Consider the following 72,089-nt stretch of genomic DNA (forward strand, 5'->3'; position numbering starts at 1 on the left):
GCAAAACTAAAATTGCCAAGTAGAAATAAAAGCAAACCCTATGTAGCAAAATCTTGGATTAAAGGTAATCATGGAGGCAACTGACAAGCAAGTATATGTGGGGGAGGAGAAGCATCTACAGAGGCTGACTGGAGTACAAAGCAAACCTTGGCCTTTTGGTTGATATACTAGTTACCATAGTGATTGATTGGACTTTGCCATAGTTAAATCTTTTTGTATCTGTATGAACATGATGCAATGGACCTCATGTAGCTAGGTTTGTACTTTTGTTTTTCTTTTTTCTTAAAGTTCATTAAAGGATATATGTCCCCAGGTATTGATATCCTTTGCAATCTTCCAACAAAATCACACACAATGGGAACACTGTTCCACCTCTGCTGATGGGTAGAGTGAAAAAGTGGGAGCCTGAGAAGGCCGTGGAAGAAGGTCTTTGGAGTCATCGTAGGGACTGACACATTCCTGATAGGCCATATCTATAAAGGACAATGTCATTTTACAAAGAGTTTCCTTTTGCATCAATTCTATCAGATCAAAACTGATTAAACCCAGACAAATGAAGAAGAAAAGCAGAGTAGTATCTATAGACGAAAAACTGGAAGAACAGAAAACTTGATAAACTTAGGCTGCCAAGTTGCAACAGATTGTTAGATCAGGGGAGGCATATGTCAGGTATGGGCAGAAAAGCAATCTATCCTAACAACAGTTCAGGTGCAGAAAGATCAGTCTGAGGACTAAATTGAAAATGTATACCATCAGTATCTTGTTAATGTTTCTGTGAGGAGCTCAGTAAAAGCAGCTCTACTGAAAAGAGGGGGGATCCAATCCTCTAGACGGGTGGTATTTGTAAAGCATTCTTGGAAACTGTCAAAATGCAGTGTGACTTTAGGGAGATCAGCCACATCATGAAAGTCAAGGAAATGACTGACCAGTGGGGAAGTAGAAAAAGGAGGTACCTGTCCTGTGACTAAAAGGCTTTGTGAATTTGGGCTGACCTGGGTCCCTGAAAATAGGTAGGAACCCAAGGATCTAGATCAGTGCTTCTCCTACTTAAATATGTGAATGAATCATCTGGAGATCTTGTTAAAATATAGATTCAGGGGGCTTCCCTGGTGGTCCAGTGGTTAAGACTCCACGCTCCCAATGCAGGGGGCCTGGGTTCGATCCCTGGTCAGGGAACTAGATCCCGCATGCTGCAACTAAAGATCCTGCGTGCCGCAACTAAGACCCGGCACAGCCAAATAAATAAATAAATAAATAGTAATTAAAAAAAATATATATATAGATTCAGATTCAGTAGGTCTTGGGTGGGGCTAAGATTCTGCATTTCCAACAAGCTCCCAAACTGTGCTTATAATATTGCTTCAAAGACCATACCTGGAGTAGCAAGGGGCGAGTTCCTAAGACCATACTTTGGGTAGCTAATAGCAAGGGGCTGGACCTTTATGTCTTAGTTTAGTCAGCTTAACTTGCTGTAGAAGAGGAGTTTAGCATGGTGCTATGTTCAAGATTATCTAGCTTGGGGCTTCCCTGGTGGCGCAGTGGTTGAGAATCTGCCTGCCAATGCAGGGGACACGGGTTCGAGCCCTGGTCTGGGAAGATCCCACATGCCGCGGAGCAACTAAGCCCGTGAGCCACAACTACTGAGCTTGCGCGTCTGGAGCCTGTGCTCCGCAACAAGAGAGGCCACGACAGTGAGAGGCCCGCGTACCGCGATGAAGAATGGCCCCCGCTCGCCACAACTAGAGAAAGTCCTCACACAGAAACGAAGATCTAACACAGCCAAAAATAAACAAAAAAAAAAAAAAAAAAAAAGATTATCTAGCTTAATTTTGTTAGGTAATTATTAACAAGTTTTTAATTGTTAATATTCTAAATTTATCGGATTATAGGTTGTTCAAGCTGCTTTGGTGAACAACTATTGTATCAATGTTCTATTCAGATTGCTGACGATTTGTATTTTGGGTTGTTGGGATTTGATTGTCTCTTTCCAGATGGTATTATGTAGGGAAAAGTCTGAGATGTGACATTACCTTCATCTAATTCTAACTGCAATAGGAAGTGCTAGGATTCCTTTCTTTCTTTCCTTTTTTTTCAAACCACTACTGAGTTCATGGATCTCAGCCAAATCCCTGGAAATAATCCAGACCTGCGCATTTCTCTTGCCCATTGCTACTGAAACAGTAGTAGTAAAATAGAAATAGCTCTATTTACGAAAACATTTCCCCCCCTACAATTCAAGATTACAACTGGCATGCCAAATCAATATTAGGGACATGTTTAATACACTTATGTATTTTGGAGGTAGGGAATAGAAATAACACCTTTTATTTCAGAATCAATTTGAAAGGAGCTGACTTTAGACACTGAATAGAGATCTCAGCCTATAATCTTGGGTTCCTGAGCACACAGCACCAGTTTACTTTCTAATTTACTCTCGGGTGACTTAATGGCATTGCTTAATTATAACAGTTGCAAATTCCATCTTCCAAAATATATCACAGGCAGCCAAACATCTGCAGGGTTTTGTAGTAGGGAGGATGCCAAAATGAAATGCTCGTTTTTTTGTCTTATTTTGCTTTTATTAGTTTTTAATACATATATGTAATAAACAAGATGAGCAAAACAACATTTAAACATGCACCGATGGTAATCAAATATAAGATATTAAGTTGTGAAAATGCCCATTCCATGGAAAGGAATATGCTCCTCAGGAGAATCTAGGCTCTGACAGGGGACATTTTAAAATAACATTAACTTTTCAGTGATAGAAAAGAAGTAGGAAGACTCAACATGGGAAGTGCAGATGAGAACTAGGAAGACAACCCTGCAGAATGTACTGAACACCAACAAGAAAATTTTCTTTTTCTGGGAGAAGGAGGGCTAACTGCTAACTAACTGAATGCAAAGTGGTGTCAACAAACTAAGAAAGTTAAAAATGAGATTAGCTCCAGTTTGTCTCAAGCTTGTGGCTGACAAATAATTAAGATAATCTGGGGTGGTTTTTTTTCAATAAGAGAAAAGATGTGTTCAAGATGAGGACAAAATACATAACTCATTTCTAGAAATTAAAATTACACCTTATGGCAGTCAGTCAGCGTCGCGCGGAGAGGAAGTCGCTGTCGCCGTCGCCGCCACCACAGCCGGACCCCCAGGCCCCCACGATCCCGCCCGCCGCGTCGCCATGGCCTGCCGGCTGCGAAGTCCCCCCGGGTGCGGGAGCCGCCGCGACGGCGACGCCAGCCCGCCGCCCGCCGCAAGATGGAGCCTCGGACGCAAGCGCACGGCCGACGGGAGGCGCCGGAAGCCCGAGGACGCCGAGGGCCCCTCGAGGCCGCCGGGCGACCGCAGACCCGACAGCTTTACCACTCCCGAAGGCCCTAAGCCCCGTTCTAGATGTTCAGACTGGGCAAGTGCAGTCGAAGAAGATGAAATGAGGACTAGAGTTAACAAAGAAATTGCAAGATATAAAAGGAAACTCCTCATAAATGACTTTGGAAGAGAGAGAAAATCATCATCAGGAAGTTCGGATTCGAAGGAGTCTGTGTCGGCATTGCCAGCTGACTTAGAGACCGATGAAAGTGTCCTGATGAGGAGACAGAAGCAGATCAACTACGGGAAGAACACCATTGCCTACGATCGCTATATTAAAGAAGTCCCGAGGCACCTTCGACAGCCTGGCATTCATCCCAAAACCCCCAACAAATTCAAGAAGTATAGTCGACGATCGTGGGACCAGCAGATCAAACTCTGGAAGGTGGCTCTGCATTTTTGGGATCCTCCAGCGGAAGAAGGATGTGATTTGCAAGAAATACGTCCTGTAGACCTCGGGGAGATGGAGACGGAATCTGCGGAGAGCAGCTCTGAGTCCCAGACGAGCTCTCAGGATAACTTCGACATGTACTGTGGCACCCCCACCAAAGTGAGACACGTGGACTGCCAGGCCGAGGACGAGTTTGACTTGGAAACCTGTTTAACTGAACCCTTGAAAGACTTCTCGGCCATGAGCTAACCGGCGCCACCTGGAGGCCCCTGGGAGCAGCGCTGCCTCCCCCGGCGGGGTGGCCCACCAAGCGCGCGTCCTGCCTTTGTAACTGGGGGTTTCTGTTCAGAGTGTACAGTCTCTTGGTGAATTGATGTTCTTGCCTTATTTTCTTAAGAAACGTTAATTTTATGTATAGGGAGTGTATTTTGCATGTTTTAAATTGTAAATGGAACTAAATCCGAGGAAAATTGAACTCGAAGCAATCTTGCAACAATCTTAATTGCTTACTCTCCGCATCCTTGAAGTTAACCTGACAAGTGTACCGTAACTGGTTTTCCACAAGTATTTTAGGCATTAATTGCTACTTGTCAGATGGCTGGTTTGGGTTTAAGCATATGTTCACGGGGCTTTCTTTACTGGTATCTGGCCGAGTGTTCTCATAATCAGATACCTTTAATATCTTTATGGAAAGGGTTAGGGTTTGGGCTGTTTGTCAGTATGTCAAGATGGGTTTTTTTCCTCATACAGAGCACTGAATAGTCAGATATTAAATTGAGCTGGTAGGTTAATGGGGTTTATGTAAGTTATACAGTCTTAATTTGGTACTTGTAAATAGCACTAAGTAGCCCTTCTACCTATACTACTCCAAGAGTTAAGACAGCAGAAGGATTTAGAAAGAACATTTTTTTTATAGTTAATTTACCGTGTAAAATTGCTGTAAATGATAATGTGTACAGATTTTCTGTTCAAATATTCAATTGTAAACTTCTTGTTAAGACTGTTACGTTTCTATTGCTTTTGTATGGAATGATATTGCAAAAATAAAAAGGACCTTCTTTAACTGAAAAAAAAAAAAAATTACACCTTATTTGGCAAAGGAATGAATGATGTAATTTTACATATAACACAGTTAGGGAAATTATTTTAGAGCTATTTTTTCTTTATTTTGTTATACAAAGATATTCCCCACCCTTAAAAAATATGGATATATTTCTAAATTGTATAGGTTTAAAAGAGAAAAGATATTTTTTACCATAATGCCTTAAAAAAATCCTGACAAAACTTCAAACTTCACCAATGACTCATCTCCCTTTTGCAATAGTATTTGCTTAAATTTTAAAAAAGAATAAGAAAGAAAAGTACAAAATATATTTTAAGAAAATAGCACAATTAAAAAAATTGCTTCTGTGTATGCTCAGTAGGGATCTGGTAAAAATTAAGCTGGGGCTAAGGAAACTCCAAGCCCCTGCATAACGCCACAGAGGGAGGAAGACTGGATATTGCCTGCTACAAGGCAAACTGCTTAAGGAGTTTTGTGAAAGTCTCACTGAAACCAACTTAGCAAGTGCTCCTGTCCCCCAGCCTTTATGAAGATCATCTCCAATCCTGATATTGCTGCTGCGGCGGAGCTAGGTGAGACTCCAGTGCGTGCTTACAGCTTAGTCAACCTCAGTGAGGTGTTAACTTGAAAGTCGAGGGAGCCTGGGAAGGGGGTCTTATTAAACAATCCAGGACTCCAGGCTCTTGTGGATGCCCAGGTGGGTGCTAAGCATAGAGATGGCTCATTATAAGACTCACCCATTCCCTTGGCTGAACCCAGCTTTGTACTTTCTTTTTCAAACTAGGCAGCTTCCAGCAAAACAGTCTTTGGTGCCCTGCCTTTTCTGTGCCTTGTGACCACACTCAGGCCCTTCTTAGAAAATTTTTAGAATCTCCCACACAAGAAGCCCCAAGGCCTGGCCTTTCTGAATCTGGAACTCATGCGGAAGCTCTACCACCAGATTTATGCCTGTGCTCTATTCCCCCTAGGTCTTTTTCGGACACTTGTTTGCTTAGTTTCAAAGAGTGGTCCTCAGGCCAGCAGCATCACGGCACCAGCAGCATCACGGCACCTGCAACTTGTTTGAAATGCAGAAGCTCAGGCCTCACCCCAGAATGACTGAATCAGAAGTTGCTTTGTAAGGAGAGCCCAAGATAAAGGCTGTGTACAATTTTCTGAATCACTGTTCTAATTCATTTTGATAATGACTGAATGAATTGGTCTACCCAGGAGCATCTGCATTTGAAAAAGGGACTTCTGGTGATGCAAAATTTTGTACTGAAAGAACAGAAGTCTATGATAAACAGGATATGTACACTATTGATACTCTGTATAAAATAGATAACTAATTAGAACATACTGTATAGCACAGGGAACTCTACTCAGTGCTCTGTGGTGACGTAAATGGGAAGGAAATCCAAAAAAGAGGGGATATACGTATACGTATATTTGACTCATTTTGTTGTACAGTAGAAACTAACAGAGCATTGTAAAGGAACTATACGCCAATAAAAATTAATTAAAAAAATAAAAAGAGGGGCTTCCCTGGTGGCGCAGTGGTTGAGAATCTGCCTGCCAATGCGGGGGACACGGGTTCGAGCCCTGGTCTGGGAAGATCCCACATGCCGCGGAGCAACTAGGCCCGTGAGCCACAATTACTGAGCCTGCGCGTCTAGAGCCTGTGCTCCGCAACAAGAGAGGCCGCGATAGTGAGAGGCCCGCGCACTGCGATGAAGAGTGACCCCCACTTGCCGCAACTGGAGAAAGCCCTCGCACAGAAACGAAGACCCAACACAGCCATAAATAAATAAATAAATAAATAAAATTAAAAAAAAATAAAAATAAAAAGATGTGGAAATTGGGTTCTCTATGGTGTTGCCATAGCCACTCCTCTCCAAGTTGCACCACCTAGGCAACCCTCTGTCCCATCTCAACTCAAAGCTAGGTCTTGGAAAAGCCATGACCAACCATGACGATGGAGCTGAATATATTTTCCTGGAAGTGTGCATCTATTTTTACATGAAGCAGATTAGTGCAATTATTCGGCAAGTATTTATTAAACTTAGGACCCTAATAACTGAAAGCAGTGTGACAATGGCAGTCACAACCCTGGGCTGGGAATCTGGAAACCTCGGTTCCAGTCCCAGCTTAGTACTGACCAACAGTGTTGTCTTGGGCAAGTGCCTTAATTCAACCAACATTTATGGAGTTGCTTCTGCAGACCAAGATGATGAGGGCAATAAGAAAGTGAAGGCCATTTAGTGGCTTTTGTAAATAAGCATACTGCTTTTGAGCAGGGTTTTGTTTCCCAGAGGACCCTTTAAAAAATTTATGAAACATTTTGTGGAAGCCTAATGATGAAACATTAAATTTAAGCTGTTCCATTTAAAGCTGAAGTGGAAAGTTCTGAGTCACATGCTCCGTCTCCCCTTTACTCCTGGTGGCATTTCTTCAGGATTCTGTTTCCAAAGTTTGAAAAGAATTGAACTTGATAATATTTATAGTCACCTTTGACACTGCCAGCTTTAACATTCCCCAACTGTCTACGTGTCTTGCCACTGAAACCGAGTCCCCCTAAAACCGAGTTCCCCTGCTGAGTTGATGATTAACCTCTCCATCCAAAACTTCATTCCCTTTCTTGTCCCACCCCTGTTCCCCTCAGGATTGAGAAGTGTCAAATCAAAGAAGGGATTGAAACTGAGCAGGACCCTGGGGGGACCTTCCTGGGTACCAAAGCCCCTCCATGTACCCTGTTTCTTGTTTGCAGGAAAAAGCCTTTAGTCTCCTATGCCTTTCCTGAGTCCCAAAGAGCAGGCAAGAGAGTTACTCACTAGGGAAGTGAGGGAATGCAGAAACAAAGGAAAAGCAGTCAAGAAACGAGCTCAGTGATAAAACAGAGACCTAGTTTCTCCTCAAGGGATAGTCATAACAATTTGACACATACCTTTCAGTTGTTCTGCAGGAACTAAGACGCCCACCCAGGTGGAGGATGGTGGCTACATGCTGAGAACAAGCACGAAGACCCCAGACTGGTTGGAAACAGAAGGCTGGTGATTAATGTTACCAAACCTTTCAAGTCGTGCCCCAACAAGGGTCCTCCTGATAGGTATCCTTCAAGCCAACCTTTATCCCTTGATCAAAGCACGGAGAGATGCAAGCTCGCTCTGGGGTGCACGCTCTCCGAGACGGGGTGGGCGGGGCTGCTTTATAGGGATCCCGTGGCGGGGCAACGGGGTTCTCGCGGGGCTAGGGGGTTCTCGCGGGGCTAGGGGGTTCTCGCGGGGCTAGGGGGTTCTCGCAGGGCGGGCGCAGCTGTGCAGCTCCCGGCTCCCGGCACCGGACTGCAGTGCCGGGCGCCGTGCTTCTGCACACGGTCTGCCACCGCCATCTTGGGTTGAGGTGTCGCGTGTGCGGTCTCTGCACACGGCCTGCCGAGCTGAGCTGTCGGAGCAGCCATTTTGCCTGAGGAAGTCTGGTCTGAAGGGCCGGGTGCGAGGCCTTTGCCTGCAGCATCCTGTGAGCCAGTGAAACTAGCCTAAGCACAAAGGAAAAAAAAAGGTAAGACTTTATTACCCAGATTCTACTTCTATTCCCCGTAAATTGTTAATCATCTTTGCTGGTGACAAATTTCTCCTCTGCCATTTGTCCTGCTCCTCATTCTCGAGGGACGCTGAGGGGCGCAGGTGCGTCTTCTGTAACAGCTGCCTGTTGAGTGTGGGCGTCGTCATAACCGCGGGTGGAGGAGCAGACCTTCTCCTCAGCTGCCTTTAGATGTGTTTGTTTGCCCCCAGACCTCAGCCCTCACTGTTTGTTTCTCTGAGTGACCGCCATTTGTCTAACCTTTTGGCGACAGAGGATGCCAGAAAAGTTAGGTTGCATGGTCACGTGTCAAATTTTTCCTAAAAATGCAGGTATCTAGATCTATTGCCTGTAGGCGAGTGTGCCCTGGTGTCGAGGCTCACTGCCGGGGCCTGAATATCCCTGGTGTATTGTAGTTTTTGTTGTCTTGTTGTTTTTCAGAAGAAAAGCTTCAGGTAAATCAAATACAGATACCAGGTCCTGGTGGACGGTAGAGCGGCCAGCAGGGTATAGGGATTGGGGACCACTGGATGTACATCCTCAGGTGCTTCACTGACTGCCTTGAGGTCCTGTACCACCCGGTATTCCCCAGTACATTTCTTTACGGGGAGATTGGGGAGATGACAGGCTGATTGGCCTGATCTAACAAGGCCCTGGTCAATTAGGCAGTGCCCAGCAAGGCCTCCTGACAAAGGGGATGCTCTTTTCTACATACTTTTAGCGTAAAACACCCTAGTAGGAGTCTTGACCCCTTAATATGTTTCTCTTTTTAAATACTTCTAAAGGTTGTATAAGAGTGCATGTATTACAGTAAAAATTTGAATTTTATATATATATATATATTTTTTTTTAAAGGAATTCCTTTATTTATTTATTTATGGCTGTGTTGGGTCTCCGTTTCTGTGCGAGGGCTTTCTCTAGTTGCGGCAAGTGGGGGCCACTCTTCATCGCGGTGCGCGGGCCTCTCACTATCGCGGCCTCTCTTGTTGCGGAGCACAGGCTCTAGACGCGCAGGCTCAGTAGTTGTGGCTCACGGGCCTAGTTGCTCCGCGGCATATGGGATCTTCCCAGGCCAGGGCTCGAACCCGTGTGCCCTGCATTGGCAGGCAGACTCTCAACCACTGCGCCACCAGGGAAGCCCCGAATTTTATATATTTTTATTTAAAAATATTTTTTATTTGCTCTTCATTTTGACAGAATTTCAGATTTCCAGAGAACTTAGAAGAATAGTACAAAGAATTCTTGTATGCCCTTTAGTCAGTCTCCATATTTTTATACTACCGCATTTGCTTTATTTATACTGCCCCTATTCTGTGTGTATGTGTGTGTAGTGTATATATACGCACATATATACATTTTATTAGTTTTTTCTGAACTGTAGTTTGAAGAGTAGGTTGCAGACATGATGCCCCTCTACTTTTAAATGCTTGTATGTTTCCTAAAGCAAGGACATTCTCTTACAAAATTAGCATTTATGTAATACTATTATCTCATCTACCTTATTCAAATTGCTGGTTTTCCCAATAATTTTCTTTATAGCAAGAGAAAACCCCAGATGATGCATTGCACTCAACTGTCAAGTCTTTTTAGTCTTCTTCAATCTGGAACAGTCTCCAGTCTGTCTTTGTCATGACCCTGACATTTTGAAGAATACAATTCAGTTATTTTGTAAAATGTCTCTCAGTTTGGGTTTGCTTATATATTTTTAAAAGTATAAAATATTTACTATGAAGGAGTTGGAAAATTCTTGTTCTAGAAACGCATAACGTCAAAATTTATTGACTTATGTGAGCTCAAATATGTGAAACACTAAAGGGGTTTAATCTCTGAATTTATACATATGGTTCCTGAGCCATATGGAATGTACACACATGGAATGTACACGTGTGTACATTCTTCAGACTCTGTACACTTTGTTCTGAAATAAAAATAGTAAATGGCCAAAGTCATGACTTGAAAAATTTATAATGCATTTTTAAGGGAAAAACTCTTAAGTTCTTGATTTTAGTAAGCATTACTATAGATTTTTTTTTTCCCCCTGTTTGGGCTATTTGTCTCACTTTGTCTTAAGTAACAGAGAGGAGCGAAAAGTTGCTAGTGAAAGGTTCAGGAGAGGTTTAATAGATAATTGAACTAGTTTATAGAAAAAGTCCAAAAAGATATGCCATGAACTGAAGGCCTTTCTTGAGGGACAGCTGGCCCATCGCTATCTAGGGATTCTTTGCCTCTTTATTGCAAGACTTCTCTTCTTCAGTCATGTCTTTGTTTTGGTGACTCTGTAACATTCAGGCCTGTTAGGTAAACATGACTTTCCACACACAACATTGTAGGATTTTTTTTTCAATCATCAACTGAAGTTTTGGAACCTTGAGATCCGTCAGAAGTGCAGTGAGGACTTGAGGGATCAGCATTCTTTCTCCTTCAGTGCAGCAAATAAACTGAAGCATGACAGCTATCTCAGGAATCATGTCTCTCCTTGAACAATAGATTTTTATTGTAGAGCTGAGGAGGAGGCTGCTTGGGTAACACAAATGTTGTTATTGTTAGGAAAACATATGAGCATAAAGCTCTTTTCCACTGAGGGTGAAATTTATCTCCCAGGATACAAAAAGTTGATTTTTTTTCTTTCTGTTTTTTTAGAAAGGCAAAAAGAAATGATGATAAATAACTTTTAGAAACACAAATAGCAAATGACATTCAAGCCCCAGATGGCTGTTGACTTTGATAGAACCGTCAACTGGACGTTAGGAGCATTTTTGTGTTGGAACTTCTGCAGGTCTTGTCCCTCTACAACCATCAATTCCCTCTCTCCAAAGATTTTCTCTATAACAGCAAACAGTTAGTGTAAGAATTATTGAATAACTGTCTTGGAAAAACAATTGTAGCCCTCTTTACGATTAAAAAATGTGACTGGACTCTTAAAATGCTGTACTTCTGATTAAAAACGCAACAATAACCTATTGTATACACCTTTCCTTTGGATTTATTCTTCTTTACAAGTGAAGCGATTAATATTAGAATTCTTTTAATTGGGCTCAAACATTGCAATGCCTCTCTCCAGAAAAATCAATGCAGAAAAAAAACAAAACCCTTTGTTCTCCTGTTAATTGCTACCACCTGCCTTCCATAGGCGCTTGAACTATTTTTTTGGTGGTCTCAGTATATACCTGATTTTGAGCAGCAGTAGGTTAGTTTGGCACTTCTTTACTTCTTGCCACCTAATATCATTGCAAATTTTCTTGCTGAATCAACTTTTTGAGCTCTCAACTTTCTTTTCAATCGTCTCACCTCTGTTGCTGAGCTGTCGGGCCTAGGGATTCAGCTTTGTTGCACCAACGCATACTTCAAAGATGTTTCAGAATTCGCACTTCAAAATTAAAATATACATTTTCTTTTCAGTGACTGAGCCATGAAACACAATCACATGGGATAAGGAAGTGGTAGAGTAGAACAGAAAAAAAAAAACTACATCACAGGAGCAAGTACTTCCTGGGGAATTAGCTTTCTCAAACATGTGTTTCCCAGGGCTCAGAAAACACTAATTTCTATGTCGTTGGTATTTTTTCTTTGTTCTACTCTGCTACTTCCTTATCCCACATGATTCCATTTCATGCCTCAGTCACCAAGCAAGAAAATGTATATTTTAGGTTAGATTTAACTTTAAGCACATTTTTGTAGTGAGCCCCAGTACTAAAAATGTTAGCACTTGGGGTGTTAGCTGGAAGCTGGAAGATAGGATCCGAAAGACTCCTCGTAATCCCAAACACAGGGCTAACTATGTGGCCTGGAGACACAGACGATGGGTCCCTCCTCAAACCATAGATCATTTAACTAGAATCCTGCCGGGACCAAGGGACCTTGACATCTGAGTTGCCTGATGTCACATGTGTGAAGGTTCCATATTTCAGAACATGGCGCAGTTATAAGGCTGTTGTAATGGGGATAATGTGTCCCACCACTGTGCTGATGGGTGGCTGATTTCAAATGGTTCCATATGGTCCCTGCCCATTGGGAGTCTTTCTCTTCCTCCCATCACCTGAAGGTGAAGACGTTCACTCTCCATTCTGAGAGGAGCTTACGTCCCGGGCCAGCACGGGATGAGGGTGGTGTAAGGATAGGTGGGGAGAAGAGGGTAGGGAAAATTCTGGTGTCTTTATGAGAGTCACTCCAACCCAGAGAATGCCTGGGCAGTGGGTTGGCTGCTGTCAGCTGCAGGTCCTCAGACACAGGAGGGAGAGGGTGGGCTCCGTGCTCTTGGCTCCAGCAGTTTTCTTTTCAACCTGCCACCCCTCCCCCCATTGTGATCCCTTTCCCTTATTCTCTCCATTCGAAGCTGAGAAGGGAACATTTCTTATTTCTAAGAACAGAAAAACACACCTTGCAAGTATGCATTTGAATCTTTCTTCTTGGATTTAGGTTAGTAGATTTTCTTTTTTCCCAAAATAGTTAAGTGCCTGAAGCTTTTCCTTCTGGTTCTATTAAAGAAAAAAATTTTCAGTTATGCACGTAAAAGATGTTAAGGCAGACATTATTCAGGACCATCGTGATAGGTATAGGTACCACTGCAATGGGATTTTTTTTTTTTTGGCCATGCGGCTTGTGGGATCTTAGTTACCTGATCAGGGATTGAACCCGGGCCCTCAGCAGTGAAAGCATGGAGTCCTACCACTGGACTGCCAGGGAATTCCTATGCAATGGGATTTTACAGTGGGGGAGAGAGATTGGGCTCAACTTCAAATGCAGCATGGACAAGTGGGATTTTACTGCCAAGGAGCAGAGTGGGGGGTCAGTGGATGGAAAGTTACTAGGAGGAACCATCAGGGCTAAGGGAGCTTCTAGCTAAACCGACCAGATAGGATTCTTGCTGAAGACAGGCCAGGGTGATCAGACATCACCTGGGGGATGGTGGAGGGTGAGGAACCTGATCAGATATCAAGGGTGCTCAGATAACGAGGGAGGGGCCTCTGATTAGACTGACGTAGCAGGGTTCTTGCTCAAACTAGATTTTATAAGAAGTGCACAGATGGCCTACAAGAAGGTTCAGGATCCTGACTAAAGTTTGTCTTTGTTAAAGTTTAGTCGGCAAAGAGTGAGAGAATTTTGACCATGAGCTGAGGAGAAAAGAGGTTATCAGTATATAAGTGGAAGAATTCCCCATGGTAGGAAGGGGGAGAAACAGGGAACAATAGAGGCAAACATTTCAAAACATTTTCCTTCTACATGTTCTGTAACCTCACTGAGCACACAATCCCTCCGTATCCCAACTTGTCACCAGTACAGGTCTTGAGTTCTTAAAGATGAACTCTAACAACTCTTAAGAATCTAATGTGAAGTATGGTAGACAGCACTGGACGTATGAATACCTTACCCAGGCAGTCCGGGAGACTGAAAAATCCCTAATGTAACACATGGAATTTTTAATCATGCTTAAAACTCTTGTTCAGATAGTTCAACAAACTCTAATTAAGCCCCTAGAACATTTTCTGCTAGCATTGAGGATTACAAAGAGGGGTAAAAATCTCTGCCTTCATGCCTTCATGGAGTTTAGAGTTGAACATGAGAAATAAACACACGAATGAGACAGGCAGCAGTGAAGTCCATACAAATAAAGAAATAGTACAGAGCTGGGAGTGATTTATGCTCATGGAGAGAGGGAGTTGTCAGGGAAATATTTATAGAAGTGAAAAGGCCTGACCTGGGTTTTGAAGGATGAATAGGATTCTGACAGATGAACAAGAGAGAGGCAGGTCTATCCAAGTGGAAGGAGCATGTGCAAAGGCAAAGGGACTTGTCCCAAGCTTCTACCCTGCCCTCCTCTGCTGGCTGCACTTGGGATCTTTGAGATCCAGAGTGATTTAGGAAAAGACGTTTAAAGCCTGCTGGGGCTTTCAGCATCTGCTTTGTGGATCTAGGGGAGTCTGAAGATTTCAGAGCAAGAAGTGGGTTCTAAATACTCCAAAAAAACTCTTGGGTAACCAAGTTTGGAAAGCAGTTGTTGGAGTCCTGTCTTACTCCAGAGCATCTGCTTTTGGTCTCCAAAGTCCCTGTTCTTTGAATTGCATTGGATGCTGAGCACTGCTGCTCCTTTCTTAGGGATGAGAAGCTAGGTAGCCCTTGGGCAGATGTCTGGTGATCAAGGTTGGACCAAGCCTGAGATGTCAAAGGGACAAACCAGTATCCATCCAGCAGACTAGAGGAATCCATGCTCTTGAATTTTTGGAAAGAAAACAAAGAAGCATCAGCAGCCCTAGTTGGTCATTTGTCATTGTAGAAATGCACCTGGTCCATTTGGGAAGGTTATCTGGTGCTGCCAATGGCTTTCAGTGAAGTTCAGGGTACTCAGAGTTCAGCATGAACCCACTGAGAATGAAGGCTGTTTCAGAGAATTCTTTGTGATCCTGTATACTAGGACTTGGTGGACTGGTTTGGCTTACTTTGGTCAAGTGGTCAGCAAGTACTGACTGAGAATTCAGAGAACCCCCTCGTTGGGGGTTCCTGTTGCAAAGTTCCAGGTCACACAGAAGTGTATCTGTGCAAAGTGACAGCTCATCCAGGTGGGCAATTGAGCCTAGGATATTCAGTTTAAACAAGAGTCTAGGACAGGACCTTCATTCCTTCTAAAAATAGGGTTCTGTAGTTAGCAGCAACTTTATATTAGGTAGTCCTACACAGGATATAATTTGATTCCATGCTTTGGTGTTTTATTGAATGTTGATTTAAGGTATTTAAAAACCTGCTCTTGAATATATTCTTTGCAAATTGTTCAATGTCCCTTTCATAAAGATCTATACAATAAATTCTCAAAAATTAAAAAGAGATCCTGATAAACTGATATCCTTTTTTTCAGTTAATGAGAATGATGTAACTCAGGATGTTTTACATTTTACCTTAGGTATCAGGAAGCTCAGAGGTCAGTATTCTGGTCAATTCCATCATTCTAGTTTTCTAGGTCTCTTGCTCTCTTACCCATTACAGAATTCTCCTATTGTGTGTGTGTGTGTGTGTATATATATATATTATTATAAGTGATTTCAAATCCAGTTTTTAGGAACAGTGGGAGTATAAAAAATGTGCAGTGAAACCATAACATTTTATTAAATAGTATTGCCTCATTTTCTAAATCACATATGTGGAAACTCTTTTGTATTAAGCATAGGTGAGGGTTCTGATTGTGGCTGCTATTCACTTGGAAGTATTATTGACAGGAAAGCACTCTCATTCCTACTGGAATGCCTATGTGGGTAGTTCCTCTGTTAAACCCTCCTAGATTAACTCGCTCATCTCAAGACACTCGTATCACTCTAAGCACTCATGTACATGTGTGTGGGTAGCCATAACTTTCATTAGATATGTATTTCATAGAACATAGAAATTTAGAGCTGGAAGGAACGAAATCACCCAAATCCCACTTAGCTAAAACGATAGATGGGCATTTTGCAACCACTAAGAGATTACAACAGAAGTTATCATGCTGTAGGTTATTGCATGGACTCTATGAGACTCTCTTCCAAATGTGTAGACTGGGCCTAAGAGACTTTGGGTGGTGTTTGCATTGTTCTTCCTTGAATGGCAAACAGAAACTTGGTTGGCTTTGGGACTTTCTTCTTGAAAATAAATTTTCATCTAGTTATTTGTTTCTGGTTTCTGTTTATATAAAACTATCTTCTCCTCTGGAAGCTGTGGTCCTTGAGGGCAGGGGCTATGTCTCAGTCATCCTTTTTTTTTCCCTCTGGCACCAGCTCAGGTCCTAGCACAAAACAAACACATAATAAAGGTTGACTGAGTGAATGAATGAATGGCAGACTCTCGTTGGTAGGACTGTACATTCATTGGAGGAAGATCTTAACCCTGACATTTCTTTTCTGCTTACAAGATGCACTGCCCATAGAGAACACAATGGACAGTGACTGACAAAAACAGAGGATACAGCTGAGTCAGTGAGCAAAGCATCATCTTAGGAGGTTGCCAAGTAGCTTTAGTTGCTGCTGTCACTATCAATACAAATCAGGTAGCTGCTCAGGCAGATCCAGGCTAGGAGGGAAGAGCCAAAGCATGCAGTGATGAAAGAATCAGAAAGATGTGGTGAGGGATTTGCTGCCTGATGACGGAAATAAGGGAGATGAAAATGATGCCAAAGTTATGAGTAGTTTTGTGTCTGGGAGGGCAGTATTGCTGTACCTGGAGACTGTGGAAGCTGACAGGAAGAAAATTTGGGGGGAAAGGTAAAATCATTTGTGGGTGGTTGTGCAGAGTTGTCAGAAGCCCAGTTTCCTTCCATTTCCCTAGGGTGTGGCCCTTGTCTGTGTGGTCCACAGGGCTGCCAGTGCTCTAGCTATCATGGCGGAGTCAGACATCATAACAGAGAAAGGGCAAGAAGAGGGAAAACAAAGGCCATGGGTGAAGGTTAGATTGTTAAGAGGTTTCCTGGAAGGCACACACTTGTGCTTAAATCTTACTGGCCAGAACTTTGTTACATAGCTGTATCTGTTGCCAAGGAAGTTTGGGAAATGCAGTATCCTAGTCAAGCCCATGCCCTAAATGAAATTGGGAGGTCTTTCACTATGGAAAATGTGAGGCTGAATATTGAGGAGGCACTAACAGTCTATGTCACACAAAGTCAGATGTAGAACTTGGTCTCTGACTCCTAATCGAGTGCTCTTTTAACTCTACTACCCAACTGAAGATGTGAACTCTATATTGTAGTGGCAGAGAGGGGGACTGAGAAGTGCCCAAGGTTTGGTGGTCAATGTCCTGGCTCTGCCATTTACTGTTACCTTAGATATAGCATATAATTTCCATTGAATCCCTGCAAAATGATTTGTTGGATAAAATGATCTCTGAATTTCTATCAGCTAAAATATCGTATGATTTAAAAAAAAATTATGGTAGTTAAAACTGAGTGAATGATTGGTCACATCAAAGGAATCTATGTAGTTATATCATGGATGGTCATTCTGGTTTGAGATTCATAATGGAGACCCATGATTAGGCTTTACAGACTCATGATTAGGATTGCAAACACACCTCTTCTCAGAGACAATTTGCCCAAAGAAAGGCTAAAGTGGTTGCCTACTCAACAGCTATTTTCCCACTTTTTCCTTGTCAACAGGATCCCAATTTTATTTGAATGTTGGTCAGAAATCCTGTGGTAACTTGACTCCAAAGATGGCTGGCATGAATTCTCCCCTTTCTGTACAGGAATGCCACTTTCCCATTGAGAAGTGGAATCTCTAGAATCTGGGCTGGACTGGTTTGACCCATAGAATATGGCAGAAGAGTATGACATAATAGAATATGGCTAGTTCCAGACTTACCATTAAAAAGGACTGGCAGTTTCTGCCTCCTGTCATTTATGACTGCCATGTAAGAAGTTTAGGCTGCTCTGCTGGAAAGAGAGGCTGTGTGGAAGCATCCTGAAGGACCAGATGTGTGAGCAAGGAAGCCATCTTGGAGAACATCCAGCCCAGTTGTGCCTTCGGGAGATTCCAGCCCATCATTATCTGACTGTAGCCACATAAGAGCCCCCAGAAATGCCCAGCTTAGTCCAGTCAACTGACAAAACCATGAGTGATAATAGTAAATCATTTTAAGCCACTAAGTTTTTGGATAGTTTGTCATGTAATAATAGATAACGAGAACAAATGTGCTCAGGAAATGGCCCCCTTGCCAGTCCCAGGAGGTGAATCATGATTAGTTTAAGCCAATTTTTGTAATTCAAGGCTTTTGCCAGAGTATTTTAGGGGGATACATTTGACCAGTTCAGTCAATGAGATGCTGGATGGCATTTCCTTACAGTTAAAAAGAGACTTCTGGGAGGAAACGTATGTGTTTTTCAGTCTGATGTTGTTGTGTATACATTTGACTTCTGGAACCATGGCAATTATATTGTGACTATAAGGAGACAGCTCTAAGGATCAAGCCAGTAAACTGAGGATGATAGAGCAAAAAAAGATGGAGGGGCTTGTGTCCTTAAAATCAATCCCCAAATCTCCCAAACCCTAGACTTCTTGTTACATGATAAAATAAACCCTTTTTATTTAAATCAGTTTGAATTGTGTCATCTAATACTTATAGCTGAAATCATCCTAATTTATACAGTGGAAAAAGAAATCTCTCTAGTACTCCCTTCCACTGATGGAGAAAAAATATTGAAATTACAAAGTCTCTTCTCTTTCTTTTATGTGACTGTGGATCCCAGAGTAGCTAGTCCTTCCAGAGTCTTGGGTGTGCAAATGTGGTAGCTGGGGTGTGGGTGAGACCAAAGTTGCTTTACATAATGAAATGAAAGGATTTGCGTTTTGAGAGAAGGGGGCCAGAGTACAGAGGATCAGGGAGGGAGGATGAGAATCTTGAGCCCAGACGTGAGTAGGTGTGTGTTTGTCTGTGTGTATGAATGGGGAATGAGAAATAGGAGGGGGAGCTGGATTTCAAGGAGAAAGACGAGAAAGTCTGGTAGCATGAAGACTTCACTGAATGTGGGATGAGCTCCAGGTTCAGTCTGGGGAGGAGCAGTGCGAGTGAAACGGAGAGTTAGAGGAAGGGAAGTCAGAGCCAGAGGCGGCTGGGGGGAATGTGAGCCTCAGGGATTTATAGGAATCTTGGGCATGGGGAGTGGGCAGCTGACATGTCAGTTTTTAAAAAAATCTTTAATTCTGGAAGTGCAAAATGACCTCTTCTGACATTATTGATTTCAGACTAGCTTCCTAGACAACAATTATGTGCTAAAAACATATTTCCCCCCACCAAGTTTCAAGCAGTCAGATTCAACACAGTTTTCTTCAGGTCCCTGTTTAGCTGTTTAGCTCTTAGGCCATATCAGGACTAATTAAGATATGCCAGGATAGCCTGCAATGATAGTAAATGATCTGAGTGACTGGGAAGCAGCATGATTCAACAGACAGAGGGCAGAGCTTTACCAGGAGGCCTGGTTAGTTCTCACTGACTTCCTGAGTGACCTGAGCAAGGTGCTCATTGATTCCGAAACTCAGTCTCCTCAACTGTAAACTAAATAGCTAACCTAGATCAGTTCCTTTTTTAAAAATTAAAAATATCATTTAAAAATGACCAAAAAATGTTGTTAGAAAATAAATACAAGCAATATGCTGGCAGACTTGCCTCTAACATTTGCAGTTCCTGCAGGAAAAATGAGGTCTACATGACGTATATCTAAATAGCTAAAGGTTATAAATTAAGGTAACAAACCACTAAGTAAAAACATTCAATCTGTAAGGACGAAAAAGAAATTAAAAATAAGAGGCTTAATTCTTCCTTCATAAGAGATTTCCCTCCTCTTCTTTCTCTTAGAGCATTTATGTTAGAAAACTTGTCACTGAAGTTCTTTCTCAATCTCTTTGAAATGTATGTAAATCGTTTTAGAAGCTAAATAAGTCTCTTGTCAGTCTCTTTATGATCCAGGAACGTCTTCCTCAGGACCTTGGAGCCATCTCTTTGAAATGTAATCAATGATTTACAGTTAAACCTCAAACCTCTCCCCTCCTTCAGCTACTACCTGCTGTAAGTGGGAAGCTTAACCAGGGAAAGGTGGTTTGAGTTCAAGTTCTTTCTCCATGTTCTTTCTCCATCTTCCCCTTCCATCCCTCTTCTGGCATCTTTTATGATCCCTGACACTTTCAGGGGGGAAACGGAAGGAGAGCAGTAAGGGGGCAGGAAAGTTACTGGATGATTTTGTGCTTTCTGAATCTGGCAGTTTTTAACAATGGACTCTTTCTCCTTTGAGTGTTTGCATGGGCTCTTTTGGGATATCCCTAGCCACTAGGGAGTTCCCACCTGTATTTCCCTTGATAAGAATGATGAACTTCTTTCCCACTATGTAGTTCCTAGAAATACACTACTACTTTCAGCTTCTCTCTGCTGAGGCCTGTCCACCCTTTCAAATGGCCCAATTAGATAGGCCCCGAGAAGACACCAAGCTGCTTGTTCCTCCCCCGCAGCCCACATCTGGCTCATGGGCATCGCTCAAGTCTCTTTGCTTCCATCAGCTCTGGCAGTGAGGGCCACCCCCAGCACAGCCACCACTCCTTCAGCTCATCCATCAGTAGCGAGACAGCCTGTCTCTCTTTTTCCATTTTTCAGGTGGGATCAGACATGAGTTCACTGTATCCCCCTCTTGCACCCTAACTTCAGGGGATGTTTGTTTCTTTCTCTAAGTAGTCTCTGGAGTCCCTCTCTCTTAACTTGAGATATACAGGGAGCACCTCAAACCCTCCCCCCCTTGGTGGTATACTCATTGTACATCAATGGCTTTCAGCAAATTGTTCCTTTCAGAGAAGTATTCCTCAGATCCTCTTCATTTCCCATAACTCAATCCTTTTGTATCTTTGAATAGGGAGAGATGTTTTAAGATTTCAGTAACAAGTTTTTGCATTATTTGCATTGAAAATTAGGCTGGTATCAGACTTTGGTATACTATATTCACTGCATCTTGGTGCCTCAGTTAAAACTCCCAATTTTACATAGTGTTATATCAGCTTTTACTTTTATCGTTATTTGTTTTTGTTGTTATCTACCATTAAAAAATGATTTAATAGTGTTCCATAGTATGAATGTTATAATTTATATAAATCTTCTTTTGCTATAGTCACTGAGGTTGTTTTCAATTTCTCTTTATTGACAATAATGCACAAAGATATGTTCAAGGATGTTTATCTTTATGTACATGTCTGCGATTTCTGTAGAATAGATTCCTAAAAGTAGTATTTCTAGGTAAAAGGGCAAATACAATTGAAAACTGGAATTGCTGCCCAATTTCCACTTCCATAGCAGTGTTTCTCACCTTCCTGATAATATTTGCATTTTTACCAGTGTTATGGGTAAAGTCTTTTTCCTTGTTTCAATCTACATTTTCCTAATTAGCAGAGAAGTTCCTCATCTTTACATATCTTTATTGACCATTAGTATATCTTTTTCAGTGAATTTCCTTTTCATAACTTTTGCATACTTTCTTCTATTGGTTAATTTGTCATTTTTCTTATTGATTTCCAGGTGCTTTTAATATACTGATATTAATCTAGGCCTGTGGTTTTCAAATTGTTGTCTATGGAGCCCCAAGTTTCTGTGGAGCTGTGTGAGGTGTGTGGGTATATTTCCTTGAAAATGAAAGGCAGAATGGGCAGGGCTCTTGGTTCCCTCAACCATGCTTCAACCACAGCAGCTCTCCTTTACTTCACTTAGAGATTAGAGCCTATATAAGATTGTGTGTGTTTTTTTTATAAAAAGGATCTATTGCTTAAAATAAATGTTTAAACCAGATCATCTTTAAGTATCACTGTTGCTTGGAAGTACTATGATCTTTGATTCTGTGAATTAAAAAAAATAATACTGTGGCCTGTCAGGAATAGGAGGTAGAACCAGGCTTGATAGATGATCGCCTTTTTCAGAGCTTTAGGTGTTTACTCATTTGCTAAGTATTATTGGGCACCTACTTTGTGCTGGGCACTGTGCTAAGTGCTGACACAGCTTACACAAGACAGCCATGGTTCCTACCCTCTTAGAATATTGATTGGTGGGAAGACAGATAGTAAACAAATAATTGCAAATAAAGAATGTTGAGGATTATGAAAGTGACATATGTCATGTTATCCTAACCCAGTTTGAAGGGCCATGGGGAGTGATGTTCAGCTGTAAACTGAAAGTGACCATGAGCTAAAAAGGGGATGGGAAAAGGGGCTAAAGATTGGGGATGGGTGGGCAGGAGGCAGGACAATAAGTAATATAAGTAAATTTAAATTTTCTTGGAGTACTGTCCTGATTAGTGACCCAGTCTTCAAATGAGCAAATCTAGAGAGATTTTTATTTACCTTATTTTACTTTCATATATACAGTATATAAAAAATAAATAAATAAATTATAGTGAGCTGCCATTCTTCTCTATTTTCTTCCTACCTTCCTCTCCCTGTCCCCTCTTTCCACCTTTTTAAGGTGAAAGTAAACCTTTACTTAGGTAACTTGAAAATTAAAATTGTATTTAGAAGATGGAATATTCCTAAATTGACAGTCTTCTAAATAGCAATAACATGGAAATTTGAATGAGAAATAAGATTTTTGACAAAATTCCAATAACACAAAGAACCACTTGACTTGAATTCAACCAAAACAATTGATCCAGAATTTACAGTCACTGAGAGACTTCAAACAGAAGTGAACATGCTGTAGGTTATTATATGGGCTTTGTTGGGCTCTCTCCAAAATGAATATACAGAGCCCAAGAGAATCAGGTGGTTTTCATGTAGGTCTTACCTGTGTAGAGAACCTGAATTTAGCTGTTGGAAATATGTTTTCTGTACAGGGTGGGATTATGCTCCAGCACCCTTCTGTCTTTCTCCTTCTTTTCATTATCAAACATTTAAGAGAGAACAGTCTATTCTCTGTGTTTCCATTTTCTCATCACCACTCACTACTTACTTTCTTGCAATTTAGCTGTAGTTCCCATTTCTCTAAAGAGATGTTCTTGACATTCACTGGTAACTCCCTGATCCCTAATCCAGTAGTTTTTGGTTCAGTTCTTCTCAGCCTGGTGTTTCCTGTAGTGTCTGGTACCATTGTTCTCCTGTTTTCTCCAAACTTGCTTGGAAGCCTTTCTTGTAATGATCACGCTCAATTTTCCCCCTTGTATATTTCTGACCCCTTTGTCCACTCCTTCACTGCCTACCCTTCCTTTTCTCCCCCGACAATATTTCCAAGACTCCTTCTCTGTCTTTTTTTTACCTTCCTTCTTATGGAGCTGAGTCCCATACTTCTGTACCCAGACCTGGTCAGGCTTTAATCCAGCATTTGTTGATTGCTTGTCATCCCTACCTGATTACCTCCACCCTCTACCCAGCACCCAGGTGTGTCCTGTTTATGTTAACAGTACCAGTATTCTCCAAGTTACCCAGAGTTCAGTGTCATACTTGACTCTTCTCTTCCTCTTCACCTCTTGAATCTGGTAAATCACTAAGCCTTTTTTTTTTGACCGCACCTCACCGCATGTGGAACTTCCCTGACCAGGGATCGAACTCGCACCCCCTGCAGTGGAAGTGCAGAACTTTAACCACTAGACCACCAGGGAAGCCCCTTTTTGCCTTTTTTCTTCACATTTCTCTCTCATCTTTCTTCCTTTACCTTCCCACTGGCTAGAGTAACCATACACCCTAGTGTTCTCAGGACAGTTTGGATTTATACCCGCCCAGCATCCCATCCTGTTAACACCCTCTTTAACTCACAAAAGTGTCCTGATTAGGACCATGAGACAGTCACCCTACAACTTGCACAGCACTAGATCAGATCTTCAGTCCCTCTTGCAATACCTCTTAACTGGCCTCTTACCTCTAGGTTCTCCCTGGATGTGTGCTTACTGGAAAAGATTGATCCTCTGCTTTGAAACCATCACCAACCCATCACTGCCTTTTAAACAGAGTAAATGCTCTTTGGTCTTTGTTTAAGGCCCTCCACAATGTGGCCTCAAACTGTGTTTTCAGTCTTATTTCCTGCTTCTCTCTGAAAGGAAAGTATGGAGCATCAACGAATGAGGCATATGTGGACCAGCATTTTGACATAGTTGCCAGGGTGGGCATACAGAATATATTTTAGGGACTGCCGTAATTAGAAATGAGTCCTCTTTCTGGGATAGGCTCAACTTTGGTTCTCTTAATGACAATGAGATAGAAATTTCAGGGCTCTAAGAGACCCCTCACGTGGTTTTTATTGTCCTTCTACTCCCAGTTCCGGGCAGTATGAAGGTACTGTTTGAGGCCTCTGCCAAAAGTGGAATGCTTCACGATATGAGCCATCCAGCACCCCTGAACCAACGTGGTCCTCTTGGTTGAAGGGATGCTCACAGAGGGCTTGCCCACAACCCACAGCCATTTCCTGGGCATGACCAGGCAACTGCTTCCAAGGATGGAGATGTTTGGCCTTTTGAGGCAGATAGGGAGTCTAAGCTGACATCCAACACAACTTTCTTATCTCATATAAGATTGGCTTTTTAATCTCTAGTGGAAATACTACTCAATAAACAAGTATAATTTGTATACAAGGATGAACTTGGCTTTCCCCCAAGAATTTTGGATACCTTCCCTTGCTGCTGTGCATGGTTTTTTCATGTCCTGAGTAGGGCTTTTGTGCATAGAAAGAACCACTTATAATACTTGAGTTTTAAATTAATAATTCATAAAAATTTTAAAAATGAAATACATTTTATTAAGCTTTTAAAAATAAAAATCTATTAAAATAAGAACAAATAATTCTTTTTCTTAGATTATTTAATTAACTCAAGTTGAAAAGAACAAAGAGTCTTTAAACAAGTCCTATCTACAAATCCAGTTTAAACAAATTCTTAAGCATTTAAAAATGCACCAATTATTTAATAGATTTTATTTTCTTTTATACAAATTTGAATACTGATAGGGCAAATGATTGACTCTAACAAGGGGAAACTTTCCAAGCACTTAAAAAACTCTTGTAAATCTACTGCATTAATTTGGAAGCATAGTAAAACAAATGATAAGCATGAAGAAATTCTCTGAAACATTCCAGTATTATTTAGCATGTTTTGAAAAATTCTCTTAATCCTTTCAAAACAATTCTAAAAGTATTTACACATTTTTTATGTTGGAATCACAAAGCTTAATAACCTGTCAGAATCCCCAATATACCAAATTCTCCTAAAAATACTTTAATAACAGATACATACTGATTGTCCTAATGGTAAAACTTTTTCCTGAATATAACACAAAATTTTTAATACTATGGGCTTGATTTATTTCATTATATTTCTATTTCATTCAAGCCTTTCCCAATCTGGATAATATGCTGATACTTACCCATTAGAATATTTCCTCTAGTGGGTGAGCAGAGTTGGTTATTGGGTTAACAAGTCATGGCCAGGATGTGATCAGAGGTGAGAGATGGGATGTGGGGATTGAGGGCTACATGCATCTATGATGATTCGGTATTACCAGCCGAAGGGTTAGCTAATCTTCCAAGTTTCTACATCAAGGAGAGAACTTCAGATCCACACTTTGACCCATTCTTGTTACTTCATGTGAGTCTTCACCCCTATCCAGGTTGCAGTTAACTTCATTCAATTAATTTATTTACTGCTCGGTTTAAATCAGCATCCTTTTCATCCAGACTTTGAAAGTATTTAGGGCAACACTGTCCAACAGAAATATGATGTGAGCTGCAAATGTGAGCCATACATTAAATTTTAGTGATAATTACAGTAAAAAAAGAGACAAGTGAAATTAATAATATATTTTATTTCACTCAATATATCCAAGATATTATCATTTCACCAGGTAATCAATGTAAAAATTACTTTTATTCTAAATCACTTTTACTCTACTACTGAAGCCAAAAGAAATTAAATTAGGATCAAGGTAGGAACTGGGTGGCTGTGAACAGAGTGTTTCAGGATATATTTTAATAGGAAGTCTGGAGATTGCTGCCAGGATCTCTGTGGTTAGACATGTATCCTCTCTTCTAGAAGACTAAGCATCCTGAAGGTAGGAGGCATTTTCTTGCTGCCTCCCAACACCTGCTTCATCTCTAAGTAAATATGTTTTGAATGAATGAGTGAAAGAAAGTAAGAGATAGAATGGCTTCACTGCTTCAGAGTGGACCTCATCAGGCCTAAGAGTAAGGATGCCCAAGGACAGGAAATTTCCCACCTTACTAGCAGATTTGGGACCTGGGACATGTCTCTTTATCAGAGTTGGAGGTTCAAATTTTGGGTGTTAAGGAAATCCTGGCAAGGGGTTCTCCTTTAGCCCATCAATACCTCAAATACCATGTTCTGGCTCACTGAAGAAGAGTCTTTGAAGATTTTAGGAACCACTCAGACAATAGTTACATAATGGCTAATTCATTCTCGGGGCTACTGCATGTTGAGAAGGTAGACTGTTTACAATAATTTGTTATCACTGAATGTGATAACTAAAGTTATCACACTAAAGTCAGTGTGCTTGCCCTTTGACCTAGTAAATTCATTTCTGGGAAAGTAGCATAAGGAAATATAAAAAAAATCTTTATTAATGATATTTGCTGTATAACAAGCCACTCCAAAACAAAGTGGTTTGAAATAATAACTGTTTATTTGGCTCATGATTCCTTGGGTCACTGGCGTTACTTCTTGTCTGGGCCAGCTCTCCTGATTTCAGCAAGGTTTGCTCAAATCTCAGTGTTCAGTTGGAGAGTTGGCTGGTGGCTGGGTGATCTAGGATGGCTTCACTTACATGTCTGGTGGTTGGCAGGTCTGCAGAAGGGATGGCAGCAACTTGGCCATGTGTCTCATCATTCAGCAAGGTAGCTCGGGCTTGTTGATGTGGTGACAAGAGTTCCCAGGAGAGCAAGGGAGCCAAGCTCCAATGCGAAAGCACCTGCAAGCATCATGGTTTCTAATGTCCTATTTGCCAAGCAAGTCACATGAGCTCAGAGTCAGAGCAGGGGGCACTGCACTCACAGTTACAGGGCAAGAGGCATGGATACTAGAAGGGGAAGAACTGCTGTTATCTTTGCAATCAATCTGCATAGGCAATCAAAACATTATGCATGAAGATGTTCATCACCGTGGTTTTTATAGTGTAGCAATACATAAATGTAATTCAATGTCCAATAAAAAATTATGACACACTGGGAGAACTATTTGGTAGCTCTCATATAGTAATATTAAAAATGCTTCTGATATACTGTTAATGAAAAAAGGATACCCAATTTTATGAAACCTATGGTAACTATGTAATAAACATTAATATAAATAAAAAATGGTGGAAAGGAACATACAAAAATTTTCATAGCTGTATGAGTCAGTCTGCTCTTCATTAATCAAAACTTCTTAAAAGTTATACCACATGTATATTATAAAATCTACCTAAAATTTTATTCAAAATCAACTTTCCATGTTTATTAAAAAGAAATAATTTTGCACATTTCCAAATTATTAATGTCATATAGATGCTCAGAATATGTTTCAACAACATTTTCTCTTGTGTATAAAGGAAAATTTTACAATTTCTTCTTATGAAAGAGTAATATAAGACTGCAGGAGCAAGAAGTAATTTAAATATGTTCAGGGGCCATTTTCAACTTCAGAATTAAGGATTATTTTTATTTTACATCATTGCCTTTTCTCTTTTACTTTCCTTTTTAGTTTTATCATTTTAGGATTCCCTATTTTTAATTTTCATACAGAGATTTCTTTAATTGATCATTATAATTAAGCATAAAGTCATAAGTTACAAAGTCATATTTTGCTGGATCCTAGAGTTCTAAATTATTCATTTCACTTACTGTTTTTAGATTAGTTCATCTGAAAATTTCCAGTTTATTGTTGTTGTTTTTTATTTTGTACAAATAAGAGGGCAGAAAAAAAGGAAGGACATAATAAAATAGATCTTCAAGTTTGTTGATCTTAAAGTTTATATTGTTTGATGCTCTTGTATCCTTACCAGACATCAATTTTCTCCCAGAAGCCCTTGATTTTATTTTCTATAAACCTTGTTGTACTCAGTGTATTCCAGCAAACCCTCACTGTTTCTTCTTGGACCTTAACTTCTTAACAAAAGCCATTTATTGATATCCTACTTTTTTTCAGTGAGGTAGCAAATCAATAAATTAAAGATTAGTTCAGTGTGTCAGCTTTTCCTAAGCATTCTGGGACTCATTTACTACTTTGGTGGATGTGGAGGCCAGGTGGCAGCCTCACACAGAAATAATGGGTTTCTCTGTCAAACATTTCTAGAAGTTACCTTTCATACTAATTACTGAGCTCCAAACTGTTTTAGACGAGAAATTGGATGTAGATCATAACTTCATATGGACTAACATTACTAGTTAAAAGAAATTATTTTCAATGCACCCTGTTTTATATTACCCTACCAGGCTCAGATCCAGTTTTAGGAGGATTCTTTGGGGAGATAGTTTGTTCATTACACAAAGCAAGCCCACTGCCTTGACCTGACACAGCCTGCATTTTTTTTTTCTCTTTCTTTCTTTCTTTTTTTTTTTCCCTAGGGCACACATTTCCATAAGCTCTCTTCCACAATCCTATTTATATAACTGTGTGGGTGGGATATATTAGTGCTACACTGGATTTCATCAGTCTTATCTCTTGGAATCGGTACAGTCTATTTACTCTGATATTGTTCTGTTCACTCCTGCTAGCTTTTACCCAGCTTTCATTCCTCAGAGGTCCGTTCAGGGATCTGAGCTGTTTACTTTTTAGATCTTCCTGTTAGTATCACAGTCACTGCCGAGAACTCTCCCCTCAACTGAGAGTTTTACAATTCAAAACCTCATTACATTTCATAGAACCATATTTGGAATCTCTATCCCCAACTGTTTGAAATTACCTTTATTTTTACTTAAGAGCATTTAGATATATGATCAGAAACATTTTGTGTGGATGTAAAAGGACAGATTAGCCATAGAAAGTGAGAGTATGGGAGGCGCATTAGAACAGTGGTCAGTGATCAGATTTAATATGTTGACGGCCAGTTTTGCCTGACAGGTCTAATGCCGTTCATTTACCGGTTTAGAGACAACGGTCAGAAAAAGTTCTATTCCAAAAAGATATAATATCAAAATAGTGGGAAAACTAGTGTTGGAAAATAGGGGAAAATGCACTTTGATACACCACTGGTAGGAATGTAAATTGATATAATCTTTTTGAAAGGCCATTTTACAATATATAGAAAGCCTTAATAATTGCCTAATCCCAATGACTCAGCAACTCAGTTTACAAGATTTTACCCTAAGGAAATAATTCTGGATTTAAGCAAGGATAAAAGGATGTTCAACATAATGTGGCTAATGATAACAAAATATTGGCAATAACTTAAATATCCAACAATAGAGGATGGTTGAATAACTTTAGGTATATGCATAGTATGGCATATTATGCGTCTCCTGAAAATTACGCTTTGAAGAATATTTAATGATATAGAAAAATGTATGTTACATATTAAGTGGAAAAAAACCTCTTTATAAAATAGTATACATAGTATAATACTATTTTGGAGGAAATAAAAGTGTATTTATGCATAGAAAACCAGATTAGAAGTATATACACCAAAATGAGAGTGTTTATTCCTGGGTAGGAGCTTATGAATGATTTTTATTTTCTCCTTTGTGCTTTCCTTTACTTTCTAAATTTTCTATAATAAACAAGTATTCCATTTGCAAGTAGGGAAAATATTATTTTAGAAAATAATGGGAAATAGGAAGGCAAAAATCGCTCAAAAACTGTATATAGTGCATATATATACACCCACTACAAGAATTCCCATTAACAAAGAGATATTAACATTTGCAAAGAAGCACATGCAGGCTGCTAAAATGTGATGTGTGTATGTATGTGCAGAACCCGTGGTCTGAAAACCCAATGATCTCTATGCAAAAAGGCATAAACAGAATTAACAATCCATGTAATTTTCTCTTTCCGTAGACAGATTGACTTAAATATTTTTTTTTTAAAGAAATTTAGGGTTGGTGAAATAACAATGCCATAGAATGTGGAACTTCAGACCTCCAAAATTGTGATATATTCCACCCACATCCCTCCTGCCCAGCCTATGCTTGAGTAGAGTTGTCAGGATTTTAGAGCGGGTCCCTGTGTATCTGTGGTCTTTGGGGACAGAGGGTGGCCTCAGGGATGTGGGCTGGGAGAGATTTGGAGGAGGCGATGCTGCCCCTGTAGTGTTTGTGGGCTCCACTCTGACCTAATAGTGGAGACCAAGCAGGAGAACTTGACAGATATTGACCTACTCCAATACATAAAATAATGACAAATAAAATAATTGCAAAAGTAATTGGAAACATTTTCTTTTTTCTATTTCAGTTCCGTAACAAGGAGCCACCTCAGATGGGGAGGTAGGGGGAGGGCCATGTCCGCATTTTCCTCCTATCTGCTCTGCTCCCCCCAGGACACCCTGGGTGACATTCCTAAGAGGTCAAATAGGGTAAAATGCTCTCCCCTATCCGCAATTTAGGCTTCATTTCGATCAGTAAACCTATTATCATTGAACGGTGCGCCGAACATGCTACTTGCCCGGCTGCTTTGTGAGCCATGGCATTGGGGCCGCTTCTGTTCCTAAACACCTGTTTTCAAATCTGGTTCCTTTACAGGAATTAGGATTAACCTTCTAATAGGCTAAGCCAAGAGTCCCTGGGATAATTTGGAGCACCTGTAGCCCTCTCTGTAGGCCTCTCCTCGGCCTGAGTCTTTTACAACATAACCTTGCTCAGTGGTCAGTAGGGAGATGCCCTTTGGAAAGTGGGAGCAACTGGAGATTTTGTAGGGACCTGTGCTTTCCTGAAAGTGTTCACCCTAGAAATTCAACAGTAAACTTGCTGCACCTCTCAGTGAAATATTTGGGGTTGTTTTCTGAGGAATTTACTGGAAGTCGTTTACGTAATGTGCTAAATTTTACTTGCTCATTCTAATTAATTTTCCTCTACTTAATTAATTAAAATGCCATACAGAATTATACCGCTTTGGCCAAGAATAGGTGAACCAAGGCAGCCTACCCTTTACTGCTTTTTTGGTATAAAGGGACCCTTCCTCATTTTTCTGTCGCTTCCACAGACTTCACTGAATCCATCAAACCCACAGCTGGGAAATCCCTCCTGCCCTTTTCAAGAGGTGCCTACAAGCACCAGTCTTTGAAAACAGGGCCTGACGTCCCTCTCAGGACTCATTGGATTGCCAGGAACAACTGCAATGCTTTGGCAGTAGAGGCAATAGGCATGTACAGAGATGTCATCCTAGAATGTTCTTCAGGTCCCCCTGGGTGAGGATTCTCCTCACAAATGCTGGACAACTGTGTTTCATTTCTTATGTTCCTGGTCCTGATTGGAGTTTCCTATTTTTTTCCTTTGTCTTTTTTTCTCAACATGTTGTTGTGCCTGAGTCTGGTGGTGGGTTTTAGGGGTCCGGGAAAACCATGACATTTGTTCTCTACTTATTGCTTCGTATAAAGTACTTCCTAGATTATGCATTGTCACTATATCAGTTTATTTGATTTTTACCTGTATCTTTAATTTTTCCCTTTCTCTGGCTCCTTCCCTAAAACATAGAAATGCTCCCAGATTGCCCCTATCTTAAATAATTCTTTCCTTGGCCAAGATACTGCTATCCCTCGCTAGAGCCCATTTAGCTCTATTTCTTGAAAGAGTATTCTGCCTGGCTTTTGTCTCTTCCTCCCTTTCATGCACTCTTCAAAAGCCACAGTATTTTGGCTTTGGCTCCCACAAAACTACAAAACTTCTCACATTTGGTTTATCAAGTGCTCCTAATTGCTCACTTACAGTTTCCATTCTATGTGACCTCTCTGTAGCGTAAGGTAGGTTGTTTACTCCCTGTTTCATGAAATTCTGCTTTCTGGATGCCTGAGACGCCATTGCCCCACAGTTCTCCTGTGTCTGACCACCGTCCACTCCTTCAGTTTCCTGTTTTCTAGTGTGGTCTCTTTGATCTTATTCTCTTGTCACTCTAGTCTACATAGTCATCCTCCCTAGATAATCTCTTGCAAATTGGTGGCTTTAAACACCATCTCTGTGTGACTTCCAAATCAGTAACACTAGTTCTGACACATCTTCATGTCCAGAAGCATTTCCAGCAGACTCTGCCTTCTTTCCTTGACTCCTTTCTCTATTTACCCAAGTGAAACCTGAGACTACCGTTCCTCTCCCTGTTATAAATCTAACCAGGAGGTGAGGTTATCTAATTATGGTTATCTGATGGCTTCATATTGCCCAGAAGTGAAGCCCAGACTCCTCAGGCTGGAATTCAGGGCCCTTCATGAGTCAGTTCAAGTCCAGTCAGTATCTCGAGAGCAGTTTCTCTCACCACAGCCCTAATGGCCAGTCTGCTGGTAGTTATGCCAGTATTCTTGAGTGTATCTGTCTCTGCCTCTTCACCCATGACATTTTGGGGCACAGGTTGTAGCTCAAGAAATATATACTAAATAAATGAATGGAGTATCTGCTCAGGTATCTGCTCAGCTATCGAACAGAATTCTTTTCACTCTTCTCAGCCTAGTTCTTGTTCTATCACCTCCATGAAATCTTTCCTGATCCTTTCCCTGGAAACCATCTCTATTCCTTTGAGCTCCTATGACATTGTTTTATTATATTAGTTCTATGCCACTTTATACATTTTTGTAGTGTTTCCAATGCCCATCATGGTACCTTATACCTAACAGGTGCTTATTAAATGAATGAAAGACTTAATTCAGTCTTTTTAAACCCATGTAACACAAAGCCCTTGGGATATGAATTTCATGGGATCCCTAAAAAGCTTAAAAATCCACTTAATAAATAATTTAATATTTAGTAAACTAAAATTAAAAAGTAGACCTAGTTCTACTTTTTTTAATACCACAGAAATGTTCCTAGAACCTACACAGAGCAGATTAGTATATGGATCTGACAAAGGAACGGTAGGGTATTAAAGTAAAACCAAATAAAGGTAAGAGATTGGGGTAGTTTTCCATATTTTAGCAGTTGGTAATTTTCAACATAATCTGCCATTTAAACAATGTCATAATTTCATTTCTAACTCAACAACAGTTTGCTCTAATGTTTTAGGCTAATGGAGCCCTAATACATTTAAAGGTATTATGGCTAGATTAAGTATTAAAAATCATATTTGTCTACTATATAATAAGTATGGTCATTAAAAGATGTAATCAACTTTAGGCTCGCTGATGCTATGTCAATGTGTATGTAATTATGGCTTATGCTGACCTTATTTACCTCTATCATATGAATCTGGCAGCTGTTGAATAAATTTCTTTGCAACTTAGCAGTGAGACACATTTCTAAAAGTCTTTAGGTTGACTGACTATATTTTCAACATACATGTAGTTGGTCTCCATATCAGGCGGTGACTTGGCATGAAGCCACAGGTGAGCTGTCATGCACGTATGCAATGGGGAGGTGGTCCCCTGTCCACAGTTGTAGACCTAGGGTGGGTACGGGACAATTTGAAGAGTGTACTATTGTGGAGGAACTGGGAAGACGTTTTTTAATTTTGGGCTTTAGCTAGATTTCTGATGGCTACTAACACAGAAAAACCTGCTAATGAGCAGGCCACTTGTGTAATTTTTTTTGTACTTAAAGTAAAATGTAAAATGTCAGGCAGCTATCCATGACCTACTCTAGGGAAAGGGAACAGCTAATGATTAGTCTTCTGTTTACAATTAAAGTCTGATTTCTTTTCCTAGTTTTGGTTGACTTGCTATTGGTCCTCTGGACTCCTAATAGGCCTTGTGGATTCTAAATAGATTCTGCTTTGACTCCCAATTACCATGCAATTAAAGGACCTCCAAATGCTGCCCTTTAATTTTGTTTATGTTCATTTTCTCTAGGCTTTTGTTCTGTAATATACTTTTAGTTACCATGTCAGTTCTTTATAATCTTGCATTTGTTTTTTAGTGATACACCACCCTCATTTTCCAATATAGCCCTTCTTTATTAAAAACAAACAAACAAACAAAAAAAAACAACCTAAGAAAATCACCAAAATGGCTGCATAAACTTTGGTGGAAATAAGTGGTATAAGAATGGACTAAATCGGGAGGAGACTGGCTTAACAATATGGGTTTGGTAACTAAATCCAGCCCTGGAATGAGCGGGTGACTGCCTTGATCCCTTTGTGCTTAGCCTCCTAGTTTTAATTGAAGAGGCAGACATTTTGTTTGTTTTCTAGAGGAAGGGCCTGTTTTGCACATTCTCCTGGAGTCTGTGCGTGAACTTAATAGTCAGGTGGCTGAATAGTGTATAGTCAAGCCCTATCCTTTCACCGTTCCCGGTATAGTCCTGAGGTTTTTACAAAAAGTCTCCCTTGCAGGGCCAGATTCTCTGAGCCTTCTTAGGTGATGGTTAGTTAAGCTGATAATGAGAGAAAATTAGGGGAGACTTCCCATGGCAGTCAGGTCACAAATATACATTCTAACAGTGACCTTTAAGGGGCCTACTCCAAACCCCCAAAGAATCGCTCAAATAGTGACTAATTAAGACTTTTTCTGAAAGCAGCCTAAAAAACGACTTTAATATTTGGGATTTCAGAAGGGTAGAACACCTGGTATCTGGTGAGGCCTCTCAAATCACACTTGGTCTCCTCTAGCTCGGTAGAATGGTAGCCCTTGACCCAAAGACCTTCAGAGGTCTGAAGGCTATAGTAAGAAGCCAGGGTATGAGTCCTTAATGGAAATCAGTTCAGCACAGTAAGCAGTAATCACCATCAGGCTTTGAAGAAAGTGCTGAGTTACTTTTCCTTCTGCTTTCTCTTGATGATTCAGGAGGGTAGAGGGGAAAAGTCATAGATATGGGTTACCCCAACCCATAAATAATTGAAAGAATATGAAATGCAAATTCAAATTCATTTCTTTTCATAACAACCACATTTAAACAGCTCATTCAACTGTGTTTGCCAGTAAATGGAGTGGAATTGGAATTGACAGGAGGGGTTTCTCTTGACTGTGCTTGAATATGCCAACTGAGATGCAGAAATGCTTTCTGGTGCAAAACAAAGAAATCAGCAAATGAAGGCAGTCATTCTGAGCTACCCCACTTCTTTCTTCCTTTCCTGATGAAGCACCTAATGAAATGTGAAGTGGTCCAGGAGCTGAGAAGAATGCCTTAGTGTAATAATGGAGAGAGAGAAGTATTTGTTATAAATATGGGTCTGGGCTTCTTGGTGAAGGTATAAAACATACTTTCAGGCTGGGGATAAGGAAAGAGCAAGGCTCATGATCTGAGAACAAGGGAAATAGCCTGTAGGGAAGGCATCTTTCAATTACTAGTATCTCCTGAGATTTAAGAACAAGACAGTTCCAAATCAGGTAAAAGCAGATGCAAACGTGATGGCATTTAAAAATATTAACTGATGTTTTTCTCTTTCTTTCTCCCCTGAGTTTATTCTCCCCTTTTCCTCTATTGCCCCACCTGATTAAGTAAGTCCTCTAGGGTCATTGCCACAAGGGAGGGATATGACAATGTGTCAAAGAGAAGGAGGAAGTAGCTTTGGTTTCTAAAATCTAAGCCCTGGGAGGAATCCAGAAGATTTGGGATATAGGTAGAATTTGGTAGAATAGGGTTTGAGGAGAGAGAGTTTTCTCTTTGATTAAAGGAAGATTCCCTTGGGCCAGGGAGTGGAGGGGACTGCTTGGGAAAGGGAGGAGAGCAGATGTTGATGGATGCTGGAAGGAGGGCTGTGTGCCCTGCAATTTGGACAGTTCCAGGGGGATGTGGTGAGACAGCCAGTCTTCAAAGACTATGCACAGCTTTGCAGAAATTCCTGAGCCACAAAGTGGCACCCAAAGAATAAAGGGTTCCTGTGCCCCAGCAAGTGCCATGGCATCTGGGGAGAGAGCCATTGGGCCCAAGGGGGCACAAAGGAATAAAGAACAGACACGTCATGGCTTCCTGTGGGGACTAAACATGCTAGCACTGTCTGAGGTCTCCTTAGAATTTAAACACAACCCTGGGGAAAGAAGGTGGATTCTAAAATAAGTGAGACTGAATTTCTACCAGCCTGGAAGAATGTGGTATCAATACAGAAATAAAGTGAGTTAATATAAAAAGTAAAGAATTTATGAAAATAAAGAGTTGTAAACTACGATTTGTGCTTGCCATGAGTAGGGCCAGATCCAGGGTTTCTAAGCCTCTTGAGGAAATTCATGGGAGACTGTTTTTTCCCTCAAACTAGAGGATAACCATTTTGAGGCAAAGGCCATGACCCAGGCAGGGAATTGGTGGGCAAAGATGAGGTGGACTCTTGGGAGTAACCATGGAGTGTGAGGTGGATTGTGAAGAATTCGAGTTTAAGAGTGTCACAGGGTGCTTTAACCCTCAGGGACAGACTCAGAGAAGGTAACAGAGGGACGAAGGAGAGGAGGGGTTGAGGTGGGTAGAAACCAGAAGGAGGGTACCTTAATGGGATCCACAGAAGAGATTAAATTATTTGATATTCAGGAGAATCTTCTAGAAAGGGAAGGAGAAGTGAACTTCATGGCTCCACCACAGTTCCTGACAGTTAAGGCTGGTGGGGACAACAGATAAGTCCCAAGGGACACTTTTGGGGCTTTTTGGAAAGGCAGGTAGAATTCCCCTTTCCCAGAGCTGGCCCAACATAAAACACACAAACAGGCACACAGCTTGCTGCAGGAGCCTGGGGCCCATGAGCTGGGGGAGACTGTGCCCTGTCTGCAGAACGCTGCCCAGCCTTGGAAGTGCAATGCTTTAAAAATAGTTCCAAGAATTTGGGAAACACAAGTTCCCCTCTCTTTCCTTTTCTTGTAGGATGTAAGTGAACTTTTCATGGTAGACAATAGAGAACCACAGCTGATAATGACAAAACTAAGATAGGGTTGAGGGGGTCTTGAGAAAGGAGAGACAGATTCAGATCTTGACTCTTGACTCTTGGCTTCTTGACTTACGAGACGTGAGAATCATGTGAGAATTGCTTCACCTCTTGCACCGGGCACCCTCCCAGACTCCGCTGAGGAGGAGGGGAGCAGCCGGAGCTGGGGAGCCCGCCAGCCACAGCACCCGCTGTCTTGAAGCCAGACTCTGACGTGAGACAGTCTCACCTGCAGCTGGACTCCCTCCGGTGGATGGGGCTGTAGATGCAGAAGGGAGAAGCTGAGGGTCTCCTAGATTAAGTGACCTCCAGTTCAGTGAGGCAAGAGATGTGCTCTGAAAAGGGGCTCACCAACTCGAGCCTGAGGAAGCTAGTGCCCACTTTACCATGGGATATTTTGCTTGAGGGAATTCCTATTCTGAAAAACTAGCTTGGGACAGAGATGCAGTTTGCTGGGGGCACCTGGAGGAAGAGTAAGTTTCCTTTGCAGGAATGCAAAGACTTACTAGAACAACAAACGCAGTGAGACTCATTTTGCCCAATGTTTATTTCTATTTCCATCTTTTTCACCCTGACAGGGCCTCCCCATCTGCTGTAGAATCTAGTCTCTGGTTTTTGTGTTTCCAAAGTCTAAATTTGTGCTAAACCTTCAGGAGCAAAGTTCTCATGGTGGAGGCAGTGCTGACTAAGATGAGAGAATTTCCTCCAAGAGGGTCAGTAAAGGGCTCCCCTGGGCTGGTTAGCAAGGAAGAAAGGGGAGTAAAAGGGAGAAAGCCTAATTTTGGGGAAAAGGGACTTCCTGTGAAACCTGAAGGAAAAGAATGAAGGGTTCCCCTAAATGTTTTACACATTCTCTTGCATGTGAGAAGTGGTGCTGGCAGCAGGGGCAACTTTGGGCTCAATTTTTCAGGGTTAGAACTGGACCCAACCTGGCAAGGCCAGTGTCTCTGTGCCCTTTCTAGTCTCATGGTGTGTGACCTGCCAGTTGATGTTCTGAACGATCCCATTGCCTTTGGCTTTAGAATTTCAGAATTCCCTTATTATTTTTTTTTAACATCTTTATTGGAGTATAATTGCTTTACAGTGGTGTGTTAGTTTCTGCTGTATAACAAAGTGAATCAGCTCTATGTATACATATATCCCCATATCCCCTCCCTCTTGTGTTTCCCTCCCACCCTCCCTATCCCACCCCTCTAGGTGGTCACAAAGCACAGAGCTGATCTCCCTGTGCTATGTGGCTGCTTCCCACTAGCTATCTATTTTACATTTGGTAGTGTACATATGCCCATGCCACTCTCTCACTTCGTCCCAGCTTCCCCTTCCCCCTTCCCGTGTCCTCAAGTCCATTCTCTACGTCTGTGTCTTTACAGAATTTCCTATTGTTAAATGGCATGGTTGCCTTTTGTTTTGTCCCGCTTAGTTGCAAGGTTCAAAACAGTGTCTGAGGGATGATGAAAGTCCATGGGCTCCGTAACTGTTTCCACTTGCTTAAGAGGGTGTCTCTAGTATTCATCCATCCAAAGAACAGTTATTGAAGGCCTCTACGTGTACCTGGCACTTGTTTGGTCCTAGAAATCAGAAGGAAGCCCCCTCATTGCCTGGTGAAGGCAGTTGTGAAAAGTGAGCATCAGACACTGTGACAAGTGCTAGGATAGATGTGTGTATTGGGGGCTTAAGTGGGGATATGATTCAGCCTTTAGGGGTTGGCAGGGGCTTCCCAGCTGGAGAAGCTTCCTAGTTGCTTTGGATTTTTTTTAAGGAGGTGATTTTTGCAAGAGGATTCTAGAGATATTGATTAGAAAGTTGACATTAGTGAAAGGCTGAATCAATCCCTAGAATTTTCTGTCACAGACTTCTTGTCCTTTGAAGTAATTAAATGTATTTATTGCTTAGACAATGTTAGGTTTTCTGTAGCTTTCAGCCAAAAACAATCTTGACTGATAACAGTGTTCTTTGCCAATTTTTGTATTAAAGCATGTTGAGGAAAAAGTTGAAATTTTGCATTGTTTTGACTGTAATTACCATTCTTTTTTATTTGCATTATAATTTATGCAGGAAGAAAAAAAGCTGATTTTCTAACTCTAGGAAAACTGGAACAGACTTTCCTTCTTTTCTCTTTTTCTTTTTCTCTCTCTCTCTCCTTCCCTCCCTTACTCTCTTTCCCTCCTCCCTCCCTTCTCCCTTCCTTTCTCTCTCTTTCCCTTCTTCCTTCTTCCCTTCCTTCCTTCCTATTTGAATTATTTAAAATGTCAGTAAAAATCAGTGACTTAAATGTTACACTGATGAATTAAATTCATTTTTTATACAACAAATGAACAATGAGTAAATACAGTTTCCTGTAACAAGCAAATAAGCATACTTAGTAATTTCAGTATTAAAGGTTTATATAATAATAAAATATTATTTATAAACTAGAACCTCACAGGAGAGCTTCTTGCAAATGACTTATCCAGGGTTCAATTTTATAATGAAAAGCTATTGATTAAGTATTAAGATGGTAAGAAAGAAACTTCACTCCAACCTGGGTAGTATTTTTATTCTTAATTTCTTTGAGTTTTAAATATCCTGAAGTTTCTTCCTTCTCTTTATCTGAGTTTTAAATATAAGTACCTGAGTTTTAAATGTAAGTATCTAAGTTTTAAATATAAGTATCAGAGTTTTAAATTTTCTTCCTTATCTTTTAATAAAATGTTAAAGCCTTGCTCAGTGATTCATTTTCTCAATATTCCTGCTATGAAAAGCTTGTGATTTCTGATTTTAACTTTAATTTTAATTAAAGCTAAGTTTAAGAAATTGGGACTTATAATTTTGGGTCTGCTGGTAGTCATCATTTTCTCACTGATTTGAAAGGGGGTTTTAATGCTTTAAGATGTTAGCCCTCTGTCATATATGTTGCATTTTCCTCTATGTATTATTTGTATTTTAACCTTGCCGTGATTTTTGCTTTAGAGAATTTTTCTATTGTTGATGCATATAATTTTTTGACTGCAAATAAGATCTTTTGTTTTTATCATGTCTGGCTTTTTTGTAAGTTTAAAGAGGCTTCCTTCAAACCAAGATTATAAAAATAGTTATACATATTTTCTTCTATTATTTTCATGGCTTCATGGATAACTTTAAAATATTTGATCTATCAAATTTATTTTGGTGTAAAAATTTAGGAATATAGGCATATTTATTTGGGAAATAGCAATCTATTGTTTTAATAAAATTTACTGAGTTTATCTTTCTCCACTGCTTTGAAATGCCACCTTAACCTTACACTGAATTTCATACCTCCTTGATTCTATTTGTGGAATTTATATTTGATTTCACTCATCTGTTTGTCTATATACCCATGCCACTCTCATTTTAAAAATGACTATGACTTTAAAGACATTAAAATAATTGGTAATACAAGTTCTCGCAAATTATTTTACTTTTTAAGAAACGTCTTGGCTCTTCTTGCATTTTTATTCTTTCAGATTGATTTTTAAAAATAGTACTTACTATCCCAAGCACTTTATTTATTTGGGTTTTTTTCTGTATTGATTTTTCAGGAAAACAGATTACAAAAATAACATATGATTGCTCTAACAAAGTCAAACCATACAGGCAGGTGCAGAATATGCCTTGACAACCTCCCTCTCGTCCTCTTTACTTTTTTTTTTTTTTGGCCACACAGCATGTGGGATCTTAGTTTGCTGACCAGGGATCAAACCCACGCCCCCTGCATTGGAAGTGTGGAATCTTAACCACTGGACCACCAGGGAAGTCCCTCTTCCTCTTTAACAGCACAGCCCAGAGGTAACTCCTATTTGCCCTGTGTTGCGTATCCATCCTTTCGCATCCTTTCTCCCATTCTTATGTACAAACTCATTTCGTGAAGAAGTGCCCTCAAAATATCGGTGCTATTTTGGCTACAATTTCCCAATAAATATTTGGAAAGACATATTTTCTTTCACATTTCTGGCTTTCAAATCATAAAATGCCTCAGCCTTTCAGTTTTGTTTTTTAAATACATACATTACTCATCTACATCACAGACATTGCCTGAGACAGTTCATGATAATAAAACACATTTTGAATATATCTTATCATGGTGTTTCTCAAAGTGTGTTCTATAAGACACAGATCCTGTAAGATACTCTGCAAGGAAGATAAGTGTTCCTTGGGCAAATGAGTTGGGGAAACACTAAGTGGTATATTTTCCTTTTGAATATTTGTAATGTAAGGCAACGTATTAGAAACTCTTTAAGTCTTATAATAAAGGTTTAACTTTGTCTGATTCAGTGTTTTCCAAACTTATTTAATCAAGGAAACTACTTTGTCTATTGACAGGATATTCATAGAACACAGTTTGGGAAATGCTGAGTTACGTGGATTGACCCAGCTATAAACTGGGGGTGGGGTAGTAAAGAACCTAGAATAACTGCCAAGGCTCTGGCTTTGATAAATGGATGGTTGGTGTTGTTACTCACTGAGATAAAGAATGGAAGTGGAGGATCAGTTTTGGACGTATTGAGTTTCAATGCCTGTGGGAGGCTCAAGTGGAGATGTTTTAGTAAGCTAAGAATATACAGTCTGGAACTCAGGTGAGAGGTCAGAGCTAGAGAACGATGGGTTTGGAAGTTTGGTTCGGATTAAAGTGTGTTGTCTAAAAAGACCCATTTAAAATGCACATATATTACCTAGGAAGGGTAAGCATTAAATTATTAATACGTATTATATTATCATATTAGCTTACTATCATTTTAAAGCAGAGAGCACACCCCTGAAGGAATGGATATCAGAAATGGTGAATTTTGAGTGGAGGGTGGGCAAAGAAATAGTCTGAAGTGATTTCTAGCCGTTTAGAACCTGGAGCCTTTTTTTTTTTTTTTTTTTTTAATTAATTAATTTATTTTTGGCTGTGTTGGGTCTTCGTTTCTGTGCGAGGGCTTTCTGTAGTTGCGGCAAGCGGGGGCCACTCTTCATTGCGGTGCGCGGGCCTCTCACTATCGCGGCCTCTCCCGTTGCGGAGCACAGGCTCCAGACGCGCAGGCTCAGTAGTTGTGGCTCACGGGCCTAGTTGCTCCGTGGCATGTGGGATCTTCCCAGACCAGGGCTCGAACCCGTGTCCCCTGCGTTGACAGGCAGACTCTCAACCACTGCGCCACCAGGGGAGCCCCCCTGGAGCCTTTTTTTAAGGCTAAAATTTTTTTTCAAATTTCCCCACTGCCCCACACATTTCTACTTTTAATATTTTTTGATTGAGAAAATTTGCCCTGACTGAAACTAGTATGAATTAACTTTAAGAAGAATCAGTACAAATTTATTAAGAGGTATATTTATTCAGTTTACTGACCGTGGCAGTGTGCATATGGGTTTCTGATCTTCCTGTTACTCCTGTGTTTCCAGGCTAAGATGAATTTAAGGACCCTGACTTTCAGTTTTGGATAAATGCTGTGTTCTCCCACTTATTCAGGTTCATATCAAGTTCAAATGAGAAACCGAGGGAAAGGAAGATGCTAGGATAATTTTCAAGTCAGTCATCTGAAATCTTTTTGGCCTGGGTCTGTTTTAACCAACACTGAGCTCTTAGCCTGGCTTCCCCATAACTAACTAGGGGACCTCAGAGAAGCCTCGCTGCCTCCTTTACCTTAACTATCAAAACAGGATAATAGCAATAGCTTTTCTCGCCCCCCCAGGGCCCTTGTGCAGAAGTCAGTAAGATAAATAGTTGTGAAAGTGAGTGGGAAGGTTAAAAGTGCTCTTAAATGTGAGGTATTTTCATGGCTGCATTTTAATATGGCTCACCACTAGGTATCCTGAAGGTAACAATTCCCTGGGAGGGGGTTTAATCATCCAGGCTCACCATAGGGTGGACTCCATTTAACCTGTGTGTTCTAGTTGATTAGGTTATCGTGTGTAGATTGCAGGAATTTCAAGCTCTACTCCATCTTTTTCCTTTTGATATAATTTTAATGAGATTTTCCCCATTCTTTTATTGCATGGCAGGCTACCACTAGAATAAATATAAAGAAGTTTTAAAAAATGCAGAAAACAGGAGGGCTGGGGAGATGGAAAAATGCAGGGGGTAAGTCAGAGGATGAGGGTGAAAGGCTGTTCTCAGATCTGCACTGGTCTCCTGATGACTTTAAAATTCCTGGGGGCACTTCCTTATGTGTCAGGCACTCTGAAAGATAAGAGAGGGAACCCAACTAAGGCCGCAGAGAGAAATGTCTTTTTTAATCGTTTAAAGAGTGACACATTCCTTCCAAGAAGCTTCATCACCAGGCCCAGGAATCCAATGCTTTTCTTTGTATTGTACAGGCAAAACCTGCCTAGTCCAGAATCTTCGCACACAATGGCCTCTAGTGTGTTTCTTCTCTGAGCGGGCAGCTTTGTGGGAAGAACATATTTTTTTTACTAGACCAATCCAGGTAACACTTAAAAGCCATTTATCCTGAGTTGAGGTAGTTATTTTTATTAACTGAGTCCCCTTCATTGAATACTAGTAACTGTCACTGACCTGTGTGTCACTAACTAGCAAGTCACTTCATCTCTAGGGCTTCATTCATTTTCTTCTCTTGGGAAGGAGTGTGTGTGTGTGTGTGTCTGTGTGTGCGCGCACATGCACATGAGTTTCTGTGTTGAGGTGGGGGGCAAGACCAGGGCAAGTATCTGATATATGCCAGGTGGATCATTGAGATCAATTAATCCAGTAACCCTGGTAGGCATTAGTTCTGCTGTTTCACAGACAAGATAGAGAGAGATGGAGTAACTTTTTAAAGTCAACATCTAGAGCAGTTAGGCTAGAATTTGAACCCATGTCTGATTCTTGGACAAACTCTTCCCGCTGTACTAAGTTGTCTTTGGTTTGCTTCAGAGGTAAAGAAGTTTCTACTCACTTTTCCACTCTGGAGTGGCTGCCTGGAGGGGGGTTCCCAGGAAAGAGCACTGTGAATTAGTCTCTTTTATTTGAGGCAGTAAAGGATGGGGGAGTGGGTCATATAAGCCGTGTATCTGCCTTCCCTTGTTTAGAAGATCTCCTCCACCAAGCTTTCCAATTTTACTGTCCTATGATTTTTTTGGGGGGTGAGTCATGAGTCTCTGAAAGAAGGAAGAGAGGCAACGAAATATTTATGGAGCACAGAGAGGACTCTCTCCAAGCCTGAACATCCAAGATTTGAAGAAGAAATCACAAATGATCTAGAGAATCCCCTCAACATTTCATAAATTTATTTCTATGCAGTAGTATTTTTTTTGGGCTAGAAAATGCTGGGAACTAAGCAGAGTCCCTTTTATTAAAGCATGACAGTCTGTCCCTGGGATAAGTTACCATATTTTCTGGCATTTGGGAACTAATGCCTTTATAAAGACAGCCTCTGATCATATCTATGCCAAGAATAGCATGGAGTAGAGTGTGGCCAAAGGAGTGGGCAAAGTCTGCCACTGTAGACATCATTATGACACAAGGGGACATAATGGACCTGGCTTGGGAGAGCCATAGCAATTAGGACCTATGGTGGGGGGGTGTGGAAACTATGTTTACAGTGTCATTGTCTGTTTTTGTTACTGCTTGGGGACAGTGATTTAGTGATTTCTTTCAGGATAGATATTACTCACTATAATTTGACTCACTTTGCTCTGCCAATTTTCCTCACTATTTACTTAAAGCATTTTATAGCTGCCAACACTGGAACTCCATCATCAGCCTACATCCTCTTGAGGTGTTTGGGAACAAAGAATCCCATTCCCCTGGCTCCAGGTTCTAGATCAGTGGTTCTGAATCCTGGCTGTACATTAGAATCCCCTGAGAGGCTATTGAAAGTACTGATGGCTGGGCCCCATCCTAAGAGAGTCTGAGTTAATTGGTCTAGGTGGGACCCTCACATTGATATTTTTCAACAGCTCCCCAAGTGAGCCTAATGAGCAGCCAAAATTGGGAACTGCTGCTCTGGATGGTTGACTCATCCTACATAACCCGTCAGCTGGATTCTCTGTAGCTTCTAGAGCTGTGCAAGTACATTGGTGCCTTTGTGTGAATTAGAAAAAAAATGTCCCTCTGACTGTACATGTTAGAAAAATGTGCTACTTCTTCTGAATTGACAAGCTCCATGGGCTCCATGGGCTCCATGGGCACGTGGCTTGGTGAGCAGAGTACACAGTCTTCACAGTTCTGTAGGTTAGTCCTGGTGGCCTCCAACCTTAGGTTCGTCTTCAAGTCTCCTGGTTTCGCAGAGTTCCTTTTCTAAGGGTCGCTCCTGGGTCTTAGCCTTAGGGCAAATCTCATCTGTTAAAGAAATAGAGAAGGAACACTTCTAAAATGGCAGTTTGAGGAGCTCCACTGATCTCCTCAGCTACAAATCTCTAACCCATGAAACATTAAATAAACAACCATTTAAAGTTTCTGGAAATTTTCCTAAGGGTACATAGCAAATGGAAAAACATTTATTTGAGAAAATCTACTAAATCGCTGTAAGAACAATGAATCTGTGGCACATGAGCCATGGGCCATCCCTCCCCTCCCAGCTCTGTGTGATGGAAATTCTACTCCAGGTGGGGGTAGCCAACAAGGGCTTCCACTTCTGCCAGACCCCAGTCTAGGTCTATAGTTTCTTCCCTGGAGGAGCAAGCTGCCAGAATTTCTCATCCTCCACCCCTGGCTTCAGGTTGCAGAAGCTCTAACTCAGGCAGGTCAAGAATAGTGGGACTTTTACCCCTGCTCGTTCATAGGTTCAAGTTTCCATGTCAGGAGAAGCAAACCAAGAAGATCAGGGCTACTGTTCTCTCCCAGTGGCCACAAAGAAGTGGCCACTTCACAAAGAAGGGATATCACTCCAGAAGAAGCAAACCCTTGTCCCTGTCCCAATTCAAGAGCAGTGGCACAGAGGTTTTGCCAGAGAGAGAGAGACTATAAAAACAGAGAGCTAGCTCCATAGTTCTCCCTAAGAGCATTGATTTTATTTGGAATAGAGTGTGGTAAAGTTCAAACCTAAGGATGCTATCAAAAACAGTGGGCTTCTGGGAATTCCCTGGCTGTCCAGTGGTTAGCACTCAGTGCTCTCACTGCCGGGGCCCTGGGTGGTTCGATCCGTGGTTGGGGAACTAAGATCCCACAAGCTGTGTGGTGCGACCAAAAAAAAAAAAGTGCAGATTTTGGTAGTAAATAATTATGAGGAGGTTGGTAATTCCATGATAGCAACAAGTTAAATTGTAGAGCAGCTGGAAGTATAACTGAAAGAATTATAAAAAGAGACAGCTAAAAGAGCCTCCTGGGATTGAAACAAGCTTCAGAGGCTGACCTCAAATACTGTCCTTGCAAAGAGGTCTGACTTTAATTGGATTGGGCTGTGGAGCAATTTGTGACACAGGGTATTGATGAAAATAATAGAGAAATCAGCTAGCAGTTTGTGGAGGCTAAGAGTTGGTATGATACGAACAGAGGCAGATGAATAGGAAGCTAAAAAAGAGATCAAAGAAGGAGACAATTAAAGAGAGTCCTGGTAAAACAACTGTCACTTAACAGTTGTTGTAAACAACTGTTACAGGGTGACTGTAAGCATGTCTTGACACTGCAACAGTGTGGGGGAAATAGCTGCACACTGTGGGGGAAATAGACTTCATAGAAATAGTCAAGTCACTAAACAAATAAACAAGCAAACAACAATAAAAACAAGACCCAGAGAGGTGTTGGTGGAGAGTCAATATGCAGAGCCACTACAATCTATTATCCGAAATGTCCAGTTTTCAAAGAAAAATGATGAAACGTGCAAAGAAAAAGGAAGATGTGATTCATTATGCAGGAAAAAAGAGCAGGCAACAGAGAGAGCAGGCAACATCTGGGTTTTGAGAGAACCCAGATGTTGGACTTAGCAAAGATTTTGAATCAGCTATTATCAATATGTTTAAAGAACTAAAGAAAATAATGCTTCAAGAAGTAATGGAAGGTACAATGACAAGATCTTATCAAATAGGAAATTTCAACAGAAATAGAAATTATATAAAAAGAACTAAATGGAAATTCTGGAGTTGAAAGTACAATAACCAAAATGAAAAATTCACAAAGAGGGGCTCTGCAATAGATTTCAGATGGAAGAAGAAAGGATCAGTGAACTTGAAGACAGATTGATAGAGATTACACAATCTGAAGAACAGAGAAGAAAGAACAAATAATATTGAACTGAGCTTCAGAGAAACGTGGATACCATTAAGCACACTAACACATGCAAAATGGGAAATAGTAGAAGGAGAGGCAAAGAGAAAGGGACAGAAAACATATTCAAAAGAATAATGGCTTTAAATTTCCCAAATTTGATGAAAAAGATCAATCTACACATCTAAGAAGCAGTGAATTCCAAGTAGGATAAATAGAGGGATCTGCACCAACACATTATTGTAAAAATGTTGAAAGCTGAAGACAAAGAGAAAATTCTGAAAGCAGCAACAGGAAAAATGACATGTCATGTACAAGGGAGCCCCAATAAGATTTACAATTGCTTTCTCCTAGAAACAGTGGAATCCAGAAGGCAGTGAGATGACATACTCAATGCAATAAAAGAAAAAGTCAACCAAAAATAGATGCAGCAAAATTGTCTTTCAAAAATGAAGGATATTTCCAGACAAACAAAAACCATTTGATATTAGACACATCTTAAGAGCAATGCTAAAGAAAATTGTTAAGGTTGAAAGCAAGTGACCAGACAGTACTTCAATTCTGCATAAAAAGATAGTGTACTGAGAAAGGTAAAAGTTATTATGTAGGTAATTAGGAAAGACACGGTAAGTGTGTTTCTTCTCCTTCCTTCACTTAACTAATTTAAAAACAATTGTATAAATTATACATGTACTGAATTATTGGGCCTATAACATAGAAAGATGTAATATATATAACAATAATAGTGCAAAGAAGGTAGGTGGGAGAAAAGTTGTATTGGTGTAAAATGACACCATATGATAATTCAAACAAAAGGAACAAATGAAAAGAACCGGAAATGATAAATAAAAATTGATGTAACAAACTCTCTAAATATATACTTGCTCTCATTTATTCTCTCAGCTTCTCTAAAAAACATAAAATTATATAAAGTAATAATATAACAATGTATTTTGGGGTTTGGAACATATATAAACATAATATGTATAACAATAGTAGTACAGAAAAGGGGAAATGGAAATAAAACTATATAGGAGTAATATTTCTGTATCTCACTGAAATTGTTAGTATAAATCTAAAGTAGATTCTGATAAGTTAAGATGTATATGATAAGCCTTAGAGCAAGCACTAAAAAAACTAAAAATGTAGTGAAAAACATTAAAAATTAAAATATTACACCAGACAGTGTTCATTTAATGTAAAAGAAAGGAGTAAAGAAGGAACAGAGGAACAAAAAAAGACCCGAGACCTTTGGAAAGCAAAAAAAGTGGCAGATGTAAATCCAAACATATCAACGATAGCATTAAATCAGAATGAATTAAACAATAGAATCAAATAGCAGAGATTGTTAGGCAGGATATAAAACAAGATCCAGCTCCATGCTGTATGTAGGAGTCACACTTTAGGCTGAAGATACAAGTAAGTTGAAAGTAAAAGTATGGAAAAATTTATGTCATATAAACAGCAACCACAAGAAACCAGGAGTAGCTATACTAATATCAGACAAAACAGACTTTAAGACAAAAAAAGTTACTAGAGAGATGGACATTTTAAATTATGTTCAATTAAACATAATTATGTTTAATTAAAACAAACACATTTTAATGATAAAAAGATCAGTCTATCTGTTGAGGAGCTCAACAGAGCCCCAAAGTATATGAAGCAAAATCTGACAGAATTGAAATTTCAACAATAGTAGTTGGAGACTTCAATTCCTCACTTTCATTAATGGATAGAACAGTAAGCAGAATAAATAATGAAACAGAAGACTTGAACAACACCGTAAACCAACTACCCCACTAGACTGCAGAATACTCTACCCTACACCAATGGAATGCACATTTTTCTCAAATGCATGTGGAACATTTTTCAAGATAAATGACCTGCTAGGCTATAAAACAAACTACAACAAATTTAAAAGGAATAAATCATACAGAGTACGTTTTCTAAACACAGCGGAAATTAGAAATCAGTAACAATAAATATATATATGTATATATATATATATATGTGTGTGTATATATATATATAACTGAATCACTTTACTGTATACCTGAAACATAACATTGTAAATTAACTATACTTCAATAAAAAAGAAATCAGTAACAGAAAGATATATGAAAAATTCACAAATATGGAAATTAGATAACACACTCCTAAATAACAAATGGAAATTAGAAAATACTTTGAGATGAATGAAAACATAACATACCAAAATGTATGGGATGCATCTAAGGTAGTGCTTAAAGAGCTTTAATATAAGCTTTAAATGCTTATATTAAAAAAAATCTCAAATCAATAACCTAACTTTATACCATAAGGAGTGTGAAAAGAAGAGCAGAAGGAATATATAGAGTAGAGATAAATAAAATAGAGAACAGAAAGTCAATAGAGACAATCAATAAAACCAAAAGTTGATTCTTTGAAAAAAGATAAAAAGATTGGCAAAGCTCTAGCTAGAGTGATCAAGGAGAGAAGACTCAAATTATTAAATCAGGAATGGAAGAGGGAACATCACTATCAACCTTAAAGAAGTAAATATTATAAAAGAATACTATAAATAAACTTAGGTCAACCAATTAGGTAACTTAGATGAAATGTACATATTCCTAGAAAGGCACAAACTACTGAACTGACTGAAAAAATTAGGTAATCTGAGTAGAACTATGACAAGTAATGAGATTAAATTTTAAAAATCCTCACAAAGAAAGCCTAGGTCCAGATGGCTTCACTGGTGAATTCTGTCAAACATTTAAAGAGGGCTTCCCTGGTGGCACAGTGGTTGGGAATCTGCCTGCCAGTGCAGGGGACACGGGTTCGAGCCCTGGTCCGGGAGGATCCCACATGCCACGGAGCGGCTGGGCCCGTGTGCCACAACTACTGAGCCTGCGCGCCACAACTACTGAGGCCCGCAGGCCTAGAGCCCGGGCTCCGCAACGGGAGGGGCCGCTGCAATGAGAAGCCTGAGCACCGCAGTGAGGAGCGGCCCCCGCTTGCCGCAACTAGAGACCCAATGCAGCCAAAAATAAATTAAAAAAAAAAAAAATTTAAAGAAGAAGTAATACAAATTCTTCAAAGCTTTTCCAACAAATGGAAGAGGAGGGAAAAATTTCCAACTCATTGTATGAGACTAATATAAAAAAAAGATATAAAAAAGAGACAAAGCCATCAAATGAAAACAAAAACCTACAGACCACTATCTCTATTGAATATAGGCACAAAAAATTTAACAAAATACTAGTAAACAAAATTTAGCAACATAACAAAAGAATACAGTGACCAAATGGGATTTATCCCAGGAAAGGAAGATCAGTTTAACATCTGAAATCAATTAAAGTAATACACTATATAAGTAGAATAAAGGACAGAACCCACACGGCTATCTTATAAGATGCAGAAAAATTATTTCACAAAATTCAATACCTTTTCATGATAAAAACACTCAAGACACTAGGAATGGAAGGGAACTTCCTCAATGTGATAAATAATATCTATGAAAAACAAATCATATTTAATGATTACAGACTGAATGTTTCTCTAAGATCAGGAAAAAGACATGGAAGTCCACTCTTGCATTTTTAAATTATAAATACATACATACATACACAAAGACAGAGTGATAGATTATTATGAAGAATTGGCTCACTTGATTATGGAGCCTGAAAAGTCCCAAGATCTGCAGTCAGCAAGCTGGAGACTCAGGAGAGCAGATGGTGTAGTTCTAGACTGAAGGTCTGAGAAGCAGGAGAGCTGATGGTGTGAGTTACAGTCTTAGTCTGAGCCTGAAGGCAGGAGAAGACCAATGTCTCAGCTCAAAAACAGTCAGTCCCTTCTCAAAGACGGTCAGGTAGAGAGAGTGAATTCTCCCTTACTCAGCCTTTTCTGTTCTATTCAGGCCTCCAGTGCATTGACTAAGGCCCACTCGTACTGGGGAGGACAACCTACTGTACTCAGTCTACTGCTTAAAATGTGAATCTCATCCAGAAACACCCTCACAAGCACATCCAGAATAAGTTTATCCAACTATCTGGGTGCCCCATGGCCCAGTCAAGTTGACACAAAAATTAACCATCATGAAGGTTTTCTTCCTGGCTTGCAGACTTCTGCCTTCTTGCTGTGTCCTCACATGGGAGAGAGGGAGCGAGCAAGAAGGGTGGGCGGAGAGTGCTCTCTGGTGTTTATAAGACCGCTGACCCTATTGGATCAGGGGTCCACCCTTACGACCTCATTTATCCTCAATTATACTCTTACTCCAAATACAGTCACATTAGTGTTTAGGACTTCAACATATGAGTTTTGGGGGGACACAAACATTAAGTCTATAATGCTGCCAAACAAATTACCACAGCTTTGCAGCTTAAAACATACCCATTTATTACCTCACAGTTCTTTAGGTCAGAAGTACAGGCAGGCTCAACTGGATTCTCTGTTCAGGGCCTCACAAGGCTGAAGTCAAGGTGTTGCAGGGCTGGGGTCTCACCTGGAGGCTGTGGGCAAGAATCTGCTTTCAAGCTCATTCAGGTTGTTGGCTAAATTCAGATATTTGTGGCTAAAGGACTGAGGCTTCACTTTTTTTCTGGCTGTTGCATGAGAGCTTTTCTCAGCTCCTAAAGAGCACCTATATGCCTTGGCATGTGGCCTGCTCTGTATTCAAAGCCAGCACTTACGCTTCAAATGTCTTACTTCATAAATAAAATAAAATTCCAAAAAACCCAAAACCCAAAAACCAAAAAACAAACAAACAAATAAAAATGTCTTCTTCTTCTGCTACCAGCCAGAGAAAACTCTTTGCCTTTAAAAGTCTCGTGTGATTAGATCAGGCCCATCCAGATAACCTTCCATTTGCCATATAAGGTAACATCATATCATCATGGGAGTGATATCTCTCTCATTCAAAAGGGAGGTGATTGTACAAGGGTGAAGGTCATTGGGGGTCATTCTTAGAATTATGCCTATCACACTCTCACAAAAGAAATTCTGCCTGTGAATGACAGCTGAAGTTTCATCCTGCTTGTGCTCTTCCCTTCCCACCTGCCAGTTGATGAGAACTTCCTCCTGTGCCCATGAATTTGAACCTGCCCGTGATCTTCCCTTTGTGACTGCCTGCACTATGGATTTCAGACTTGCTTATCCAGCCTCCACATTTGTGTAAGTCAGTTCCTTGTAAAAAATCTTTTAATAACTACATCTCCTGTTGGTTATACTTCTCTGATTGAACCCTGGTGATACACTTCCTTTTAGGGTTATGATGAATAAATGAGTTAATATATAGAAATATGTTAGAAAACTCCCTGACTCATGGGGCTCCTACTAAGTTCTATGTAAGTGTTAGTTGATGTTATTATTGTTACTATTATTATTACTATTATCCCTCATATAGGCTTTTAAGATTCCTCTGTTTTGTGGTATGTACATCTAGACTGTGGCTTCCATGAACATGTATTCTCCACTATATTATCTGTTCCTTTAGTGAGGGATGCTCAGATTGTCTCTAAGGGCCCACTACTACCTGTGTCCTTGTACACATCCCCTGGGCTTGCAGTTTTTGCTGGGCTCTGTGGGGTTTCCCTGGGGGCATCTGTGCATTAGCAGTCAGCCAGAGGTATGTGGAGACTTATCTCCACCTTTCTAAGCTTCTCTTACTTCTAATATTGCCTTGTTCTAGCTGGTTTACTGGCCAGCTTGAACCCAGACCACCACCTTCAGCAGGTAAAGCTGAGGGTTTTATTACCTTAGCTGGGGATGCCCTTAGGCAAGAAAGCCAAGAGTCACTGAACTTACCCAATGCAGTGACAGTTTTCATGAGTAAACACTTCTCAAGTTTTTGTCTATCTTTGGTTACTTTCCAGTGACCTGAAATGGTTGTTTTTGATAAGGTTGTCCAGTTTTATACTTATTTCTGTGGAAGTGACTCTCCTGATCTTCTCACACTACCATTACTAGAAGGCGAATCTTGGGACATTTACTTCTGGAACCCAGTCACCATGCTGTAAAGAGGCATAGGGACCATCTGGAGATGCCGTGTGTGGGTGCTCTGGCCAACAGCCCCAGCTGGGATCTCAGATGACAGGCAGCACCCACCTCCGGATGTGAGAGTGAATGTGCCTTTCTTTCTGTGGGTCTGGGCCCAGCTGCTGAGTCGCCCACAGTATTGAGTTGTCCCAGATGAGTTCCCACACACTGTGGAGCAGAGACAAGATACCTCTGCTGTACCTTTTCCAAATCCCTGACCCACTGAATTGGGGATATAATAAAATGATGTGTTTTCCCTCTAAATCAGAGGTGATTGTTATGTGGCAGTAGATAATTTGAGTAGCTTAGTATGGCAATTGGAATACTTTTCGTAAAATAGTGGGCATCTGAGGATAGAACTACAGCCTCCTTTTCTAACATCGTTTAATAAGGAAATCAGATTCCGTTTGCATGTTTCACTTACAGCATTGTATTCGGTATAGAATCTGCCTGCTTGCTTTGAGAGTTATATTTCCACTCTGAATGTTTGATTCATAACACAAATCCTAATTGTTCTCAATACTATGGAAAAATCCAAAGGAAGAAAAGATGTTTTTGATTATTTGTAAAACATCTCTATTTTGCTGGGAAGGATTACTCCAAAATTCAAGTCTAATTTTTGCCCCGTAGGACATATTATAGTAAAGAAAGTATTGGGCTGTGAAACCAGGAAACCTGGACTGGAGTCTGGTTGCATGACCCCAGACCAGTGACACCAATTCCAGAAGCCTCATTGTTGTACTAGAAAATAAAAGTTTTTTGATTGGACAATTTTAAGAATCCTTCCAGTGTCAACATTTAGGATTAGCTCTAAAGACCCGGTAACTTCTTAAATATTCCTGCCTTTTGGACAGAATTTGGCACTATCTTCCAAAATTTAATATTAGCACATCCTCCAGCCCAAGAGTTTCACTTTTGCATATCTAGTCAATGAAAATACTTGAATATGTTCACAGGATAGTTCAAGGTGTTCATTATAGTGTTGTTTGTAATAAGAAAATGTTTAGAAATGGCCTTAAATTGATAGGGAAATGACCCAAGAAATGGTGATACATCTGGTTGTTCAATGCTGTGTAACAATTAAAGAGCATGAGATGTGGACTCTAGAAAAATGATACAGATGGACTTATTTGCAAAGCAGAAATAGAGACACAGATGTAAAGAACAAATGAATGGATACCAAGAGGGGAATGAGGGTTGGGATGAACTGGGAGATTGGGATTGACATATATACACTACTATGTATAAAATAGATAACTAATGAGAACCTACTGTATAGCACAGGGAACTCTACTCGATGCTCTGTGGTGACCTAAATGGGAAGGAAATCCAAAAAAGAGGGGATATATATATATATGTATAGCTGATTCACTTTGCTCTATAGCAGAAACTAACACAATATTGTAAAGCAACTGTACTCCAATAAAAATTTAAAAAAAAACAAAGCGAGAATAAAAAAAATAAACTATTAATTGGGCTGACCCAGAAAAACAAAGCATGAGAGAGGTCTATAGGTACCAGTGTAGAACTCTCGTCAGTATATAATGTTAAGCAAAAACACAATTGCAGCGGGACACAGTTAGGAGGGTTCCTTTTTTGTAAATTGGAACAAACCCAAACTGTTTACTTGTGTATATAATGAAGGATTGGAAGGAAACAACAAATGTTGTGAGTTGCTTTTTGTCTTTGGTCATTTCCCAGTGATCAGAAATGATTGTTTTTAATACAATTTTATACTTAATTCTGTGGAGGGTTGCCCCTGACTTCTTCTTGCTTTGGGGAGGGGGAGTGAGATGGGAGGGGAGTTGGGATATGAAAGAGTGTTCACGGTTTAGACATTTCTATATTTAAGCTTTTTATGGGAGCGTGTTCATGTATTTCTTGTGTAATGAAATACATATATACAAGTTTATCATCTGTTGTGAATTTCCTTGCTACTTTCTGAAACCAAAGTTTTGGTTCAGAAAAAAAAATTTCTAAATGTCCATGAAGTTCCTATTTTCGTATTTGCCTGGGAGGAAAAAACAAAACAGGAGCAGCTGCCAGGGTCGAGAGCATGTTACCAGTTGAGTAAAACAGCAGGGGGACCTGCTGGTGACCAGATTTGCCCACTCCATGCAGGTGCCACTGCCATTAATAAGAATTACTATTTACTTTTTTTAAAAAAGAAAGTTGGGAGATGTGGGACTAATATAAATTGTCTGTCAGTAATAAAAAGGAAAGAAATATGGCCCAGTTACTGAAATGAAACCTAGTTCACTTTCCCTTTGACTACCACTTTTGTTGCTAGACTTCAAAGTACAAGACCTAAACACTGCTGGGTAGAGAGAAGGAGCAATCCCAGCGAAGTTCATGCTGGTGTTTAATTAAACTATAATATGTAGTAAAATAAATTAAACATTGGTGAAATTACAAGTAACATTGAGTGTGAATTGGGATGTTTTAAAATGATGGATTCATGAGAGTATTTTATCTAGACAAACTGAAAATGTCCCAACCTCACTGTTTTTAATCCTTTCTTGAAAGCACTTTTGTGCAAGTTATCTTTGTTGAAGAAATGTTGTCGGAGATTGAGAGAATTTAATTAAGAGTTATAGAAGCCAAAGGTTGTAAATGAAAGAAAATATAAAAACCCACTTTAGAATTGGTTCCTAGATATTATATTTTAATATATTACTATATTTAATATATTACTATATCAATAATTTTAAAATATATTTAATATTTTGTTACCTTTGCTTTGTTTCATGTTTAATAGACAACAAAAATAGGTGCCCTTATGAATTAATATAACTGTTATTACATCTTCATTTATTTTTCTATCTACCTATTAAGGATGAACCACTGAATTTGTATTTGTATTGGTACTAGTATCTACATACTTACCACTGGTACCCACTAGGGGTCAGGCTACTTACACCGTGGAAGTACCGATTGTAGGACGGGTGTTGTTGCTGTGACAGGAGGAGGAAAGGATTCCTTTATTTTCAGTCACATTACTCTATGGCGGAAGAGGGTAGCACTGTTTTTCCTCATCTGGCACATAATCAATTGTTCAAAAAATAGAAGCTGCTGTTATTACCAAAAATATTTGCCTCATTTTCTAATGTCAAAGTAGTCAATTTCTAAGATTTCTTCTTATTAAATTTTTTTCTTTATTCTTATGATGAGCAGTTAGAAAGAGATATTATCTTTAAACTTTTCTTTTGAAAAATTTCCCCCCTGAAAGATTGTATATTAATTAAACAAATATTTGAGCAAGAAATTTACTGTGCAAGGGGGTTGGGGAACAGAGGTGAAATAGAGATGCGTCTTCTTTCAACACCACCACCAATGATAACAATACCACCACCACAAACTTCTGATCCAGTCAGAGAAAAGAAATATTTGCCAAGAACTAGATTCAGGGCAGTATGTGATCAATAATCTAAAAGGCATATAAATATGAGTCATGTGATACAGAGTTGTTTGGTGGAAAATATGTGCTTTTAGGTCTGACAGGCAAAGGTTTCATTCAAAGAATTTCTTTGAAGATAGAAGCCATGTGCACTGTTGGTGGGAATGTAAATTGATGTAGTCACTATGGAAAATGGTATGGAGGTTCCTCAAAAAATTAAAAATTGATCTACCACATGATCCAACAATTCTACTTCTGGGTAGATAACTGAAGGAATTGAAATCACTATCTTGAAGAGATATCTGCACCTGAATGTTCACTGCAGCACTATTCACGATAGCCAAGATGTGGAAACACCTAAGTGTCTGTGGATGGATGAATGGATAAAGAAGATGAGATATATATATATATATATATATATATATATATATATACACACACACACACACACACATATATACAATGGAATGTTAATCAGACTTGAAGAAGAAAATCCTGCTATTTGTGACAATATGTATGATCCTGGAGTACATTATGCTAAGTGAAATAAGCCAGACACAGACAAACAAATACTGTATGATCTCGCTTGTATGTGGTCTCTAAACAATTGAACTCATAGAACCAGAGAGTAGAATGGTGGTTACCAGGGGCAGGGGGGGTGTGGGGTAAATGGGGAGATGTTAATTAAAGGGTACAAATTTTCAATTATGAGATGAATAAGTTCTGGAGACCTAATGTACAGAGTGGTTACTATAGTTAATAATGTATTGTATACTTGAAATTTTCTAAGAAAGTAGATCTCAAGTGTTTTCATCACAAACCCAAAGATGGGAATACATAAGGTGATGGATATGTTAATTAGCTTGATTGTGGTAATCATTATACAATGTATATGTGTGTGTGTGTGTGTGTGTGTGTATATATATATATATATATATATATATATATATATATATACCAAAATATCAATTGTGCACCTTAAATATATGCCACCTGTGAGGTCAACCACACCTCAAGAAAGTTGGGGAAAAACTGAGTCTCAGTTTCATTATCTGTTAAATGAGGATAATAATACGTGCCTTGTAGGATTGTATGGGGATTAAATGAGATAGTTGTAAAACAACGAACAGAACTATAGTTTGTTGGCTTTCTTCATCTGAATGTCAAGGTTTGTTTTTCTCTGACCTCCTGCAAAAAGGAGGAAATGTATTTGAGAAAAGATGCTGTTTCCCTTACTATGGGAGTTTAGAAAGAAAATTCCTATTCAGGGAATTAGGGAATGCTTCATCAACTAGGTGTATTTGAATTGCACCTTAAAGTTTGTGTAGGATTTTAACAGGAAAAGCTAGAAGGAAGGATCTGATAGGCGGTGAATATGACTTGTGTAAAGACTTGGAAATATTTTGGTTTCCTTTAAAGCCCTGAATAATTCAGCTTGACTAGAATTATGATACATATAGGGAAAGAGTTGGATAAAGTTGGACTGAAATTTAGGGACATATCATGGAAGGCCTTAAACGCCAGGCTAAAGAGTTTGACCTCTTGGTGAGGAAAGGAAAGTAGTTGAACATCAACTCTAGAAGAGAGATTTGGGATTTTAATAGAAAAATCTTTTTCTTTGCAGTTGGGATTAGGATGGGACTAAAATTACTCCTGTATAATATGTTTAAATTTCATATATATTCATATATATTTCATATTTTATATATATATTCATATATTTTTCCCTTTTAGTTGGAGAGAACGTTTTTCTCCTGAATCCAACATGGGCTGGCTCCCGGGAACCAGACTCTACTACCTACATGTAGTCCATATGCCCGCATGTTGCCTTCTTAGGATAAAGATGATAGATTTTAAGGAATCAGAAATGTGAGAGGTGATACTAATAAAAACAGTCAGCTGTTCTCCCTCCACATGCATGTTGAAACTGGAAACTAATCAGCTACTCTGTCCCTGGGCAGGTGTGACCACAGTTACATAGGTCTTTACGGTGATACAGTGTTCCTTACGCTAACAGACCATAAATTACTATTCCTTTTCATCGTATCAGATGAGGTCAAGTTAAAATGACATTTCACATGAGAGAAAAAACATACACATGCCTCCTAAGTTGCTCTGGGGTAAAAGACTGTTGCTTACCAAAGGAAAGGGGGGCTGTTCTCGTCATATGGTGTGGGGACGAATTTCAAAATCCCATTTGCACTTTTTTCTGCACTGCACTTTATTCATTTGGGAGACAAAGGAGACTGAAATTATTGGAAGAAACTTTTAAAAATCCCACTGTGGGTAACTGGTGGATCACAGCGCTAGAAATACCAACAAAACTAATATGTTCATTCATAATGATTTATTCTCTGTGGTTTTGGGGGTCTGTTCTATCATCTCAAACCCCAAGAAAGGAACAGAAGAGGTTAGTTATAAGATGAGGAATTCCCATACTCATTACTTCTGCCCACTGCTTTCAGCTGTATTTATCAGGACAACCTTGCTAGGCAGAACTGTGCAGTCAAACAGGAGCACTGCTTTGGAGGCAATTAAAGCAGGAAACTAGCTGAAAATAAAGACAAAAAAACCACAGCAGTTATTGAATACCTGCTTTCAAGTTATCAGGGTTTTCTTTTTGAAAAAAAGGTATGCACTTGTGTGTCTGTGTCTATGTGTGCCTGTTCTTCAAGGTGAATCAGTGTCACTGCAGATGGGTACATTATTATTTTTATAACCCCCAGTAAATATTACCCTGACAGGCTATATTCAATTGATATAGATATAAACACAGTATTGTGATTGGGGTTGATTTACAAGAAGGTGAATCTGGTTGATGAGCTTGTAAGGTCCCTTAATATGTGACAACTCTTACCAGAAATTGGGTAGCTTTGGAAATGATGTTGTGAAGGAGGATTAGTAACATGTCAACAATATTTAAGTATTGTTACAGTTTACAAAATCCTTTAACATGTATTATCTTAGCTGTACCCTTCAGTGTAGCACACAGAAGCATGAAAAAAAGATGTTAAGTCACCTTGCAAAGATCCTTACTAACCTGATGGCCCACTTGGAGTACCAAACCAGTCCTTTAACAATAGCTGAAGGAGTTGTCTAACTTTGAAAAGGAGAAAAAAGATTTGTTTAAACTGGCAGAGCCCATTCACTGGAGTGCACAGTGTACAGTTTACCGAACAGTTAATTTAAAGTTAAGTACATATATCATAAATGACAATTACGATCAAGTAACTATGAAGTCAACTCCAATCTCTTTTCACTAGGGAATTGGCAAAACCCTTAACAGAATAGAGCTCTGGCCAGATTCTCTTCTTTAACTGAACTAGCTGTGTATCATTTGCTGATCCTTTGTGTCTACCATTGTCCTGTTTCCCGAATAAGTCACCTACTTGGATGAGGGGAGATACAAAGAAGAAATGTAGAGATCTCAGATTTTCTGATGGAACTTACTCAAAGTTCAGAACAAGTTCAGATTTTCCATGATTATATCATGATGAGTCTAATGATTGCTCTTTTTAATTGGCTGGAGCACTGGCTCATAAAATACTACAGGTAAATCCACAGACTCTCTTAACTAGAAATCTGGCAATTAAGGTTTTACATTCTCTCCCCCACCCACTTAATTGACACTGCTTTCTACCTGGCCACCTCTGTACTCCAAATCACCAAAAGCTGGGATGGTATATTTTGCAGGAATATTAGCAAGGTGGTCTAAAGCCATGGCATTCTACAGCAGCATTTCTACCAGCTTAATCCTGAGAGTTTTTAGTTAATACAATAATCCTATTTCATTTCCCTACATAAATAGCTGCTATGTACTGGGCCTCTGGACCACAGTAGAAAGTAACCAAATTCTGCATTGTGTCAGTTGGAAAGTACTGTGCCTGTTACAGCCTACAGTGAACTTTGTTTAAATCGAGGTAGACTTGGCCCAGGCTGGCACTTTACATTCAAAATTAACAATTGTCTTGAGCTTTATGAATTTAGGAAACTTGCTTTAATAATTTGATTTTTAGCAAGGGAGAATTTTAGATCATCTAGTCTTAGGTGTTTTTTTTTAAAAGTGAAAGTGCAGAGACAAATCTTATTTGTTTTTGAGAGTTAAATGCATTATAGAGAACAAGGATGCTTCTGGATGCCTGTGAGTTTACTTTCCTTCTTGGGCAATAGACTAATCCCTCAACTCCACTAACTATTTGCTATAGAAAAACTAATTTCACTTCTGCCAATAAAGTTCTTGGACAAGTTTGATTTTCTCTTGATGAAAATTAATATTCTCTCTGTTTGCCCCTGCTCTTCTCTTTGCTAAAGTACAGTAGAGGCTTATATTCTTTCACCCAGCTCATGATCAGGCCATATTTGTCCACAAAGAAGCTGGAAACTCCAGGTGGGCTGACCTTTCAATGGTATTATGCCACTGATGGGTTTAAACCATGTATTTTGAATGCCTTGTATTTAGTAGGGGAGATGTTTTGAAGATGGATTTTTATAGGCATTTGAAGATGCATTGAACAACAAAATACCAACATTTACTTCATTTTTCCCCCCTAGTCTTTACACAAAATTTTTTTCCCTTGGCATAGGGAAAAGTTATTTTAACAGAATACTTAAAGAAAAAAGGGAGAAGGAAAACAAAAACCTCATAAGACTGAAGTTTACAGTGTGTTCACATTTTTGTTTTCTTTTTTACAGAAATGGAAATGGATCTTGCCTGTACTTAGTGGAGTCTGGGGCTCCAAAAATTTCAGGGGATAGTTATTCTATTTCACTTATGGGCTGAGTTTTTTGTTTTTGAAAGTCATCACAATTGAAGGAGCTTTGAATTCATGCATAAGCAAAAACCAATTATGCTGGGACTTCCCTGGTGGCGCAGTGGTTAAGAATCCGCCTGCCAATGCAGGGGACACAGCTTCGTGCCCTGGTCCAGGAAGATCCCACATGCCGCGGAGCAACTAAGCCCCTGAGCCACAACTACTGAGCCTGTGCTCTGGAGCCCACGAGCCACAACTACTGAGCCCGCGCCTAGAGCCCGTGCTGCACAACAAGAGAAGCCACGGCAATGAGAAGCCCGTGCACTGCAATGAAGAGTAGCCCCCACTCGCCGCAACCAGAGAAAGCCTGCGCACAGCAACGAAGACTCAACGCAGCCAAAAATAAATAAATTAAATAATAAATTTTTTTAAAAAAGGAAGAAAAAACAAAAACCCACTTATGCTGAACAATTACCAGTAAATAGATTTTACTTGATCACAGTAGGCTAAATTTACCAAAGGCTTACCCATTAGGATATTTGGGCATTGTTGGCAGGGTAACACCAGGCAGAATTGTCAGGTATGATGTGTTTTCCAGGGAAGCAGTACCTCACAGGGAGGAGCGGGGCTTAGGAGTCTGGCAGACCCTGGGTTTGGTCCTAGCTTAGGCACCTGCTGGCTGTATGATCTTGACATATTTTGCTATCCCCTTACTCTGCTTTACTTTTCTTCTCAGCACTTATCACCATCTGCTAAACTATATATTCATTTTAATAATGTGTTATCTGTCTCCCCTAAGTTCCCTGAGTTAGCTCCACGAAAGCAGGGACTTTGCCTGTTTTGATTTTTGCGATATTTCCAGGAGCAAGAAGAGTGCCAAGCATTTATAGTTCATGCTTGATAATTATTTGTTGAATGAATGAATGTCAGTTGGGAATAATAATCTTGCTTCGCTGGGATGGTAGGGTTAAATACCGTGTATACACAACAACTAGCCAAATGTCCAGTAAACAGAAGTCTTCATTAAATGTATGTTCCCTTTATCATTTCTCTCAAGTCTCATTGCCCTCTCTCTGTTCTCCCTGTTTTGAAAATCCCTAACTTTTAGGCATCCAGCATTCAGGTAGCCCTTTCAAAACCTAAACACTAACAGTGGGCATATATGGCTGATGAAATTTTCAGCAGTTTTGATTTTTTTCTTTAAACTTTTCTTCTTTTTTTAAAAACACTATGAGAATGTTTGTTAATAAGGCATTTATATAGTAAGAGAAAGACAAAGCTATTTTTATTTGGGAAAAAAAGAAAGGAAGAAAAATCTTTACTGCACTGACAGTACAGAGACAACAAAGACATGGTTCTGGCCGTCTGTGAGCTCAGTCTCACCGAGGAGACAGTCGAGAAACAGGACTCATCCAATGGACTGAGTGAAATGTTAGACACAGAGAGGTTGAGTGGCAGCCGGGGGAAACTGCTCCCTCACGTCCGTCCCAGCGCCCCCCTGCCCCGCCTCTCACAGCTGCACGACTTTGGCCACCAATTCTTCTTCTTTAAGTAGAGAAATAAGAGGATTAGACCTCTAAGTATCTTCAGGCTTTAAAATTCTTCCATCATTTTAAGGCCTGTGGGTATAAAGCAGTTACAAATGTCCAAAGCTTGTGTTCTGTCACTTCCAGCAAGCTTCTAGGTCACATTCTATCCACTGGTCTGCTCCCTGGAAACTAAAACCGTAGACATCACCTCTTATCCCCCTACCCCCAGCATGAAGCGAGAGAGGGGGAGACGGTAAAGTAAGATCTATCTGACAGAAGTGAAAAGTTCTGGGAAGAACAAACCACTTGCCTTCCCTTCTTGCTTAGGAGTTCATTCGAAGAACTTCTACGTAGGATAAGTGTGTGAGTTCAGTGCCTGAGACCAGACTGGGGAGGTGAAGTTTTTATTAACAAGGTTTTATTAAATCTTTGAGATAATTGCAAGACCCCGGATGTTTTGAACCTAATGGGACTTCAGTGCAATTGAGCTCCCAAACGGCTGTCATTCATTTTGGGGTAAAACTTGTGAATTAATCCCTTGATGTCTTTTTTTCACTCTGTTTCCTTTTGGACTGTAGGAAGTGTGCCTCAGCTAAAGGTTAAACTTTTAAAACTGTTCAGGAGGCAAATCCTTTCAAAGCTTTGTGTGGAAAATATTCTTTTAATTCAAATTTGGTGAGAGTTGCCAGGGTAGCAAATTAAAGATTGATTGTCTGGGAATTTTTGGATCACAACCTAACATAGATCTGGTGGTTTTATTCTGTAATGTTTGGAGGTTTTCCAGCCACTGAGCTTTCTACTTGGGCCAGGTATTGGAAGCGTAACCAATGCATTGATTGATTAATCAAAGCAATGCATGTCATGAATTCTGTTTCTGTAGCAGATATTAATAAAAAGAAGATGTAGATGTAGCTGTTTAATGACATTTTTAACCAGATCCTTGCAAGTTAGCAGTAGTTTCGTATCACCGTAACCACACAAAGGTTTCTTCTAGTTAGGCAGATAAATCCTTGGAAGATCAGTATAGTTTTTGCAAGAGTATGAACTCATCAAGCAGTGGCACATCCAAGATCACAAACAAACAAACAAAAAATGCGGTGCTGGGTGACTGTGCCATGTAGCTACTGAACCCAGATCAAATGCAATAAAGTGAAAAGGTATTTTAAACTTCAGAAACTTCAGGATAAATGGAATGTTACTGATCTGAACTCCCCCAAGACACGCAAATGGATGCACTTTTACTCTGTTTTGAAATTAATTCCAAGTCCAGGAAGCGGAATACATAATGTCTGTAATAATTTCAGAGTGAATCCCAGGGAAATTAAACATTAAATCTGGCTGAGATTTCACATTATAGGAATTACCGAATGTGTGCCATTAACAAACATCATTCAGCAACTTACTGTATCTGAAGCTGCAAGGTTTAAACAAATACTCCAGTGTAACATTTCACTTATTAGGAGGCGTGACCAAACAATCAAATTACCAAGAATAAAATGAGAGTTCTAAACAGCCTGGTGGTGTAAATAAAACTACTCTCAGCTCTGCACTAGGCGTTGCTCTCTCTTTTGCTACCTTTGAATCCAAAGCCAAGGGAAAGATGTAAAATAAGTTTAAGGCCCTCTTTCAGTATAAATAAATATTTTTTTAAAAAAACCATATTTTCCTCCTTTCCTCCCATTGCCACTCACTATTCCATTTGCTTCAGCTGACTCGGGCTTTCTCTTATTTCTCTCTCTCTTTCTCTCTTCTTTCAATCTCTCCTTACAAATAGTTTATCTTCCTGAAAACCTTATTACAGAACAGAAAACTTGTAGCTTGCTGGCTGACATGGATTTTTACTTGTACGTTGGCTTTATGAACTTCGATGACTGATAGGTGGCCCGTTCTTTGTTTAAACTCTGAATTCATCTCTCTTAAGTCCCTCATTTTCACACCAGTGAGTCTCCACACAGTGACCAGGGATCTGCTTTGTCTATATTGTTCCCCTGTCTGTAGTACCTCTGACTAAACTCCCTGGTTGGCTGCCTGAAGTCCACACTGAGCCTTTGCTTCTACCTGTTGTGAGGGAAGAGGCCAAAAGTTCATTGGTGAGTAGTGAGTAGTTTCCAGCTTCTACAGTGTCTCTGGGTGTCAGTGAGCACTCTGGCCTTCAACACGGCTGCTTGCCCCCAGGAGCTAAGTGGATGGCTAGTATAAGGCTTAGAATAATAAAAAAATTCCAGACTTGGGCAGCATCTGGTCAAGTCCCCAGACACCACGCCGTGTTTATGTTGAGCCGTTTGTTCTGGTGGGGAGCACATGGCGAGTTTTAGGGGTTAGGTCTGGGGTCTGATAGCACCCCTCTCTGTGACAGCTGCTGGGCAAGCCTGCTGTTAGCATCAGGAACCAGGGCCTTGAATGTCGATGGACCCGGAAAGTCTATCCTGGCTCCTGAAAAAACCACCAGGCCACTCAAAACTTACGGCTGGCTGTTACATACACACGCTGAGTATGTTTTCTGAAGGAACCCCGAATCAGTCCATGCCGTTGGCCAAAAACTTTTTACTTGTATTTTTAATAAGTGGCCTTTTATTGAAAGGAATGTAGTGACAGGCGATTGGAACCGTTGCTGAAACCTGGGATATGTGGTTGATGCACGTAAGAAGGCGGCCGTTGTTTCCAGCTTTTCCCTCTAGGGCTGTATCTCTCTTTGTAGGACGTGCGAAGGGATCCTTCCCCCTTTTAAAGCCCCTGAGTCTCTAATGCACACAGGCATATTGTAACTTGCAGTCTGACGGCAAAATAAAAGTCACGATGTACGGTGCACTGCCTCAGTATATTTTTTCCATGTATGACAATGTGGAGATGGAAACCCTTTTAAACTAAGCTGAAAGCACCCAGGAGCTAAATCTGAAGCACATAAAACAAAAATCCCAATTTAACAAGTGGAAGGAAATATCACATTCCAGCTGCACGATACGTAGCATTAAGAATTTTATTTTCTGCTTTTCCAAGAAAATCTCCCTGAACTTTAACCCCCTGTGACTCACGGAACCAAGAAAAAGGCCTTCGCCCCCAATCCCCCTGTCCCCGACGCAGACTGAGCCAAGCGCCTCGTGTGACGACCTGCCAGCCTTACCCGCTCAGTAATCACTAGCCCTTCTTTCCCTTTCCCCGGGACTGGAATGTTTTTTCAGCTGTTGTCATTCCTCTCTGGGTTCCAGCAAGAGGAGGGCGTGTGCAACGTTAGGAAAAGAGCTTCAGGAAAACAAACTATCTGGGTTGCCTGAAGGAGTATGTTAGTTGGAAATAATGATACCTCTCGGAGATAAAATTCAACAGCATCTTTTCCTTTTCATTTAACACATCGCTGGTTACCGAGAGTCTGACTTCACTACATTGCAGATTAACCTCTTCCCCCTGTTGTACTTCACCTTTAAGGAAGTGTCCACATCTGGACGCAGTCACTGCTTTGCTGACACTCCTCCAGGGCAGAGCTCTTGATGCACAGAGCAGCCTAATCAGCAGAAGGGGTGGGGGGCAGGACTTCCAAGATGCTCTCCAGGAGCGTTTAGCCAGATGGAAAGGATCAGTGTTTGCTTAAATGTAAATATCCCTTACACATCATTGCACTCTTCCTAGGAGAAGGGCTCCCTCAGAAACTCTCTGAGACCTTTCTTTGGGGACATAAAGAGTTTATAGATACATGTATGTATGTAACTGAATCGCTTTGCTGTACATCTGAAACTGAGACAACATGGTTAATCAACTATACTCCAACACAAAATAAAAATTAAAAAAAATAAAATAAAATCAGTTAAAATCATGAAAAAAATAGTTTAAAAAAAGAAGAGTTTGGATGGCTAACATTTTGTATTTCCCTCTCCAAACACTACAACGAGCCTTATTTCAGCCTGCCCTCTTTTCGGGTTTGGTTAATATTCATCCAGTTTTTCCATAATAAGCATCAAGAGCCAAAGCTCTTCAGGATGCTTCCACCTTACATCCAGGTTAGAATATTCCCCTCAAGGGAAAGTGAAGGCAAAGGCTTTGTTTGGACTCAAAGCAAAGTGTAAGCTTTGGCTATTCTTCCTGCTGCTCTGTTTCTAGCCTGGCCTAGTCCAAGTCCCTAGAGCTATAATTAACTTGGCCCCTTGTCATTTTACATATTTAATTGGGCCAAGTGACATTAGGGCTTGAGTAGCCTTTCTGTGGAGCCATGTAAAAGCAAGTACCTTTTCTGTATAGCGACCCTGAACCAACAACTAATGATCCCCTTATTTACAGGATGCAGTCATTGCAAGGGCTTCCAAGTTCAGGTGTAGAACAATGTAAAATTTATAACTTTAACTACAGAAGTTATTCCAGGGTTCTAAAGAGCAGCCAGCAGGAATTGGTAAAGGTACATTTGGACATCTGACCATTTTTTGAATCATTACTTAGACTACCAGTTTCCAAATGAATCTGGTCCTCAAGACATTTTGTGGGTAGAGGAACAGGAGACAAAAAACTCCAGAGTCCCTGCTCCCAAGTGACTCTGCCAAAATGTAAGTCTCTTGGGAATTAATGAGGAGACCAGGATTGATTTACATTAGACACCATAGTGTAGACTGTTTATCAAAATAATATCTGTGTCTTCCCTTTGATAATGCAGAGTTGTCACCAACAGACACTATCCAGTTTCTCTTGTATCCACAAGTGGCCACATGACTGGTTCTCTCCAATAAAACATGAGTAAAGGGGATATGCAGTCACCGTCAGGCTGAGGCTTTCAAGTTCATAGGGGTTTCTCTGCTCTCTCTTTTCCTCTTAGCCTGTCTGAAAGCCAAGGTCTCAGTGATGGTGGCAATACAGAAGGAAGGACCTGGATTCCTAAATCACCATGTGGAGGAAAACTACCCAAATGACCAACAAATCCCTCACTGGACTGTTAGATAAATGAGAAATAAATTCTTTTGTGTCCAGTCAACTAAAATGTTGGAGCTTATTTATCACAATAGCCAGCATGACCCTAATACACCAATAAGATGGTGTCTGATTTTTATACATTAAATGAATAAATAATTCAGGAAAAAAGCATAGATATTTTGTTACTGTGAACATTCATAATACAAGATGGTATAGACTGTCCTAAAAGGCCATTGAGACCATCAGACCCTAATTTAAGAAATAGTGGTCAACTATTTTCATTTCCATACTGTCACCTTTGCACTTACGCATTATCTTCATCTTGCCCTAAAAATGGCAGATAAAAACTGGCAAATGGATACCTTCTTCATGGTAAGAATTTGTATTTTAAAATCCTAGCGCATCCATGCATTTTTTCTGATGTCTGTGTTGTTACAGAGGTTGACATAGTGAGTCCATGTGTAGAATGTCTACGTGGAATTAGTACAGTATGGGCCCAAACTTTGCAACTTGAGGCATTTGCTTTTGTCTTACGAAGGAATGCTACAAATTCCAGTTCCTCTGAATCTTTTATACTTTTCCAGATTTAGCTAGTACCTGTGCCAGTACTACTTAGAGGCCTGATATCACCAGAGTTTGCATTTGGGAGGAAAGTCTTGACCTAGGTAAAAGATAATAAAAATAATAGTTCAATAAGTCACGTGGTTTGTTAATAGAAACCCATGCATGGTCACTGATGTGTTTTCAACAGTAACTCTAATTTTCGTAAGCACAGATGTTAAACTGCTCTGCCTCTCCAGATGTGCTCCTACAGGGGTCTATCAAAATGGAGCAGTATGCTCCCCCTCGGAGAACAGAGAGGTGCTTACTTATTCCAGTTGTCCAACGTCTTTGTTTTTCTTCCAACAAAGATCAAAACAGAGCTCTTAATATGTATTTGGTTTAAATTTAGTGACATACAGTATTTAGTGACATACAGTGCCCCATCGGCACTTCCTCTCACCTGCGGAGATAAACTGTGTTATTCTACTACCAACCCATATGGTTTCCGTCTCCGTCTTGCCTGCCTTGGTGTGATATCTGTTTACTGTGGAATGGTCACCGCGTCCTGTGAACACTTCATGCAGAGTGGTAATAGACTGAATTTTATATGTGCTCTTTTTCTCTTCAGCTTGTGTTAGCACCATCTTAAAATAAACACAAAGTCATTGAAGAATATTTTTGACCAGACTGAGCTTATTAAATACTATCAAACTAGCTGAGACAGAAAAGTTTCAAGAAATTCTGTAATTGCTTGGAATATCAGTCCCCGCCCCCCCTGACTTTTATGCTTTTTTTTTTTCAGTATGAACTTTAATATGAAAAATGTATTTTTTCAGGAAACCATTCTGACTTCTTTTATACAAAATATTTTGTGTGTTATCCTTTTGTGGCCTTTGAGGGATAATAATTCATGTGATGGAGATTTTTTTGGCATGATGGGCTCAGATTCCCTTTTATGAAAGAAAAGGAAGAGGAATCAACATTCATTCATTGATTTAATTCAATTAATAAATGCTTTTAAGGCACATTGAAAGTGTAAAACATAACGTGAGGCAGCCCTGTACCTCCAGAAGGAAATAAAACAGACATGGCACGTGCTATAATACGACTTAACAGGTAGAAAGAACAAATAATTTTACATGTGATGAGTGTCACAAAAGGAGAAATTCAGGACTCTACAGGCTTCTAGGATATCTGTTGCTTCATTTGGAGATGTCTTCCTCAGATTGGGAGAACTCAGGAATGTTACAAAAATCAACATGCTAGTAGAGTATTTTTAAAGTGTACTGAGTTATAAACTAAATGTAATATGTAGACTAAGTTGGCTCTCAGGCATTAAAGAATCTCAAATTGGGATAAAGATTGATTCTCTTTCTGACTTGGTAGATTATGGTGCAATGCATACAAAAGTGGTACAATAACACAACAGAAATAATGATAATATTCTATGAGAAAAAGCTTGCTAGGGCTTAGTGCATTTTACTCTTTACCAGGTGTCCTTCTTCCCTCCCTCCCTTCCTCCTTCCTTCCCTTTATCCCTCCCTCCCTCTTTTTGTATAAATCAACAGTACTTAGAAATGAAGGACTAAGTTTAATTATGCTCCCACCAATTAGAACAAAACGTAAGAAACAAACAAAACAACAAAATGCAGAGAAAAACAACTTGCACTTGCTTTCTGTGATCATTTTAAACTGGACAACACAGATGGTGATTATTTGAGTGCGAAAATTGGGTTGTAAAATGAGTATCTTCAAAAATGTCAAGTGTAAATGCCCTTTTGCAGGCAAACATGGTACTGAATGAATTCCAGCAGCCCTCTGCCTAAGGCTCTTCATTCCATGTAAATTGAGCTTAAAGGAAAATTTGTCTCTAAGAGTTTCTGCTAGTGCCAAGGTACGCTTGAGTGAGAAGACAAGATGATGGGTTCTTTAGTATTTTATAGGTTATGGTTGAGAAATAGGTATCAGATTCTGGGTTTTAAGGTGTAAAGAATCTGTGTACCTACTTTGTAGGGAAAATGCACAAAGCACAGTTGATAGGACCAGGCAGTTCAATGGCCAAGCTGATCTCATCCATCTTCCATTTCCGAATGAGACTGGGAAAGGTTGAAAACCAGGTAAGAAAAATGGATTTATCCTTAACGACTCAGCTATCCTCTTTTAAAAGATGTACAATCTGATTATGAGATAACAGTTTGAAGAATAAATCAGTGAAAGGTACCCATCTCGTTTAGATGCACAAGTGATGGAAGGGAATGCAAACAATGCAGTTTTATGATTAAATACAATGTAGATTTCAATCCAAGCCCCTACCTTCTCTTGTTTACTGGGGACACACACACACACACACACACACACACACAGAGAGAGAGAGAGAGAGAGAGAGAGAGAGAGAGAAAGAAAGATCTGTACAATATATAGATGCAAAGAAACACATGATTGGCAAGGACTGTCAGAAGAAAAATTGTCAAGAGAAAAAGTTTCTTCCTCATCCAAATAGCCTTTTCTCCTTGGGAAGTGACAGATAAAATTAGGTTAAAGAAACAAGGGGTAAATAATACTCTTTTCTTTTTGTTGACAGTCTGGAGGTGGTTCACTTGCATTAGACAATCCTTATAGTTCTTAGGGTTTCTGAACAGATTTCTCCCCCTTAAATGGTGTAACATTTCCACCTCTCAGCCACGTGGGAGTGTCTGAGTCTGGAACCACTGGAACCAGTGCATGGCAGAAGTCAGGGGAAATTTGTATGGGTCCAACCCCAATTTTCCTCCCAGGGAATGGCTGACTATCCAGGATACTGAATCCCAGTGGGTGGGACGTACTTAAGTCCTCGGTAGGAGCACATTAAAATCCAAGGTGGGAGAGAAGGGTTTGATGGAAAAAGAAAGACTTCTGAGAGATGAGAGACTCATCTCTTACCATCTGATGGGAACCCATCTAGGTCATCCCAGAAGGAGATCAGAGATTATATGTGAGTAAGAAGATGGGGACCAGCTCGAGGCTGCAAGAACCCAGTAAGAGGGTCAGACTTCAGCCTGCTATTTGCAGTGAAGGGGTGGGTTCTAGTTCCTCCCTGGGATCTAGAGGGAAAACTGGACACCAGAAACCAGGGCAAAAGGGCTAGTTAGGGCATATACAGAGAGGGTAAGCAGAGGAAGCTTCACCAGATGTTCCCCAAAGTGCCTGGTTGCCTCAAGGCACACCAGATGAGCCCAGAGCTACAGACTATGTCCACGCTTCATTTGCTGATGGGAAAGGCCTCAAGTATACCACCAGAATTGGCTTTCTGATCAGGCAGGGGCCAAGGGGAGCTCTCTGTGCAGGTGACAGATGCCGTTGAAAGTGTTTGTGTGTGGCAAGGTAGATGGTAGAATTCTGGGCAGACCCTGAATTCATAACTGCTTAAGAACCATTGGAATTTCAAAGAAATACTTTTTCTAAGCCATGCTATCTGAAACACTGTTACTGATCATTCCACAAAAGAAAGGCTGCAGGACCCATTTTACAAGTGGAGAAAATAAGAGGAAAATATTAGAAGTAGTTACTTCAATTGTAGTGAAAATTGTTCTCAAATTTGGTATCCCAGATATGCTTTTTATATGACCTTTGTTTATTATGCATCAAAATATTTTATTTACTTTAGTCATACATTTGCAAATCTTTTAAGAGTCTGTTACTGTCAAAAATATTTTAAAAGCTTCCTGTGAAATGCTTTGGTATATATTCTTCACCAGAATTGTTCATTAGTAGCTCTGCATCAGATTAATGCTTCGTATAGCTCGATTAGTTGAATAACTGCCTTTTATTTTTAATAATCAGTTATTCATTTCTGTTAGGCCTAAGGAAGGATTGTGAAAAGAGGTAAGTCATAAGGGTTGGCTCTTACGTTGCATTTGACTTTACTCTCCTCCTGATTTGTTCAGCCCATTAGAATTTATTTCTGAGAGTTCTGTAGAAAACAAACAAAACACTAATACAGGGCTGAAAAAAAAAAAACCCAAAAAACTAAACAAAGAAGGCAAAAGCTCAGGGATATAAAGACAGCCTCACTAATGAGTCCCTAACTGATTAAAAGTAAATACATTTCTATTCCTAGAAAAGTG

The 72,089-nt window shown here is 40.0% G+C and overlaps 1 protein-coding gene across 1 annotated transcript; it reads left to right on the forward strand.

Annotated features, from left to right (window-relative positions):
* The first annotated feature begins 3,095 nt into the window (after positions 1–3,095).
* LOC133075526 (histone RNA hairpin-binding protein) lies at positions 3,096–4,657 on the forward strand. Its single transcript, XM_061169819.1, has one exon. It carries the CDS (start codon positions 3,182–3,184, stop codon positions 4,007–4,009), a length of 828 nt encoding a protein of 275 aa, XP_061025802.1. The 5' UTR covers positions 3,096–3,181; the 3' UTR covers positions 4,010–4,657.
* The last annotated feature ends 67,432 nt before the right edge of the window (positions 4,658–72,089 follow it).

Source organism: Eubalaena glacialis, chromosome 15 (genome assembly GCF_028564815.1).
Source record: "Eubalaena glacialis isolate mEubGla1 chromosome 15, mEubGla1.1.hap2.+ XY, whole genome shotgun sequence".
Lineage (NCBI taxonomy): Eukaryota > Metazoa > Chordata > Mammalia > Artiodactyla > Balaenidae > Eubalaena > Eubalaena glacialis.

Excerpts from the sequence above, each read along its gene's own strand:
- LOC133075526 (XM_061169819.1), top strand. The coding sequence starts at position 3,182 with ATGGCCTGCCGGCTGCGAAGTCCCCCCGGGTGCGGGAGCCGCCGCGAC.